We start from the raw sequence: 72,089 nt of genomic DNA, 5'->3' as shown, positions 1-72,089 counted from the left end.
ATCTTCCCTATTGAACATAGTATTCTCGGTCTTACATTTTATCGTTTATTTAGATATTAGAGTACCTGGGGATTAATTAGAAACTTGTTGACTTGTTTGGATAAAATTTACTGGTAACTTTTTGGATTTGTTTGTATGCATGTTGAACGAGTGGATTACTGAATCAAGCGACCCAACTAAACAGAGATTTTTGGGATATAAAGAGGGACTTTATCAAACAAAACAACCATTTGTTGTGTAGCTGGGACCCTTGTGATTGCAAATAGAGGAAGATCTTCAAAGGTAAGTGATTTATTTTTTCGCTATTTGTGATTTTGTGACGCCTGTGCTGATTTGGAAAAGTATTTTGGTGTGGGGCACTGTCCTCAGATAATCGCATGGTATGCTTTTGCCGTAAAGCCTTTTTGAAATCTGACAACGTGGTTGGATTAACAAGAAGTTACGCTTATAAACAATGTAAGACACTTTGATACAGACTGTATCCCGTCGATACATGCTTTGTGTGTTTGGTTAGCAAAGAAAATAATAATGATATCCCAAGATATGTATAATTGAGTGCATTATATGAAGAAAAAAAATAGCAATTTTTACAACAAATTGAATAACTTAATTCACACCAAAATGCCTGAACATTCATTATTTGTCCATGCCAGCACCATGCTGTAATTAAGTCAATATCTGATGGATTAAACAAGTTAAAAGTTTGGAGTATTTTCATCCAATATCCAACTGCTGCATTTACAGTGCATTCGGAAAGTATTCAGACCCATTCGCTTTTCAACATTTTGTTACATTACAAACTTATTCTAAAATTGATGAAATACATTTTTTTCCTCATCAATCTAAACACAATACCTCATAATGACCAAGAGAAAACAGGGTTTTGGAATGTTTTGCTAATTTATTTTTTAGAAAGAATACCTTTAGATAAGTATTCAGACCCTTCACTATGAGACTCAAATTGAGCTCAGGTGCATCCTGAGATCATCCTTGAGATGTTTCTACAACTTGATTGGAGTCCACCTGTTGTAAATTCAATTGATTGGACATGGTTTGGAAAGTCGCACACCTGTCTATATAAGGTCCCACAGGTGACAGTGCATGTCAGAGCAAAAACCAAGCCAAGGAATTGTCAGTGACCTCCAAGACAGGATTGTGTCGAGGCACATATCTGGGGAAGGGTACCAAAAAATGACTTGTTGTGCACTCTCCTCACACAATAGCATGCTATTTCTTCACTGTATTAGTTGCTGTAAATTGGACAGTGCAGTTAGATAAACAAGAATTTAAGCTTTCTGCCCATATAAGACATGTCTATGTCCTGGGAAATGTTCTTCTTACTTACAACGTCATGCTAATCACATTAGCGCACGTTAGCTCAACCATCCCGATGGAGGGACACCGATCCCGTAGAGGTTTTAACTTACTCTGCTAATTGTTGAAGACAAAAGGCCCAGTGCCCTGGACTGTTTTTGCATTGATTCATTTCTGGATCAAGCCTCAGAGGCATCCTATAGGAGTAGGTGAGCATGTAATGAATGACCTTCTGCTTCCCCGTGTTTTTTATTTTATTTAACCTTTATTTTATCAGGGAGTCATACTGAGACTAAAATCTATTTTACAGATGAGCCCTGAATTACATATATAACAGAAAATACAAAAATTTAAATATAAGCAGAAAAAAATAAGGTCCTAAATCAGCTTTTTGAATTGCCCTAGAGGCAACAAAACAAAACATTTCAGAACATTTTGAAAACCTAAAGCTGATTTACCTAACTCAGTAGAGACCAAAGGAAGTTCCAGAGTTAGCCATCCCTGAAACCAGGTGTGGTAACTCGTATGTCTAAAGTTTCGTAAAGATGTTCGGTACAGTGGGACTTTTTGTAAAATGGCTTTATAAATGATAGAATAGCAATGTATCAACCTATTTGACATCAAAGAGGGCCAACCAACTTTCTGGTAGAGAATGCAGTGATGAGTGCTAAAATTCGCACCCGTAATAAAGCACAGTGCATCTAATGGTTTTAATAAAGTGGCAGCTGCGTTCATATAGATGATGTAGCCATAGTTTAGGACCGATAGGAACATCAACTGAATAATCGACTTTATACTATTTAGCAAAAGGCAGGAACTAGTGCTATGGAAGAATCCATTTTTATTCTCAGCTTAGTATTTGTCCTGACAGCTTTCCGCACTGTCTCTCATGCTATGAGGTTTCAGATAATATGGTATATATGTTGGATTCCAAAAAGGCAACCACTCCTCAACTCAATTTAAACCATATTTATTGTGCAGTGAAGTCATACACCTACGCACAAATACTTGAAATAGGCTTAATTTCCTGTCATTTGGCAATGTGATGCAATCACTTCACAGACAGGCCTACACCTAAGATGTTAGTGTCACGTGACAAAATAGCTTCAGTATGGAATTGTGGGAGGGAATAACTCTTGACAAAAAAATGCATTCACAAAAAATGTACTTTTGTGATAATATGGCAGAAAACACATACAATATGGCTTATCCTGAGATATGACTCATGAGAGAGCATGAATATTTTTTTGTAAGCAAACAAAATCAACTGATAGTTTAAAGGGGCAATCTGTGACACTTACATCAATTTATTGACTTTTAAATGAATGATACACCAATTGACTCTTGAAGAATATGACGTATGCCTCATAAACTTAGTTAAACTGTCCTACCCCATCAGAAACCAAAACAAGCTTTTTTTAACGCTATTGTTTGTAAATGCACATGTAAGCAAACACTGTATAGCCTCAAAACATGGTATAATTTTGAGCACCTGGAGAGGATGGAATGGAGAGGGGAGGAATGATCGCTGAGATCAGAGATTAAGTTTATTGTTTCTGAGAAATGTCTTGTTTTCACCCAGATGTAAGTGTTGCCTGGCACCAGTTCAGGAGAGCTGCAGTGGTCAGGTAATGTGAGGTAGTGAGGGGAAGGCAGGGTGTTGACATGGCCACGCGAGGCCTGCATGGACATTCACCATCACGATGGACTGCTCATTCTACTCCACAGACACACTCTCCATTGTCACTAGCAGAACTGGACACACACACTTCAGATCAGTGTTGTGAAACCAATGTACATCAATGAGTCAAAGAGCTTCCTTTAAAAATAGATTGAAGTGCTTCCCACTGTTCTTGCCAAAGTATAAAGTCATGTTTCCTTTCATCCTGTGCTTCAAACTGGAGGCCTGACCTCTGAAACTAAACAACAGTCTAATCAAATGGGCTAAGACAGAAACAGAATCCAGGCAGGGACCCATCAAAAGACATCCCTTTATCTTTTAAGAAATACATATAGAATCTTCATATCACTCGTCTGGCCTGTAAGTTGGTCTTTCGGGGATAATTCAGAGATGATTTGGTATTTTATTATGATCCCCATTAGCTGTTGTGATGTCTGCTTCCAACTCACACTTTCAAACACATAGATCCCCTGAACGCAGCTCACTCTCCAGATCACCTGAATTCTGATCACCTGTTCACACACCTGTATGTCATTATCACACACTATTTAGATCAGTTCTTTGCACCCCACCCTTGTGAGGTATTGTGTGTTTTGTGGCACATTTCTATTTGGAGCGCTGGTTTTTCCTGGAATGTATTCCCCCTGTGTATGATAGGTTTTTACTTGACTCACAATTTATGTATTTTTGTCTATTCCCTGCCGGTACTTTAGCTTATCAGATTTCCTGGATGACGTTACTAGCCTTTTCCCTGCCTGTACTGTTGCCTTTTTGGACCCCTGTGTATGACCTTCTGCCTGCCCCTGGACCCAGCTACCTGCCTCCTCCTGTGGTCCTTTACAATAAACACCTGCTGCGCCCTGCGCTTGAAACCAGCTCTCTGTCTCCCATCGTGTTCATTACAAATGGGGTGCACACAAAACATGGCATAATACACAACACTAATAGCTAAGAACAACTCAAGGACAGAAATACATTAATTTAAAAAAGGCTCACGTAGCCTACTTATCAATACATACACACAAACTATCTAGGTCAAAAAGGGGAGAGGTGTGGTGCCGTGAGGAGTTGCTTTATCTGTTTTTTAAAAACAGGTTTGCTCTTCATTTGAGCAAAATGAGATGGAAGGGAGTTTCATGCAATAACGGCTCTATATAATACTGTACGCTTTCTTGAATTTGTTCTGGATTTGGGGACTGTGAAAAGAACCCTGGTGGCAGGTAGCCTCGTGGTTTGAGCATTGGACTAGTAACCGAAAGGTTGAAAGATCAAATCCCTGAGTTGACAAGGTAAAAATCTGTCATTCTTTCCCTGAACAAGGCAGTTAACCCACTATTCCTAGGCAGTCATTGAAAATCAGAATTTGTTCTTAACTGACTTGCCTAGTTAAAGAAAAAAATGTCTGTGTGTAAGTTGACTATAATAATAATACAATAATAATACAATAATAATCTTTCTTATAAAAATAAGTGGTGCAGTCAGTCTCTCCTCAACTTTTAGCGATAGGGAGACTGGCATGCATAGTATTTATATTAGCCCCCTGATTACAAAGTAGAGCAAGACGTGCCGCTCTGTTCTGGGCCAGCTGCAGCCTATGTCTTTCCTTGCAGCACTGGACCACACGACTGAACAGTAATCAAGATAAGACCAAACTAGAGCCTGCAGAATTTGCTTTTTGGAGTGTGGTGTCAAAAAAGCAGAGCATCTCTTTATTGTGGATATACCTCTCCCCATCTTTACAATATCGAATCAATATGTTTTGACCATGACAGTTAACAATCTAACGTAACACCAAGTAATTTAGTCTCCTTAACTTGTTCAACAGTCACACAATTCATTACCAGATTCAGCTGAGGTCTAGAACTTAGAGCATGATTTGTACCAGATACAATGATCTTAGTTTAGATTAACAGACGTAACTCAAACTGTGACATAGTCATCATCGATGAAAAATGGGAATCAAGTTCAGAATGTATCCTGTTCCCACTGACCTGGAATCATGTTTTTGCTGGTGGTGTTTCGTTCAGACCTTGGGTGCAGGACCTCCGCACAGCAAGACCACAGGGAGGAGTTGGGGGAGCGGTGTCCAAGGCAGATGAACGCTGGCTGGGTAGGTTAGAGCAGGTCTTGCCCTGGGGCAGAGCAGCAGGTCTGGGTGGAGCTGACCTCCATCAGGACACTCCCAGAGCACTGGGCCTCCTCTGAGAGCCTATCCTGTACCTGCAGGTTGTACAGAGTCCCTTCACAGCACATATTCTTGCCACTGTTTGGGTTGTAGGCTATCCCTCCAGATACGTTTTTTGGATGTCCCAATACCAAAAGAGCCCATATCATCTCTCAGAATTTGGTGCCTATTGTGCTGTCATGTTGGGCAATGATGATTATTTATAATTAATTGGATTTTACCCGTTATATTTCGATGAATAGCGCTCAAGGAAATAGTTCTAGCTATAAGAATTATGAGAATTAGCCCATTGATTACTTGAATAAACAGATTGAGCATTGAAGAGAGATGACCAAAACCAGCAGACACTGCCATCCTCAAGAGGGGAGGCCTTCCATTTAGGCAATTAAGAGAAACCAATCAGCAAAATCTATTTTTAGATTGACTTTTTTGGTTAGGACAGTGTATTCAAACTTTTACTTTACTTCTACTTTAGATCAGTCTTGAAGCCGCTGTACATCATTCAGTGAATCCCAAACCAGCCGCACGCCCTTACCAACCCGCTCGGATGGCCTTCCATTATCACGTGTTGCTGACGAAACTCAGAGGCTGACGTCAAGAGTGGCGAGGGGATCAATAAACCCTTCACCTTCAGGACACACTCAATTCATGTTCCACATTCAAATAATAAAACAAGCATAAAATTCAAATGAACAAATTTCCCCCCTGTAATTTTACAATAAATAAACCTCAGTAGCAGTTAAACATTTCATTTGGGATGTATTTTTTTGTTAAGTGTCATAACTCAGAGACAAACAAAGTGCACGTGGCTCATAGTTAGAAACGCCTTTCATTGTTTTGTATGAAATTGTGCAAACTCCAAAACATGCTGGCTCAGTCAAAACGGCTAAGGGTCCAATTCAAAACTGAAGCAGATTCAAGTGCGTCACCACTGCACTGTTCTCACAGACTATCCGTTTGTTTCATTGCCAAGGTGCTGAGGTTTGGGTATGAATTCAGACAGCCATGCTTTCCTGGGGGAAGCACTAGGGATCGTGACCCACAGTTTAAATGTCAGGGTTCGAGACTTTAACATGATTTGTTAATGATGAGACCACATGTCTAGCTTTGCAGGAAAGCAGACAACACCACCCCCCCCCCCCCCCCCCCCCCCCCCTCCGCCCATCCCTCCCATGGCTGACTTTCTAACTGTCTGAATGCCTCTATTGAGAAAGGGAAAAAGGGAATAGGAAATACGCCTTTTTCAAATATGTTTTTCAAGGGCTGACTTACAGTAATCTTTGTCTCTCTGGAGACATGGTGCAGCTGCCACCCACACAATTCTCTCATATATGGGGATTGGAATTGTCGGGATGTCTTTTTTTCCAATGTCTCTGAGACAGAGAAAATTGTTTCCAAGGTTTGTCACAGTGCAAAAACGCACACACAAACACACTCATCAACACTTAAGAAAGGGAGGCTGGATACAGTCTGCTGTAGAAAAAGTGATCTAATCGTTTGCCTTTAGGCACTATGAACTGTGTTTTTATACCGCCATCCAGTCGGTGTCTATTGCACAAGTTGCCACCAGCTAAATCTATGACGTTATAATGCCTATCTACTCAGTTCCATCTGACTGCGCAATCCACTGTCCCATCAGCACAGCCAGGCAATTTATAAAATGGGTCGTGTCTCTAGCAACCCTAGATTTGTGTCGGGAATATATCTTGTGGAAGGACGAAATTGTATGAATACATGTAATCCAAATAATGTTTTTAATGAAAATATGTCAATCATTATTTGAATATGTCGGTAAACCATTGTATTAAAGTGATAATGCTCTTGAAGCCACTGTTGGATATATTGGCACGGTTTGCCACTGTTTGCTCGACTTCGTCTTAGGCCAAACGACACCCGTGCCAATATATCCTCCAAACACCGGCTTCATTTCAGACTGGATTTTCCCTTACGAAAAATGTACCAACCATTACAAAAATGTCCATTCATTATCATTTACATAATAATTAACATTTCCTGTTGCTGCAGGATTCTTTTCTATTAAAATCCTACATCTGCACAAACCTAAACAGTTTCCACCCTACAGAGCAACTCACTTGAGTCCGTTGCAACAGATTTCATCCTGAGGGTCGCATGTCTCCTCTCCACAACAGGATTTGCTTGGATCATCGAGATGAACACGTGACTCACACACCATGTCACGGGATGGCAGATACAAATGGTCACCTGAGGACCACTGGTGCCCAGCCTCCACCCCACGGTGCAAGGTCTGGTTACAGCACAGCACCCATCGGTACTCTACAGCATAGGGAGTTTTCCCTCAGCACTGGGAGAGAGACACACAACAGTCAGCAGGGTATCAACACACACACACACACACACACACACACACACACAAATAACAGACACACATACAGACACCTTCATGTACTAACAAACCATAGCATGCACATACACAAAATTCACACACAATCAAAAAAGAAAGGCCACATGCTAGAAAGTTCCAAGCGATAGAAAAGAGATCCGAAGCGAGCTCTCGTTGCCCACTGTCCGATACAATATCACACAGAAGAGAATCTGCTCTACTCTAACTTGCTACGGGGTGGGGCTTTCATATCTAACTGTGCAGCCAAAACTGACATAGTACCGCATATAGTCCAAAATAAAGCAAGCATCACTTTAATGAGTCATTGTTACTGGCAAATCATCAAATCAAATCAAATTGTATTGGTCACATGCACACGGTTAGCAGATGTTAATGCGAGTGTAGCGAAGTTCTTGTGCTTCTAGTTCCGACAGTGCAGAAATATCTAACAAGTAATCCAACAATTCCCCAACAACTACCTAATACACACAAATCTAAAGGAGAGAATGAGAATATGTACATATGAGCGATGGCCGAGCGGCATAGGCAAGGTGCAATAGATGGTATAAAATACAGTATATACATGTGTTGTGAGTAATGTAAGATATGTAAACATTATTAAAGTGGCATTATTTAATGTGGCATTGTTTAAAGTGACTAGTGATCCATTTATTCATTTTAAAAGTGTCCAGTGATTGGGTCTCAGTGTAGGCAGCAGCCTCTCTGAGTTAGTAATTGCTGTTTAGCAGTCTGATGGCCTTGAAGCTGTTATTCAATCTCTCGGTCCCAGCGTGGATGTACCTGTACTGACCTCGCCTTCTGGATGATAATGGTGTGAAGAGGCAGTGGCTCGGGTGGCTGTTGTCCTTGATGATATTTTTTGGCCTTTTTTTGCACTATTGGTTAGAGCCTGTAAGTAAGCATTTCACTGTAATCTGTTGTATTCGGCGCACGTGACAAATCAACTTTGATTTGATTTCAGGGACACCACCAATTGACTCAAATTATGTTAATTAATCTTTCAGAAGCTTCTAAAGCCATGACATAATTTTCTGGGATTTTCCAAGTTGTTTAAAGGCACAGTCAACTTAGTGTATGCAAGCTTCTAACCCACTGGAATTGTGATAAATTGAATTATAAATTAAATAATCTGTCTGTAAACAGTGCATTGGAGATGTTGTACCCACTGTGATCCGTCATGGTCTGATTTGCCGAAGGGAGGGCGGGGGAGGGCTTTGTATGCATCACGGAGGTTAGAGTAGCAGTGGTCGAGAGTATTAGCCCTGCGTGTCGTGGAAGGATATTCCCAACCGTGAAGCACGGTGGAGGCAGCATCATGTTGTGGGGATGCTTTGCTGCAGGAGGGGCTGGTGCAATTCACAAAATAGATGGCATCACGAGGAAGAAAAATATGTGGATATATTGAAGCAACATCTCAAGACATCAGTCAGGTAGTTAAAGCTTGGTCGCAAATGGGTCTTCCAAATGGACAATGACCCCAAGCATACTTTCAAAGGTGTTGCAAAATGGCTTAAGGACAACAAAGTCAAGGTATTGGAGTGGCCATCACAAAGCCCTGACCTCAATCCTATAGAAAATTTGTGGGAAGAACTGAAAAAAGTGTGTGCGAGCAAGGAGGCCTACAAACCTGACTCAGTTACACCAGCTCTGTCAGGAGGAATGGGCCAACATTCACCCAACTTATTGTGGGAAGCTTGTGGAAGGCTACCCAAAACGTTTGACCCAAGTTAAACAATTTAAAGGCAATGCTACCAAATACTAATTGAGTGTATGTAAACTTCTGACCCACTGGGAATGTGATGAAAGAAATAAAAGCTGAAATAAATCATTCTCTCTACTATTATTCTGACATTTCACATTCTTAAAATAAAGTGATGATCCTAACTGACCTAAGACAGGGAATTTCTACTAGGATTAAATGTCAGTAATTGTAAATGTACTTGGCTAAGGTGTACAGTGGGGCAAAAAAGTATTTAATCAGCCACCAATTGTGCAAGTTCTCCCACTTAACCTGTTAGAGCTCTAGGGGCGCTATTTCATTTTTGGATAAAAAACGTTCCCGTTTTAAGCGCGATATTTTGTCACGAAAAGATGCTCGACTATGCATATTCTTGACAGTTTTGGAAAGAAAACACTCTGAAGTTTCAGAATCTGCAAAGATTTTGTCTGTAAGTGCCCCAGAACTCATTCTACAGGCGAAACCAAGATGATGCATCACCCAGGAATTAGCAGAATTTCTGAAGCTCTGTTTTCCATTCTCTCCTTATATGGCTGTGATTGCGCAACGAATGAGCCTACACTTTCTGTCGTTCGCCCAAGGTCTTAGCAGCATTGTGACGTATTTGTAGGCATATCATTGGAAGATTGACCTACATTTTCCAAGTGTCCGCCTGGTGTCCTGCGTCGAATTCGGTGCGCAATTGCCAGCTGCTTCTACTTTACCATTTGATTCAGGGGAGAAAGCATGTGTCCAAGAACGATGTATCAATGAAGAGATATGTGAAAAACACCTTGATGATTGATTCTAAACAACGTTTGCCATGTTTTCAGTCGATATTATGGAGTTAATTTGGAAAAAAGTTTGCGTTTTGAGGACTGAATTTATGGATTTTTTTTGGTAGCCAAATGTGATGTATAAAACGGAGCTATTTCTAATACACAAGGAATCTTTTTGGAAAAACTGAGCATCTGCTATCTAACTGAGAGTATCCTCATTGAAAACATCAGAAGTTCTTCAAAGGTAAATTATTTTATTTGAAGGCTTTTATGTTTTTGTTAATGTTGCGTGCTGGATGCTAACGCTAATGCTAACGCTAAATGCTAACGCGAAATGCTAACTCTAGCTAGCTACTTTTACACAAATTATTGTTTTCCTATGGTTGAGAAGCATATTTTGAAAATCTGAGATGACAGTGTTGTTAACAAAAGGCTAAGCTTGAGAGCTAGCATATTTATTTCATTTCATTTGCGATTTTCATGAATAGTTAACGTTGCGTTATGGTAATGAGCTTGAGTCTGTATTCACGAACCCGGATCCGGGATGGGGAGATCAGAAAGGTTAAAAAGATGAGAGAGGCCTGCCTACACTTCAACTGTGACAGACAAAATTAGGGAAAAAAATTAAGAAAATCACATTGTAGGATTTTTTATGAATTTATTTGCAAATTATGGTGGAAAATAAGTATTTGGTCACCTACAAACCAGCAAGAATTCTGGCCCTCACAGACCTGTAACTTCTTCTTTAAGAGGCTCCTCTGTCCTCCACTCGTTACCTGTATTAATGGCACCTGTTTGAACTTGTTATCAGTATAAAAGACACCTGTCCGCAACCTCAAACAGTCACACTCCAAACTCCACTATGGCCAAGACCAAAGAGCTGTCAAAGGACACCAGAAACAAAATTGTAGACCTGCACCAGGTTGGGAAGACTGAATCTGCAATAGGTAAGCAGCTTGGTTTGAAGAAATCAACTGTGACAGTAATTATTAGGAAATGGAAGACATACAAGACCACTGATGATCTCGCTCGATCTGGGGCTCCATGCAAGATCTCACCCCGTGGGGTCAAAATGATCACAAGAACGGTGAGCAAAAATCCCAGAACCACAAAGAGGGACCTAGTGAATTACCTGCAGAGAGCTGGGACAAAAGTAACAAATCCTACCATATACCTACACACTACGCCGCTAGGGACTCAAATCCTGCAGTGCCAGACGTGTCCCAGTGCTTAAGCCAGTACATGTCCAGGCCCGTCTGAAGTTAGCTAGAGAGCATTTGGATGATCCAGAAGATTGGGAGAATGTCATATGGTCAGATGAAACCAAAATATAACTTTTTGTTAAAAACTCAACTCGTCGTGTTTGGAGGACAAAGAATGCTGAGTGGCATCCAAAGAATACCATACCTACTGTGAAGCATGGGGGTGGAAACATCATGCTTTGGGGCTGTTTTTCTGCAAAGGGACCAGGACGACTGATCCGTGTAAAGGAAAGATTGAATGGGGCCATGTATCGTGAGATTTTGAGTGAAAACCTCCTTCCATCAGCAAGGGCATTGAAGATGAAACGTGGCTGGGTCTTTCAGCATGACAATGATCCCAAACACACCACCTGGGCAACGAAGGAGTGGCTTCGTAAGAAGCATTTCATGGTCCTGGAGTGGCCTAGCCAGTCTCCAGATTTCAACCCATAGAAAATCTTTGGAGGGAGTTGAACGTCCGTGTTGCCCAGCAACAGCCCCAAAACATCACTGCTCTAGAGGAGATCTGCATGGAGGAATGGGCCAAAATACCAGCAACAGTGTGTGAAAACCTTGTGAAGACTTACAGAAAACGTTAGACCTCTGTCATTGCCAACAAAGGGTATATAACAAAGTATTGAGATAAACTTTTGTTATTGACCAAATACTTATTTTCCACCATAATTTGCAAATAAATTCATAAAAAAATCCTACAATGTGATTTTCTGGATTTTTTTTTCCATTTTGTCTGTCATAGTTGAAGTGTACTTATGATGAAAATTACAGGCCTCTCATCTTTTTAAGTGGGAGAACTTGCACAATTGGTGGCTGACTAAATATTTTTTTGCCCCACTGTATGTGTATGACCCATAGCCTATGTGTGTATGTATGTGTATGACCCATAGCCTATGTTTGTGTGTGTATATGTACATATTGTGGATTAGAGGGAGCATGGCCAAGATGCGTGTGTCTGCCGCTCCACCCCACCCCACCCCCACATTAAATAGCCTATTTGAGGCTGTTGAGGGGAGGGCAGGCCCACAACAATGGCCAAAGTGAAATGGAGACAGTAGATACAGCTGGTCTGTTGTAAAAAAATAAAGACTGGTCTGTCATAATATAATAGAGACAGTAGATCTAGCAGATCTATAATGATATATTCAACCTTATGTACCCTGTCCTCTATATATATTTATCTGTTTATTATACCTGTTGATACAGGGCTCATATGTGAAACTATTCTAACTGAACATTTTCTTTCACAGTGACACTGACTCCGAATGGGAGCCCCCAGTGCCAAGGTGTCCATCCCCCACTGAAGCTGGTTCATCCAGCCGGACACCTGTTGTCTCAGTGCTACTGTGGCATGGACTGCAAAAAATGTCCCCATTCCAACTGCAATAAAGGACTACAACAAGAGCATGGGATGTGTGGACCTGTCAGATGCGCTGATAGGCTATTACAATGTTCTCCATAAGACGATTAAATGGTACATCGACATTGCTGTGGTGAATGCATTTATCCTACACAAGGAACTGGCTAAGAGCTGTGGAAAGTCCCCATCTCACAGCTAGCCTTCAGAGAGCTGCTCATCAAGGAGCTTGCTGGCTACAGCACCACTGCACCACGTTCTGGCCCCTCTACCTCTGTCCCTTCTGCTCCTGCCACAAGTGGTGTTCATCTGCCCAAATTTATTTCTGCAGGCATGGATGTGCCTCAGGGCCAAAAGGGCACAGCATGGAGGCGTCGCTGTGTTCTTTGCAAAATGAAGTCCCCCATGACCTGCACCCCATGCTTGTATACCCTCTGCTTTACAGCAGAAAGAGACTGCTATGGCACCTGGCATCAGCAGCACAATATTGTGTAGAGGACTGAGGGTCTTCCAAATATTGAAAGTGTTATTTTGTAAATGTTTATTTCATTTTTTTTCATGTTTTTTTGGGGGGTGTGTTAGAACACCATTTTGGTATTTTGTATATAGTTATTCCCACCAATTGGCCACTTGGGTACATTTGGGCTACTTGTGTGGGAGACCTGGATGACTTCGTGATAAATGTCATGTAGCACACTCATTTTGGAAGTTATCATTCTGAAACTTTGCACAAGTACTCTTGCCCTCTTATGTTTTTCACTGAAATTGTCCCCATCATCCTATCTAAATGTTTGTTTTGTCTTGTTCATTTTAAAGATGATGATACAACAATAAAAATGAAAAAACACATGGTTTTTTGATTGTATTATCTAAACCAGATCTATTGTGTTTTATTCTCCTACATTCAATTCACAATTGCACAAACTTCAGAGTGTTTTCTTTAAAATGAAACCAAGAATATGCATATCCTTGGTTCTGGGCCTGAGCTACAGGCAGTTAGATTTGGGTATGCCTTCAGGCGGAAATTGAAAAAAGTAGGGGGGTAGCTGTAAGAGGTTTTAAGGCTCTCTTAGGGATTATCTGGCCCTTTTTCAGACATTTCTCAGGATTTCCCATTTATTACAGTGGAGACTTACAGTGAAGTGGCTAACAAGTTTGCGCATTAGTCTTCTCTGGCTGTTATTGGGTAATGGTCTCTGACCTCTCTTTGTAGTTTTCTTCTGGACCTCTGCCTTCCGTGCTGACAATTGGCCATCATTTCAAGACTTTTCAGTCTTTTCACTGCAGGGTATTGACTTCCTATGGACACTGTTTGAAGGCACAGGCATCATAGGCTATATATACATGCTAATTACTCTTGCTGTAACCTCTCCAACCCCTGACCTCTCTTTCTCCTTCCTTCTGTACTCTTCCAGCAGTTCTGGGTTGGTGTAAACCTTTTCTCTGAATTTTGTCAGCCTTCGCTGAAGCTTTCTTTATGTCAATTGCTGGCTGTCTGCAATTAAACAGGACATAAAGCAAAATAGTAAATAATATTTAAAATGAATAGTTCTTTATACATATTTTAAAAATATAGTCTGTATTATTAAATTCTCATTACCGCAACAGAAGTTTTCTCTACCACAACTGGCCTTAAATTGCAGCGGTAAGTGAGAATGGTGTTGCGGAGGATGAGGAACCTTAGCATGTTTTGCTAACAATAGAGAAGACATGATGACTAAGCACATTTTTACTCAATGTACATAATTAGACATTAATGAAGTATATTTTCATAGAAAATGTTAAACGTAACATTTTTCTAAATATGGAAAACTACCTGTATCGGTAATGATAATCAATGCTGTCGTGTACGCAGTCTGACAAGAGAATGTTTAACTTTTAACTGGTTGCCATCTTGAAGGCACTGGCAGATGTATTGCTTCATTCAGATACAAACATTATTTAACTTTTTATGGCTACAGGGGCAGTATTGAGTAGCTTGGATGAAAGGTGCCCATATCAAACGGCCTGCTCCTCAGTCATAGTTGCTAATATTTGCATATTATTATTAGTATTGGATAGGAAACACTCTGAAGTTTCTAAAACTGTTTGAATTATGTCTGTGAGTATAACAGAATTCATATAGCAGGCAAAAACCTGAGAAATTCCACTTCCTGTTTTTTTCTGGAGGTGGCAGATTTTCAACCAAGGTCTCATTGAAATTTCAGCGAGATATGGATGAGTTTTCACTTCCTACGCCTTCCACTAGATGTCAGCAGTCAATAGAACTTTGTCTGATGACTCTATGTGAAGTGGGGTCGATTGACACAGGAAATAGTCACCATAGTGGACCATGCTTTCACCAGGTGCTTTCACAGGGGAAGGACTTGCGTTCCACCGCTCATCTGAAGTAATTCTAATTCTCCAGTTGGAACGTTATTCAAGATATTTGTAAACAACATTCTAAAGATTGATTCAGTACATCATTTGACATGTTTCTACTGACTGTTACGGAACTCTTGGACATTTCGTCACGTTATAGTGGACGCGCTTTGTGACTTTGGAATTGTTTAACAAAAGCGCTAACCAAATTTTCAAACACATCAAGCATTTATTGTGGACCTGGGATTTCTAGGACTGCATTCTGATGAAGTTCATCAAAGGTAAGGAAACATTTATCATGTATTTTCTGGTTTCTGTTGACTCCAACATGGAGGCTAATTTGGCTACTGTTCTGAGTGCCGTTTCAGATTATTGCATGGGTTGCTTTTTCCGTAAACTTATTTTGAAATCTGACACAGCGGTTGTCAGAATATATATTATATATATATAATTCCATGTGTATATTCCATGTATGTGTATCCATGTGTATTATCATCTACATTTATGATGAGTATTTCTGTTGAAACGATGTGGCTATGCAAAATCACTTGATGTCTTTGGAACTAGTGAATCTAAATAGCCAATGTAAACTCTGATTTTTTAAATATAAATATGAACTTTATCAAACAAAACATGCATGTATTGTGTAACATGAAGTCCTATGAGTGTCATCTGATGAAGATAATTTAAGGTTAGTGATTCATTTTATCTTTATTTATGCTTTTTGTGAATGCTATATTTTGCTGGAAAATGGCTGTGCTTATTGTGGTTTGGTGGAGACCTAACATAATCGTTTGTAGTGCTTTCGCTGAAAAGCCTATTTGAAATCGGACACTTTAGGAATTGTAATTATGAGATTTCTGTGGTTTGAATTTGGCGCCCTCTATTTTCACTGGTAGTTGTCATATCGATCCCGATATCGGGATTGCAGCCATAACAGGTTAATATTCAACAGGTTAATATTCTCTGCGTGTGTGAACAGTCCTTCAAAAATGTTGCGGAGGATGAGAACATCAGTCATGGACATTTAATTTGTCCACTATTTTTTCATTATTATTATACATGAATATTCAGTTAATAATTTTTATGTCATTTAAATACATCTAGTAGAATACATTTTTTTCAGAATATTTTCATTTTACTCTGTTTAAATTACAACATAACATACATTCAGCTACGCGTTGCGGTAATGAGAATTTCAGCAGAAAATGCAATAAAATACAAAAATGATGAATTCCTATGTTGAAATTACTATTTGTGCAAGGTAGAGAACACTATGTTCTTTATTATGATATTTTGTAATATTACTAAATTACCTGTTTTATATTTAAAATCGATTATTGCCATTGTATTTTAATGGTTTCTTGAGAATGACCCATTTATACCCAATAATGACAAAGCAAAAACAGGTTCATCTTGACGATACAGGCAAAATGCTGTGGAGAGGAGACATATGACCCTCAGGATTAAATCTGCTGCAAAGGACACAAGTAAGTTGTTCTGTAGGATGGAAACTGTAAAGGTTGGTACAGATGTAGGATCTCAATGTGAGCCAGTTTACTACAGCAGGAAAATAATTATGCAGCAACAGGAAATGGTAATTATTATTTGGATTATAAGGAATAGACATTTTTTGCAATTATTGTTGAATTGTTCTTAAGGGAAAATCCAGTCTGAAATTTCAAAGTGGAAACTACAAACTTCAGAAGCCTTTTTAAAACTCAAATACACAACAAGTTTTACATTTCCTGCATTGCAATTAATCCACAGATAAAACGGTAAACCAAATTCATTTCTCGTCATCTCTCCTCCTTCCCCAGGCTTCTTTTTTACTTATTTGGACTTTATATGGAGGTTGGAAACTAACTTTACAGTGCTACAACCGACTGGAGTGTGGACGTCAGTTCATCTTTCAATCGCCCACGTGGGTATATGCTCTTAAAAACCAATGAGGAGATGGGAAGGCCAGACTTTCAGCGCGTTGAGCATCACAAATAGAACCTATTTCTATTTTAGCGCCATGCCACGCAGACGCTCGCATCCCAGTGTGGGTGCAATGACTGGATAACATTTTGTACATTTATTTTGCAGGATGTTAGGTGTCAGCATGTTAGTGTTTGTTGCATTTCAAGTGTACTGTGACTCTGCGGATATCGTTTCTCAGTAAAGTATTATGTTTATCCACTGATCCCTCATCTGGTCTCTTCTCTACACCTGGGTCCAACTTCACCACGTCACAAAAAGAATGAGAATTATGAGCCACGTGTATTTCGCTTGTGTCTGATTTCTAGGCATGACACATGTAGCAAAATAAATACATCCCAAAATAAATGTTTAACCGTGACTGAGGTTGACATATTTGAAGTCAGAAGTTTACATACACCTTAGCCAAATATATTTAAACTCAGTTTTCACAATTCCTGACATTTAATCCTAGTAAAAATTCCCTCTTAGGATCAGTTAGGATCACCACTTTATTTCTAAGAATGTGAAATGTCAGAATAATAGTAGAGAGTGATTTATTTCAGCTTTTATTTCTTTGGTCACATTCCCAGTGGGTCAGAAGTTGAGTGTTTACATACACTCAATTAGTACCTGGTAGCATTGCTTTTAAATTGTTTAACTTGGGTCAAACATTTCAGGTAGCCTTCCACAAGCTTCCCACAATAAATTGGGTGAATTTTGGCCCATTCCTCCTGACAGAGCAGGTGTAACTGAATCAGGTTTGTAGGCCTCCTTACTCACATACTCCGCATTTTCAGTTCTGCCCACAAATTGTCTATAGGTTTGAGGTCAGGGCTTTGTGATGGCCACTCCAATACCTTGACTTTGTTGTCCTTAAGCCATTTTGCCACAACTTTTGAAGTATGCTTGGGGTCATTGTCCATTTGGAAGACCAATTTGCGACCAAGCTTTAACTTCCTGACTGATGTCTTGAGATGTTGCTTCAAAATATACACATATTTTTCTTCCTCTTGATGCCATCTATTTTGTGAAGTACAACATGATGCTGCCACCCCTGTGCTTCACTGTTGGGATGGTGTTCTTCGGCTTCCCCTTTTTCCAACAAACATAACGATGGTCATTATGACCAAACAGTTATATTTTTTGTTTTATCAGACCAGAGGACATTTATCCAAAAAGTACGAGCTTTGTCCCCATATGCAGTTGTAAACCGTAGTCTGGCTTTTTTATGGCGGTTTCGGAGCAGTGGCTTCTTCCTTGCTGAGCGCCCTTTCAGGTTATGTTGATATAGGACTTGTTTTGCTGTGGATATAGATACTTTTGTACCGGTTTCCTCCAGCATCTTCATAAGGTCCTTTGCTGCTGTTCTGGGATTGATTTGCACTTTTCACACCAAAGTACGTTCATCTCTAGGAGACAGAACGCGTCTCCTTCCTGAGCGGTTTGACAGCTGCGTGGTCCCATGGTGTTTATACTTGCGTACTATTGTTTGTACAGATGAACGTGGTACCTTCAGGCATCTGGAAATTGCTCCCAAGGATGAACCAGACTTGGGGAGGTCTCCAATTTTTTTCTGAGGTCTTGGCTGATTTCTTTTTACTTTCCTATGATGTAAAGCAAAGAGACACTGAGTTTGAAGGTAGGTCTTGAAATACATCCACAGGTACACCTCCATATGACTGATATTATATCAATTAGCCTATCAGAAGCTTCTAAAGCCATGACATCATTTTCTGGAACTTTCCAAGCTGTTTAAAGGTTAAGTCAACTTAGTGTATGTAAACTTCTGACTCAATGGAATTGTGATACAGAGAATTATAAGTGAAATAATCTGTCTGTAAAGAATTTGGGGAAAATGACTTGTGTCATGCACAAAGTAGATGTCTTAACCGACTTCACAAAACTATATTTTCTTAACAATACATTTGTGGAGTGGTTGAAAAACGAGTTTTAGTGACTCTAACCTAAGTGAATGTAAACTTTTGACTTCAACTCTATATTGTATAACAATGGGGAAATTTGTTCATTTGAATTTCAAGGTTGTTTTATATGATAAATCTGCATCATTCAATTCAGGAGTGTGTCCTGAAGCTGAAGGGTTTATTGATCCCCTCACCACTCTTGACGTCACCCTCTAAGTTTCGTCAGCAACACGTGACAATGAAAGGCCCTCCGAGCGGGTTGGTAGGGGCGTGGGGCTGGTTTGGGATTCACTGAATGATGTACAGCGGCTTCAAGACTGATCTAAAGTAGAAGTAAAAGTTTGAATACACTGTCCTAACCAAAAAAGTCCATCTAAAAATAAATGTTGCTGATTGGTTTCTCTTAATTGCCTAAATGGAAGGCCTCCCCTCTTGAGGATGGCAGTATCTGCTGGTTTTGGTCATCTCTCTTCAATGCTCAAGTAGTGAATGGACTAAAACTCTCCAGATTCCATTTCCTTGAGTGCTATTCATCGAAATATAATTAGTAAAATCCAATCAATTATAAATAATCATCAGTACATGGCCCTGAGTTTGCCCAACATGACACCACAAAAGGCATCACATTCTGAGAGCTGACATGGGCTCTTTTGGTACTGGGAGGTCTAAAAATATTATCTGAAGGGAAGGTCTACAACCCCAACAGTGGCCAGATTAAGTGCTGTGCAGGGACTCTGTACAACCTGCAGATTCAAGAAAGGCTCTCAGAGGATGTAGGACTGTCCTGGTGGAGGCCGGCTCCACCCAGAACTGCTGCTCTGCCCCAGGGCTAGACCTGCTCTACCCTACCCAGCCAGGGTTCACCTGCTGTGGGCACCGCTTCCCAACACCTCCCTGTGGTCTTGCTGCGCAATGGTCCTGCACCCATGGTCTGAACCACACACCACCAGCATGAACATGATTCCAGATCAGTGGGAACAGGCTACAATCTCAGTTGGAACAGCATGCAATCCGCAATCCATTTTTCATCGATCCATGATTTATGTCACTGTTTGAGTTGCATCTCTTTATCTAAACTAAGAGCATTGTATTTGGTACAAATAATTCCATAAGTTCTAGACCTCAGCTGAATCTGTTAAACAAGCTGAGGAGAGTAAATTACTTGGTGTTACCTTAGAATGTAAACTGTCATGGTCAAAACATATAGGTTCAATGGTTATAAAGATAAGGAGAGGTCTGTCGGTAAGAAAGAGATGCTCTGCTTTTTTTTTACACCACTCCTGCAGGCTTTAGTTTTGTCTTATCATGATTATTGTCCAGTCGTGTGGTCGAGTGCTCCAAGGAAAGGCCTAGTTAAGCTGCAGCTGGCCCAGAACACAGCGGCATGTCTTGCTCTTCAATGTAATCAGAGGGCTCATAGAAATACCATGCATGCCAGTCTCTCTTGGTTAAGAGTTGAGGAGAGACTGACTCCATCACTTCTTCTTTTTATGAGAAACATGAATGTGTTGAAAATCCCAAATTGTTTGCATAGTCAATTTACACACAGCTCTGGCACATACACTTACCCCACCAGACAAGGCATCAAGTGTCTTTTCACAGTCCCCAAATCCAGAACAAATCTTAAAAAGTGTACAGTACTATATAGAGCCATTATTGCATGGAACTCCCATCTCATATTGCTCAAATGAACATCAAACCTGTTTTTAAAAAACAGATAAAGCAACACCTCACGGCACCACGCCTCTCCCCTATTTGACCTAGATAGTTTGTGTGTATGTATTGATGAGTAGGCTACGTGAGCCTTTTTTTTAATTGATGTAGTTCTGTCCTTGAGTTGATCCTAATAAAATATCAAATGATCTCTGAATGGTCACCGAAAGACCAACCTACAGTCCAGACGAGTGATATGAAGATTCTATATGTAGTTCATAAAAGATACAGTTGGTGTGTTTTGATTGGTACTTGCCTGGATTCTGTCTCTGTCTTAGGCCATTTGATTAGACTGTTGTTTACTATCCTCAGGACCTAGGATTCTACCACTGGGGGGCCTGAAGACGGAAGTCCTGTGTGACACCAGAGGTAAGGCCTCCAGTTTGAAGCACAGGATGAAAGGAATCATGAAAATACAGTGGGAAGCACTTTGACTCATTGATGTACAGTAGCTTCACAACACTGATCTAAAGTGTGTGTGTCCAGTTCTGCTAGGGACAGTGGAGAGTGTGTCTGTGAAGAAGAATGAGCGGTCCATCGTGATGGTGAACGCCATGTTCATGCAGGCCTTGCGTAGCCATGTCAACGCCCTGCCTGCCCCTCACTACCTCACATTACCCGACCACTGCAGCTGCCCTGAACTGGTGCCGGGCAACAATTACATCTGGGTGAAAACAAGGCATTTCTCTGACACCATAAACTTAATCTCTGATCTCTGTGACTATTCCTCCCCTCTCCATTCCATCCTCTCCAGGTGCTCAAAATGATACTTTTCACCATGTTTTGAGGCTATACAAACTATGGCTTAAAAAACAGCTTATATTTTTGCGTTCTGATGGGGTAGGACAGTTTAAACTAAGTTCATGAGGCATACGCTATATTCTTCAAAAGTCGATTTGTATATCATTCAAAATCAAATTCCGAAAAATGTATGTAGCCATCACAGATTAATTTAAACTATCAGTATCTCTTTAATCAATTTTGATTTTCTCACATTTTTACAGTGCCTTGCGAAAGTATTTGGCCCCCTTGAACTTTGCGACCTTTTGCCACATTTCAGGCTTCAAACATAAAGATATAAAACTGTATTTTTTTGTGAAGAATCAACAACAAGTGGGACACAATCATGAAGTGGAACGACATTTATTGGATATTTCAAACTTTTTTAACAAATCAAAAACTGAAAAATTGGGCGTGCAAAATTATTCAGCCCCTTTACTTTCAGTGCAGCAAACTCTCTCCAGAAGTTCAGTGAGGATCTCTGAATGATCCAATGTTGACCTAAATGACTAATGATGATAAATATAATCCACCTGTGTGTAATCAAGTCTCCGTATAAATGCACCTGCACTGTGATAGTCTCAGAGGTCCGTTAAAAGTGCAGAGAGCATCATGAAGAACAAGGAACACACCAGGCAGGTCCGAGATACTGTTGTGAAGAAGTTTAAAGCCGGATTTGGATACAAAACGATTTCCCAAGCTTTAAACATCCCAAGGAGCACTGTGCAAGCAATAATATTGAAATGGAAGGAGTATCAGACCACTGCAAATCTACCAAGACCTGGCCGTCCCTCTAAACTTTCAGCTCTTACAAGGAGAAGACTGATCAGAGATGCAGCCAAGAGGCCCATGATCACTCTGGATGAACTGCAGAGATCTACAGCTGAGGTGGGAGACTCTGTCCATAGGACAACAATCAGTCGTATATTGCACAAATCTGGCCTTTATGGAAGAGTGGCAAGAAGAAAGCCATTTCTTAAAGATATCCATAAAAAGTGTCGTTTTAAGTTTGCCACAAGCCACCTGGGAGACACACCAAACATGTGGAAGAAGGTGCTCTGGTCAGATGAAACCAAAATTGAACTTTTTGGCAACAATGCAAAACGTTATGTTTGGTGTAAAAGCAACACAGCTCATCACCCTGAACACACCATCCCCACTGTCAAACATGGTGGTGGCAGCATCATGGTTTGGGCCTGCTTTTCTTCAGCAGGGACAGGGAAGATGGTTAAAATTGATGGGAAGATGGATGGAGCCAAATACAGGACCATTCTGGAAGAAAACCTGATGGAGTCTGCAAAAGACCTGAGACTGGGATGGAGATTTGTCTTCCAACAAGACAATGATCCAAAACATAAAGCAAAATCTACAATGGAATGGTTCAAAAATAAACATATCCAGGTGTTAGAATGGCCAAGGCAAAGTCCAGACCTGAATCCAATCGAGAATCTGTGGAAAGAACTGAAAACTGCTGTTCACAAATGCTCTCCATCCAACCTCACTGAGCTCGAGCTGTTTTGCAAGGAGGAATGGGGAAAAAATTCAGTCTCTCGATGTGCAAAACTGATAGAGACATACCCCAAGCGACTTACAGCTGTAATCGCAGCAAAAGGTGGCGCTACAAAGTATTAACTTAAGGGGGCTGAATAATTTTGCACGCCCAATTTTTCAGTTTTTGATTTGTTAAAAAAAATTGAAATATCCAATAAATGTCGTTCTACTTCATGATTGTGTCCCACTTGTTGTTGATTCTTCACAAAAAAATACAGTTTTATATCTTTATGTTTGAAGCCTGAAATGTGTCAAAAGGTCGCAAAGTTCAAGGGTTCAAAAGTTCAAAAGTTCAAAGGCAGAATACTTTCGCAAGGCACTGTATTATGTTTGTTTGGGTAGTGTTTTCTGTTATATTATAATAAAAGTTCCTTTAATGTTAATTCAATTTTGTTGTCTTAATGACTATTCCAATACGGGAGCTATTTCTTCACTGAAAGTTATCTCTGTGATCAATGTGACACTAACATCGTAGGTGTAAACCTGCCTGTGAAGTGATTTCCCCACGTTGTGAAACGGCAGGAAACAAAGTAATTTTTTAAAAAGAAAACATTTGTATGTAGGTGTGTGACTTCATCATGCATCAATAAATGTGATTTTGATGGGTGTTCCCTTTATGCTATCCTGCATACGTACCATTTTATGACACTTGAAATCAGAGGAGGCAGAGTGTAGATAATGTGTATAAGATTAAAGGAGAACAAGTTGGATAAGATGTTCGTTAAATGCTCGCCCGCTCCCACAAGATGCCTCTAGGACATGTTCAGAAATGAAGAAATGCAATAACATCGCGGGGCGTTTTGGCTAGGTGAAAAAAGTATTGTGAAACTCTAGGTAGAAATGAGAGGGAGTGCTTATTATGGAGTTGATAAAAGTCACTCACTATGAATCTGAGGTACTGTAACCTCAAGGTACACCTTCACGCACAGAGGTCAAAAAGTTTATTTTTTTATTTTTTATCTGAAATCGGTTTGCTTGTCAGAGAAGACAGAGGAGCATCTGTCAACAGATGCTGAATCTGTTATTGGTCATTAAAAATAAAAAATGTAGTAAGAGCTATCCTAATAAATGCAACCGTTGGACAATGGATGAAGATACTCCAAACTAAATCTGAATCAGATATTGACGGAGATATAGCACATAAAACATAAAACTAGCACAAACAAATATTTAATGGAGTTCAGACATTTTGGTGGGAATTATTTCATTTATTGTAGCAGAACTACTCTATCAAAGAAATACGATTTGGTTCGGTTCAATTCTACATAAACAACAATCAATCAAAGCTGTCCAGTTCCATACATAGAGCTATGCAGTTACGGGACAAACAATTGTATACATTACGAACACATTGTTATCTTATAATTATAGTCTTGCTGAAAATAATGGGAGGAACTGACGTGATGGTGTCTCAAGAGGGTTTGGTCAAAAAAGCATACTTCCCCCTCTCTTATGTAAGGTAATCACTGATCTGTAGGGGATTGAAGAAACCACAATGAAAAGATATCCCAAAAAATTGGTTGACACTGGCGCCCAAACATGGCTTGAAACTGTCGGAATACTGAAGTGGTCCAAAATTAGTGCATGAGAAAACAGAATGAGAAAACAGAATGGGAACATTGTTAATGTTGTAAATGACTATTGTAGCCAGAAACTGACCATTTAATGGAATATCTACATATGTCAGGCGGTGGTTAACTGGTGCAGTGAATCAGGCGCAGGAGAGCAGAAATGAGTGTACAAGGTATTTAATTCCATGACAGCACCAATATACAGACAATACTCAAAGTGCGGAGAAATACTGGTCACTCGAAAATAACGGGCGTGAATACATATCCCGGCAAACATAACCAGACGACAAGTACCGCCATGAACAATCAATAAACACGCACACTAACATGTGGGAAACAGAGGGTTAAATAATGAACATGTAATTGGGGAATAGAAACCAGGTGTGTAGAAAACAAAGACAAAACAAATGGAAAATGGCAAGTGGATCGGCGATGGCTAAAAGACCGGTGACGTCGACCGCCGAACGCCGCCCCGAACAAGGAGAGGGACCGACTTCGGCGGAAGTCGTGACAACATAGGCGTACAAGAGGCCCGTTATCAGCAACCATCACGCCTGTGTTCCAATGGCATGTTGGGTTAGCTAGTCCAAGTTGATCATTTTAAAAGGCTAACTGATCATTAGAAAAACCCTTTTGCAATGTAGTACAGTACTTAGAGTTCACCATGTACACTTGTTTGTGGGTTCATGATGCAATTTGTCTCCACAAGACAGAGCACATGGATAAGGCCATGTGGATTTTATTTTGGTGGACTAGATATTCTACTAAGACTTTTTCCAACTGTTGTTCTGACTTTTTTGTGTGCAAATAAATGTAAAGACAGAAAAGACTAAATACTACAGCAAATTTCTTATTTGACATTTCCTCCTCGTTTCCTCTCCATAACTGGTCCAGGGTCTATTATGTCGATGACAGATACAAATCAGGCGCGTAACTCACGGAGTCGACAAAATGCGTTTCAAAAATCGGCAAAGACAAAAATAATGTAAACAAAAACTTTTTTAAAAGACATTTATAGTACAATATTACAGGCAATGGGAATGTTGATCACAGATCACAGCAGTGATTGACTGAGGGTATGATGCAGGTGTAATGTGGTGCGTGTTGGTGGCAGGGAAGTCAGGCGCAGGAGAATGAACTTGGTTAAAAAACGGAGCTGTTTTAATAAACATCAAAACCCCCGAAAACCAGAATATACAAAATAACAAATAGAGGGTTCAAATAGAGGGTTCAAAAACCCGTCGCACAACAGAATAACAATAAACACCTACATACAAACAATCTCAGACAAGGACATGAGGGGAAACAGAGGGTTAAATACACAACATGTCATTGATGGGATTGGAACCAGGTGTGTAGGAAGACTAGACAAAACCACTGGGAAATGAAAAATGGATCAATGATGGCTAGAAGGTCGGTGACTCCCCGAACAAGGAGAAGGACCGACTTCGGCGAATGTCATGGCAGCATGAGTTGAGGTGTTCAGAGGCTTGACCAGTGCGCATGACATGATTTGACTGGGAAGACAAAAAACAATTACACAACACACTACACAGTTAAACAAAAGATCTAAGAATGAGTTAGTCTAAGCAACGAGTAAAATCATTGTATAATAATGTGATTGTGTTTGTGATTGACTCTACATACATTAATGAGACGCAATTGATAAGGGTACTCACAGTACTTGGAGAGGAAACATTAAATGTAACAGTGGATGAGCGGGCACATGAGACATGGCTTCAGTTCATGTCAGAAGAAAGTTGACAATGGTAGTGGAGTGGAGTAGTCATCAACTCTTACTCAGGGAACAAGAGGGGACTTCGCTGGAAATACAAATAGCAGATACATTCCATTGCAGCTGCACCATCGTAGGTTTGGACAACGAGTTTCTCTATGAACTTAGACATCTCAAAATTCATCAAGTCAAACAGACTGTCAAAGTATCCCAAGAAGCATTCCTGACTAAAGCCCTGATCATCCACATACCTGACAACTGCAAACAGACTGGTGACATCATAGGTCCCAGAGCAGTGGGGCAATTTTTACCCTCTGGGGCCTGGAGTTTTTCCCCTTATGTTAATCTAACTACGAAAACTCTGGACCCTATAAAGTATGACAGTGATTAATCAGTTGTTAAAAGGTTTTATATGGGCTGGGATGAGACAAGTTTTCCTAGTCGGGTCATATGGTTTAAAAAACTCCTGGGCTTGGGGGGGGATGAAAACCCGTCAAACTGCAGCTACCTTATATTTGTTCATATTAATTATATTTAGACTAGATAAGGAGGGGGATTTCTTCTACCCAGACAACTGATAGGCAATAGAACTCACAGGTCTGAGCTTGCTTTATGCAGGCCTATGCAACTGTAGGCCTTACATAACATTTACTGACATCTGTCATCACTATTATGTTGACTGCTTAATTCCAGTGAATCATTTTGGATTAAAAACATATAGGCAGCCTAGCCAGCCCAATTTTGAATATTAACTACATTTGATCACATTCTCTCCGGGCACACAATAGGACTATTAATAAATACATAACGTTACCAATTAGTTACCCTGACCAGATGGACAGGGCGCATAGGCTTTATGCAGCTGGTCTAATTAGTAGCCTACAGTTGATCAGACTGAAAAATAGTCTCGTTTTCATCCCATACAGCAAGTCAGATCTGTAATGTTTTGGTGTAGCATAGGCTGCTGCAACCTTTATGTCATTTGTTTTTTCTTGTGTCTGTCCGGAGTGATTTTGTGTTATCTTTGCTAAATAAATACTGGAGGAAAGTGGAAAGCCTACTTGAGGGTGTCACTAGACAGATGCAACCTCAGAGATGAAATACAATGGCGTACAATGACGTACAATTCCAAACACCAAAAGGACATATTTCGTTACTTAGTCTCCACCTTGCTAAAAAGGGAACCAAGGGAGAGGACAATCTCCCCCAAGGCCCAAAGAGGGGGTGAATGACACTGACAATGTGGAGAAAAGTGATTGGTTCCCCATTACTCACACCATACCTTCACATGCTTCATATTAGAGACACATTTCCTTTGCCCTAGTCTCTTTTTGATTTTCTGCATAGCAACAGGGACATTTGATAGACAAGCCTGACTTTTCCCCTCTCTGGGCCCCATGGCCCATGTGGGGAAGGAAGTGCAGCTGCTAACACAAAGGGAGACATTCTAATAAGAGTTCAACAGTTCAACCATATATGCATATCCTGCAGATAAGACATCTTAATTATCCATGTTACTTAGCTAATTCTGATTCTCCTACCACAGTACCCCAGAGAATGAAAGGGGTTCTTCAACAAAAAGTCCACAACATTTGTCAGCTTTGGCCATTCCACCATTCTGGTGGAGAAAACTGCACACTCTCGCTGGTAGCTAGCTAGCTACTGAAGTTATAGCAAGCAAATTTAAATAAATTGCACTCTGGACACAAAAATAAAGTTATAAAATGAAAATACCTCCGTCTCCTGTCATTTGAAAAAACTCATTTAAATTGAATAAAATCCCAAAAATGCTCAACACTTTTCACTCTTAATCTCTATCCAACAATGTCACCAAGCTTTTCATTACATAGAACCCCCATAATGCTCTGTGGCAATATCCCAGTACAACTCATTAGATTAATTCTCTGATCGTAATTCTAATATTGGATGGACAGCATGTCAGTTCATACTGCAAAAGCTTTGATTGGAGGACATCCTCCAACCAGAAGTGGTCATAATTACCATGTATGTCTATTGAAGGGGGTGAGGCCTATGAACCTCCTAGGTTTTGTATTGAAGTCAATTGTTACGTACGCCTCTTGGAGGGAACGCAACACCCTGCTACACTCAACTCCACGTGGAGTGAAAGAGGTATGTGATTGTAGGTATGGGTAAGGATGACAGACAGAATATTATCATTTACAGGGAATTTATTTCCTTAACACAGTAATTGTGGGGAAAAGGGTCTGGAGGTGCTGCGGCTAGTTCTTGCTGTCACTTGTCCTTGGCAGGCAGCCAGTCTTCGAAGAGGGGCCTAAATTTGACTTAAGCTGGTTATCGTCTTGTTGCCTCCGTTTTGGAACATGGCCAAAAGCAGACTAAAGAGGGGAGGAGGCAGGATGAAAAAGCAAAAACAAAGGTTAATTAATTTTCAATAACATGCACCTGGTTTAGTTAAAGTTATTTCACCACATCAAGGTACAAGCCTCACATTTGAATTAAGTCCTTATTTTTTCAGTTGGTCTCCAACCTGCTGTGTAATGGGCTCTGGGACACTTCTGCCATATTACTTACACAAATCTAGAACCTCCAGATATGTCAACCCTAACTAGAAACCAATGTCCAATTCCAAACCAACCCTGGCCTAGTTTGAATTGGACACAAAAGAGTAATGGCTAGTGATAAGGGATAAGAACCAGTAATGAAGTGGGCAACTGAACAGTTAATTAGTCAATAAAAAAATTTGCTTGCGATAAATACATTTACTACACAAATGTAAACATTCACATCCAATTCGAGCAAGTTTTAAATATTTACCAGAAAGCAGACTCATTCAGCTCACAGACAATATACAAATGGGAAAATATAAAATGTACGTGCTTACAAACAATACCTGCAATACAAGACAGTTACATGTGCTATATACTTAAACCAATTTACTAACAACAACTTATTTTCACACAGCCAATGTCTGCAAGAAAACACACTATACAAATGTAAAAACATTAGTACAACATTTAGGTTATTTACAGTAACTTACAATTTACAACAAGAAGTAATGTAATAAAACACCTAAGGTCTTGAGGGGTCCACCCCTAACATTTAATGTGTTCGAGAGAAGATTGCTTTATTCTTCAAAGTCTATGTAATACAGTATGCAGATTTTCATATTTGTAAGAATACTGACAAACACAGTCTGTAGTATTGACCTCTGCTGTGCAATTTGTTTTTATATAATCAACCATTACAAAACAACTTATCAATGTAAAATTAAAATTTTGACACTTACCGATCATGTGCCGTGGTGGAATAACTTTGATGGGTCTTCAACTCCGGCCCCACGGGCTTCAACCTCATTGTGTAAAGGTGTACCCTGAGGAAAAGCATGGCTCATGGCGACCCAACTTCCAGTTTCAGGCAACGTCACTTCTGTCTGAGGTCACCTCAGATTCAGTCAGTTGTGATGAACCAGTCGGTTATCAACTACATAATAAGCAATCCGTCTCATTTCTACATAGTTTCACAATACTTTATTCATTAACATACTCTGCTCATTGACCCAGTGCCCTGGGATGTTATTGCATTGGTGGAACAAGTCTCAGAGGCAACTTGTAGGAGTGGGCGAGCATGTAACGACCTGCTGCCCCCCCCCCCCCACCACAAATCACTTCACAGACAGGTTTACTCCTACGCTGTTAGTGTCACGTAGAACAACTTAACTTTCAATTAAGAAATAGCTTCAGTATGGAATTGAAGGAGGGAATCGAAGACAATACAATTGCATTAACATTAAAGGAACTTTTGTCATAAACAGAAAACACCACCCAGACAAATATCATAAAATATGGCTTATCCTGAGATATGACTCCTTGAGAGACCATAAAACGGTGGTCGATTTTTGTAAGCAAATAAAAAAATAACTTAAACATCTATTGATAACATAAAAAGGGGCAATCTGTGATAGCTACTGTACATACATTTTTTGACTTTTAAATGAATGACATACAAATTGTTTCTTGAAGAATATAACACATGACTCATTTGCTTAGTTCAACTGTCCTACCCCATCAGAACCAAAATTTCCTTTGGTTTGAAAGTTGGCTTCTTACACCCTTTGTTGCCGTTATGAATTCTTTACAGTCACGTTTTTTTTTTCAGGACACTGTCATGATGCTTGATGGCCATCCTGTCACTTTACTTGGACTAAGAAAATTCACTTTAATGACCATGTCAAGAGGCATTATGACCATCGTAATTATATAAGCCAGATACGCTTTACATGCCCTTATATCAGACAAAGAAAAAAAAAGAGGGTGCCTTGTCCTGCTCTTGAAATCTGCTCCTACATTCATCCCAGTCATCAGCAACAGAGCATTGGGGTATGGGCATGTGTCATCAATGTGTGCATAATCACAATGATAATTTAATATGGTCAATTAAAAAAATATATACAGTGTGTGCATATATATATATATTAGCATAAACATACTGTTGACATGTAGGCTATGGTGTAATGGAATGTTTTGTCTGGTGTGGTAGTTTGTGTTGGTTTTGACACTTATGTAGGTGCCATAACCAGCCATAAAATAACTACCGTAGTAGGCTGTGTGTTTTTACACTCTTATGTAGGTGTCATAACCAGCGATAAAATAATTCAATATACGTCACGAAAGTGTTATGACCATATCAGAAACGTTATGACAGCTGTTATGACATATTATGAAATGGACATGACTGTGTCACTGGGTGTCAAGTAAAATGTTACTGCTTTTTTTGTGCCATTATTTATAAACAAACACTTTATACCCTCAACATGGTTAAATGTATCATTTTGAGCACCTGGAGAGGATGGAATGGAGAGGGGAGGGATGGTCGCTGAGATCAGAGATTACGTTTATGGTGTCTGAGAAATGTCTTGTTTTCACCCAGAGGTAAGTGTTGCCTGGCACCAATTCAGGAGAGCTGCAGTGGTCGGGTAATGTGAGGTAGTGAGGGGAAGGCAGAGCGTTGACATGGCCACGCGAGGCCTGCATGGACATGACGTTCACCATCACGATGGATCGCGTTTTCTTCTTCACAGACACACTCTCCACTGTCCCTAGCAGAACTGGACACACAATTTAGATCAGCGTTGTGCTTCCCTTAAAAGTAGATTCAATTGCTTCCTAAAGGTTCTTGCTAAAGGCCGAAGTATTGAGTCATGTTTCCTTTCATCCTGTGCTTCAAACTGGAGGGCTTACCTTTGTTGTCACATAACTTTTCCGTCTTCAGGTCCCCCAGTGGTAGAATCCTGAGAAGTCCTGAGGATAGTGAACAACAGTCTAATCAAATGGGCTAAAACAGAGACAGGTCCCTGTCTGGATTCTATCAAAACACACCCAAATGGGAGTCAGGTTCGGAGTGTATCCTGTTCCCACTGACCTGGAATCATGTTCATGCTGGTGGTGTTTCGTTCAGTCCTTGGGTGCAGGACTCCCGCACAGCAAGACCACAGGGAGGAGTTGGGGTAGCGGTGCCCACAGCAGGTGAACCCTAGCTGGGTAGGGTAGAGCAGGTCTAGTCCTGGGGCAGAGCAGCAGGTGGAGCCGGCCTCCATCAGGATATTCCCACAGCACTGGGCATCCTCTGAGAGCCTGTCCTGAACCTGCAGGTTGTACAGAGTATCTGCACAGCACTTCATCTGGCCACTGCTGGGGTCGTAGGCCTTCCCTCCGCAGCAGGACATGTTCCCCAACCTGCGGTGTCTGTGCAGAGAAAGATATTTGACCTCCCAATACCAAAAGAGCCTATATCTCTCAGATTTTGGTGCCTATTGTGCTGTCATGTCGGGTGAACGTGGCTGGGTCTTTCAGCATGACAATGATCCCAAACACACCGCCCGGGCAACGAAGGAGTGGCTTTGTAAGAAGCATTTCAAGGTCCTGGAGTGGCCTAGCCAGTCTCCAGATCTCTATCCCATAGAAAATCTTTGGAGGGAGTTGAACGTCCGTGTTGCCCAGCAACAGCCCCAAAACATCACTGCTCTAGAGAAGATCTGCATGGAGGAATGTGCCAAAATACCAGCAACAGTGTGGGAAAACCTTGTGAAGACTTACAGAAAACGTTTGACCTCTGTCATTGCCAACAAAGGGTATATAACAAAGTATTGAGATAAACTTTTGTTATTGACCAAATACTTGTTTTCCACCATAATTTGCAAATAAATTCATAAAAAATCCTACAATGTGATTTTCTGGATTTTTTTTCTCATTTTGTCTGTCATAGTTGAAGTGTACCTATGATGAAAATTACAGGCCTCTCATCTTTTTAAGTGGGAGAACTTGCACAATTGGTGGCTGACTAAATACTTTTTTGCCCCACTGTATATACAGTGCTTTGCAAAAGCATTCATCCCTCTGTGTTTTTACCTTTTTGTTGCATTACAACCTGTAATTTAAATGGATTTTTATTTGGATTTCAAGTAATGGACATACTCAAAATAGTTCAAATTGGTGAAGAGAAATGAAAAAGTACATTTTCAAAAGAATTATACAAAAAAAAAAAAGGAAAAGTGGTGCGTGCATATGTATTCACCCCCTTGCTATGAAGCCCTTATATAAGATCTGGTACAACCAATTACCTTCAGAAGTCACATCGTTTGTTAAACAAAGTCCACCAGTGTGCATTCTAAGTGTCATATGATCTGTCACATGATCTCAGTATATATACACCTGTTCTGAAAGTCCCCAGAGTCTGCAACACCACTAAGCAACGGGCACCACCAAGAAAACGGCACCATGAGGACCAAGGAGCTCTCCAAACAGGTCAGGGACAAAGTTGTGGATAAGTATAGATCAGGGTTGGGCTAGAAAAGAAATAGCTGAAACTTTGAACATCCCACGGAGCTCCATTAAATCCATTATTTAAAAATGGAAAGAATACGGCACCCCAAAAAACCTGTCAAGAGAGGGCCGCCCACCAAAACTCACAGAGGCAAGGAGGGCATTAATCAGAAAGGCAACAAAGAGACCAAAGATAACCCTGAAGGTGCTACAAAGCTCCACAACGGAGATTGGAGTGTCTGTCCATAGGAAGCCGAACACTCCACAGAGCTGGGATTTATGGAAGAGCGACCAGAGAAAAGACATTGCTTAAAGAAAAAAATAATCAAACACGTTTGTTGTTCGCCAAAAGGCATGTGGGAAACTCCCAAAACATATAGAAGGTACTCTGGTCAGATAAGACTAAATTGTAGCTTTTTGGACATCAAGGAAAATGCTATGTCTGGAGCAAACCCAACACCTCTCATCACCCCGAGAACGCCACCCCCACAGTGAAGCATTGTGGTGGCAGCATTATGCTGTCGGGATGTTTTTAATTGGCAGGGACTGGGAAACTGGTCAGACTTGAAGGAATGATGGATGGTGCTAAATATAGGGAAATTCTTGAGGTTAACCTGTTTCAGTCTTCCAGAGATTTGAATCTGGGATGGAGGTTCACCTTCCAGCAGGGCAATAAACCTAAGCATACTGCTAAAACAAATTTCAGACCCCAATCCAATTGAGAATCTGTGGTATGACTTGCTGTACAACAGCTTCAAGGAGCTGGAGCAGATTTGCCTTGAAGAATGGGCAAAAATCCCAGTGGCTAGATGTGCCAAGCTTATTTTTTATTTTACCTTTATTTAACTAGGCATGTCAGTTAAGAACAAATTCTTATTTTCAATGACGGCCTAGGAACAGTGGGTTAACTGCCTGTTCAGGGCAGAACGACAGATTTGATTTGCATCATGCTGTGGGGGTACTTTGCTGCAGGAGGGACTGGTGTACTTCACAAAATAGATGGCTTCATGAGGAGAGAAAATTATGCGGATATATTGAAGCAACATCTCAAGACATCAGTCAGGAAGTTGAAGCTTGGTCACACATGGGTCTTCCAAATGGACAATGAGCCAAAGCACATTTCCAAAGTTGTGGCAAAATGGCTTAAGGACAACAAAGTCAAGGTATTGGAGTGGCCATCACAAAGTCCTGACCTCAATCCTGTAGAAAATATGTGGGCAGAACTGAAAAAGCGTGTGCGAGCAAGGAGGCCTACAAACATGATTCAGTTACACCTGCTCTGTCAGGAGGAATGGGCCAAAATTCACCCAACTTATTGTGGGAAGCTTGTGGAAGGCTTACAGGAAAGGTTTGACCCAAGTTAAACAATTTAAAAGCAATGCTACCAAATACTAATTGAGTGTATGTACATTTCTGACCCACAAGGAATGTGATGAAAGAAATAAAAGCTGAAATAAATAGTTCTCTACTATTATTATGACATTTCACATTCTTAAAATAAAGTGTTGCTCCTAACTGACCTAAGACAGGGAATTTTTACTGTGATTAAATGTCAGGAATAGTGAACAAGAGGTTGTACCCCAATTTTATTTATTCTCATTAATATTAACAACTTTATGTTGACTGTTGGATGGAGACTGAAATAAATATAGAGAACAGCAATCATTTTTATCTTGGTGTTGACAGCGCACATTGTGCCTTTGGATTTCTGAACTAATGTTGTATGTACTTGTATGTTTGAGGAATTTTAATTTTGGGACTTCTGTTGTTTTGAATTTGGCACCCTGCAATTTCACTGGCTGTTGTTGTACCAGAGAGGTTAAACTTTTTTTTAAATTTAAAAAAAAAATGTTTCATACCTTGAAATCAGAGACAAAAAAATACACATGGCTCATAATTAGAATCACTTTTTCCTTCTTCTGCATGAAATTGAGCAAACTCGGTGCATGTTAGGATATCACCTGTGGCTCAGGAGCCGGCAGCCTTGCTGGGTGGTCGAATTGGCCCCTACACCCTCGATAATGTTCACTCCCTCAGCTTTGAGACACTTAGAGGAGGTGTGTGTTAACGTGCAAATGGAGGGGTGAGGGGAAGGGAGTGATTTGGGATTCAGCCACAGAGTCAAAACAATAGTAGATTCAAACGCGTCACTCACAACTGATGTCATAGTTAGCCCTTAGGGACTCTGAACTGGGCTTGCAGACAGTGATAACCCCACCCATGTATTTGGGATAAACTGCCTGGCTAGGTTCAACTACCTACAGTTTTCACCCTACAGAGCAACTCACTTGTGTCCGCTGCAGCAGATTTCATCCTGAGGGTCGTAAGTCTCTTCTCCACAGCAGTGTTTGCCTAGATTGTTGAGATGAACACGTGACTCACACACAATTTCACGGGATGGCAGATACAAGTGGCCACCTGGGGAGCACTGGTGCCCAGCCTCCACCCCACGGTGCAACGTCTGGTTACAGCACAGCACCCCTCGGTCCTCTACACCATATGGAGTTGTACCGCAGCACTGGGAGAGAGACACACACACACACACACACACAGTCAGCAGGGTATCAACACACACAAAACATGAATAATAGACACAAATACAGACATTAAATACAAACAATTTCATGCAAACACACCATAGCATGTGCATTCCCTAAATTCACACACAATCATAAAATAGTCCTTGTTACTGGCAAATCATGGGGCAGATTTTCTCCCTGATAGACTTTTAGATCAAACAGCACTCTAGGACTTTGGCTTGGAGTATAGGACACCCACTTCCAACTGGGGCCCTGTCTAAACATTCTGAGCGAACTGAAATGGGTCTGTGGACAACATCTAGTTTCAGCCTTGTCTTATAATGCCGCTTTGAGTTATTTTGACCATTTAAAAAATACACAGAAACATCCCTGTAGTGTACAGCATTGTCTTCATGCCTTGACCAACAACTACTCAGAGAGATTTAGCTGTTTAACTTCAATTTGACTGAGATGAGAATTAAACCTAACGTAGTGGAGGATGTTCATGGAACTAGGCTTTAGCTGTAGGCCTTAGGTCTGTGGGTTAATGGACTCACCAGGTTTTTTCCGAGCACCCTATTGGACAACCTCCCGGCACAGCAGGTCTTGTTGTCTGGATTGTAAACCTGAGAGCTACAGCCAGCATCATCGTGGAGACCTGGTTAGAGAGATGGGAAGGAGGAAGGACAGAGATGGTGATGATGATCAGATCAAGAATGGTAAATGATTTGTCTAACCTGGCAGCGTATACTGTTCATACGGTAAAATCAGCATCCTTACAATACAGTGTGATGACTGCTGAACAAAACTGGTCATCTGTTAGAAAATAGACTCCTCTTTCAACTACATACTGTATTTGGTGCATTATGGACATATATATATATATATATATATATATATATATATATATATATATATATATATATATATATATATATATATATATATATATATATATATATATATATATATATATATATATATATATATATATATATATATATATATATATATATATATATATATATATATATATATATATATACACACACACACACACATCCATATACATACATACATACACACACACATCCATATACACATCCATATACATACACACACACACATATAAATACATAGACACCTATATTATTGAAATCTCAGTGAATGCATTTCCAATTTCTCCATTGCGTGTGCTTCTCTGTCTTAAATGTTTATAAAGAATAAAGACCATACAAAGATAAAAACCCAGTCAAATAAAGTGTGTGGGGGGGGGGGGGGGGGGGAGAACCCTCCTCGTTATCGACAGTAGGTTCAGTGTTTACCCAGATTCCAGCTCTAAGATACCATCAGTAAATAAGCGGCCAGGAAGTCGTGCTCTGGGACCCAGACAAAAATGACCTGTCCCCCCCCCTCCCACACACACACACACTAGTAGGACACTTTATGTTGTCTCACCTGGGGTGTGGCTGCGTGTTCCCGCAGAGGTCTGGAGGTGGGAGTGAGGATGCCCCTGGCGAGATGTATGGTTCACACAGCAACCCTCGGGCCTCTCCCCTGGCATGCTGGAGGCATGTGGGGAAACAGACACACATGCACATAAAGACACACGTAAACAGACCATAAACATACCAGTGTATATATATATATATATACACACAAATACACACAGGCAAGCATAGTTAACTATTTGTTTAAACATAATCCATCATCATGTTTCTAATTATTCCACCACTCCTTGAAATCTATTATAGAACATTCAGAACAGCTGACATGTAGTGTGTTTTTTTGTGTGTTTTAAAATGGATGCCAACCCCACTGTGGCATTGAGCCATTAGACATCAAATACATTATTTTTAAAACCTGACTGTTAATTATATGGTTCAAGTCCAAATGCAACCTTACCAGTTTGGAGAACCCGCGTCAATTCCCCTGTACTGAAAAAAAAGAGAACAAAATACACACAAAGATGACAAACGATCATAATGTGAAGTTTCATTACAGCCATACAAAACCAGCAGGTTGGCTTTTTACTAACATTAGAACTTGTTGATGCACAGCAGCTTGCATTGAGAGGCTCTGGGGATAGTGTTTCAGAGCAGCAGCAGTGGCTTTGCTGGTCAAACTGGTGGTCTCCACAGCATCGGTGGTGACTGGACATTTTGGCCAGGACCTTCCTTCCTTTCAAAACATTTCCACAGCAAAGCTGGTGGTCTTCATCGTAAAGCTCTGTGGGACAGGTAATAATAATTGATCAGATTTACTGTTTAAAGTACAGAAGTGCTCTCAGGTGCAAAAGTGTTACAAGCTTGGCATTGTGAAGGGGAGGGTGTGAACATAGAAGCCGTGAAGTGCAGGTGGGAAAGGATGTTTGTAACAGGGACACTGCATGAGAGAATTGGGAAACGTCTCCCAAACAGCTTTCGAAGTAGACAGACCTCTACAGGACAGTTTGAGAGCCAAGTCTAAAATGCACACGACCACCTCTGTTTATGCCTTTGTGAAGAATAAAACAAACAAAAATACATCATCAACGATGACAGCAAAGATGTCAATAGACCGGAACTCACTGACCTTTTCCACAACACTTGGCATGAGGTTGGGTCCTGGTTAGGATCCGTGAGTCACAACACAGCTGGTTGAGTGGGTCGTAGGGCCTACACCCACAGCAATCTGACACCAGCTGGCTCACATTCAGAGTTAACTGACCTGCAACGGTTTAATCACAGATAAACACACACACAGCGTATCAATTCAAACTTGGGAGGTGCTAAGAAAATAATGATTTCAACCCAGTTACCAGGTTTAAGTGAATAGATCTTGTGGGATACCGCTAGGAGACATGACCGTCTATATCACCTTGACAACAGGAAGCCTGGGTGAGGTTAAAGGCTCTGCTTCCACAGCAGGACAGTCCCGCCCCTTTATGCCGTACTCCTTCACAGCAGGTGAAATCTAGACCGCTATAATTAACCCTGCCGCAGACGTGACCTCTGGGAGACCTGAAAGGCAGAGGCTCATCTTCATGTCTAGAGGGCATTTATCTTCATCTATATGAAGCACATAAACTAGACATAGACAAACTGGAGTCACAATGCACACACATACAGTTACATCATGATGACACGTCTTAATTAAAGAAAGGTAGTAGGATGAAGTTGCCCCTAAACACTGTTCTAAGGTCAGTTTTGCATATCCCCACTAAAGATCTGGGCCCAAGGGCAGCTTCTAACCAGAGCAGAGATAATAATGGCACTTGCTATACTCACGTGCCGTAGAACTTCCCAGCATGGACGGAGACTGGAATTCCAAAAGGATTGATCTGCCCTGTGAGACAAGTAACATCCCCACATCAAGACAATGTCCTGGCTACGTATTCTGTGAAAAGCTCTCTCAGCTCATGCTATTATTCTAAGTGTGATATTTGCAAAACACTAACTAAGAAAATATTGTAACTGTAAATCACTTTACAGTAAAAAATTATAATAATTTAATGTTTTAAAATAGCATTTTACAACTGTCTATCTCAGTGACTGAAGTTGATAGAATTATCTCCATGTGTTTTATCCTATGATAAAATGCCTGAAGAACTAAGTACTATCAGGAAGCAACAAAGAGGAGCCCACACTACAATACCATCTCTGCTGTATACTGTACACACATCAATCTGAGAGGCAGAGTAGTATCCCACACTACAATACCATCTCTGCTGTATACTGTACACACATCAATCTGAGAGGCAGAGTAGTATCCCACATTACAATATCATCTCTGCTTTATACTGTACACACATCAATCTGAGAGGCAGAGTAGTATTCCACATTACAATATCATCTCTGCTGTCTACTGTACACACATCAATCTGAGAGGGAGAGTAGTAGCCCACACAGCCCTACACTTCTCAACAGCTGGCCACATTTAATTCATACAAACAGATGCAAGAGATGACAGTGCTTTCCACTTACCATGTGCGCTGTAGCAGGGTAGAGTCAGAAGAACTGCACAAATGAAACATACAAATGTTAAGGACAGGAAGTTCAGAGATTGTACACACAAATTCTATCAAATGTGCAGAGTTTGACAGTGATGGTCACATACCAAACATCAGTAGTGGAGTGTTCATGGTGTTTCTTTCCATAAAGCAATCTCATTCATAGATGGAAGCTTAAGATGCACTGAGATAAGTAGTCCAATTCAGCTCCACCTACAAGCACCACCCCTGACAACAATATCCAATTACCTTACCATCCCAAAATATCCATAGTATAGCATTAATATGTCGTATGAGTCATTGTTTGGCTGGGACCTGCTTTTCCAGTGGCAGTTGGTGAAAGTGGAAAAAGGGATCATTGCCACATTTTTGAAAACGTCAAAATACTTTAAGAGCCACTCATGTTCTTCCTTAACTCGATTTAATGTCGCTACAGATGGCTGTATCAGACCGCTGTTATTATATATCTTAGCACCTCTACTTCCCGCGGCTGTGGATACAAGTGTATAGCCGGCTGCATACATTCCCTTTAGATGGTGAGAGGAAACGACTCAATATTGCCATCTGCTGGCCTTTGGGGTAACACTGGCAACAGTGTACAGACCACTGATTGAGATTGTTCTCACATTAAACGTCTTCTCCTGGTATGGGAAGCTCTCAGTCAGGAACATGAGTAAACTGGAACAAGGTGTCTATCAGGCCAGCAGAACAATCTGCAGTGAACAGCCACAACTCCAAGAAATGTACACACACAAAGAAAGCACTCCAGGGCTTCAGCGTCAACACCCACCCACAGCACACATCCTTCAAAATGCTGCCGTCCGGTCGCCAGTACTTCATTTCTAAATCTCGGGGTGTGGGGGTGGAAAAATGCACTTTATAAAAGAGGATTGTGCACATACCATCGCATTTGCGTAATGGCACAGAGTAAGCCTAGAGCAGAGGAGCGCACAGAAGATGTACACACGGGGAACATGTTTAGTAGCCTAGGGTCTGCGAAAATGTTTGCCTTTATAAACACATGTCATGCAACTCTACGTCATTTAACATGACTAGAGACTTAAGCGGAATCTTTTTTTCAATACATCAGAAATGACAGGCTACTTTGACACTGTCAACTTGACTTGGATAAAAACGACCTCGTCTGGAATCGATCAATATCCTAGGCAGACGAGTGGAGACACACAGTATAGAACAATATGAGGAGGAAATTAGTGTCCAAAAAAAAAAGTTCTAGTTCCACTGACTCACCCAATGATGAGTACTTTGTAACACAGTGCTATTCGCTCCATAGACCCATTTGGAAGTTAATCAAATATTTTGACCGACAGACAGATTAGTCTTCTCTTTTCAGCAGCAGCCATTTGCTTTCCAACCTGTGTTTAGTGTTTTCCCGTGATTGTATTTGAAATCATTACTGTGAAATGATTTAGCTGCGTGCTGTTCATTGACAGTCGTGACGCAAAAATCAGCTGATTGATATTAGGTGGCTCCTGACTATAGGCTGTATATGCCTTGTGATTGGGCTACACACAATCCACAGCTAGATACATTTTTAAAAGCTATTGATCCTCTGTGGATAAATTATACTCTTTGGTATAGTAGGTTATTCTGAATTATTTCATTTATTTCTGTACAGACAGCAGTAGGCTAATTGTATCATTTTGGCAAATATATTTCAATTTATCAGGGGGTGATTCAGCGCCTTCAGCAACCTTCCCGTGGCTATTATTCTATAGGCCATCTGGGGAAATAAAATAGAATTAACTGCATATTAAATAATTGTAAAACAAATACCAAAAAAGGATGACTTGCAACATTGGAGGTATTAAAGTTACAGGCTCATGTCTATCAGAGCAGAGCAAGAGAGAGAGATCATATCTCATTCTAGTTCTGTGACAGGCACACTTCTCTCTCTTACCACTACAACAGCCAAGCGTTGGTCTCAAACAGGCTACAATGTTGCGTGGGCCGGGCTGGCCCAAAACTGATACATTCTTAGAATATCAAGTGTGGGCTAAAAATCTACATTTTCACAATACGTTTTGTTGGGGGGGTCAGGAGAATTAGCGATGAGGCAACTCAAAATTATTTCATTGCTTTTATTAGAATTGTTACAATGCAAACAGTGACAATTAATTTTCATGCCACGAGAGGTAGGCTACCGAATCCGGAACATAATAGACAATAAATCATGTTTTCTTATCTATTCTATCTTATCATACCAAACATTAGTAGTGTAGTGGTCATGGTGACTCTTTCCATAAAGATAGATAAAAGACGCAGTGAGATAAGTAGTCCATCACAACAATATCCAATTGGGTAGCCATCATACATACAGTGGGGCAAAAAAAAGTATTTAGTCAGCCACCAATTGTGCAAGTTATCCCACTTAAAAATATGAGAGAGGCCTGTAATTTTCATCATAGGTACACTTCATCTATGACAGACAAAATGTGACCAAAAAAATCCAGAAAATCACATTGTAGGATTTTTTATACATTTATTTGCAAATTATGGTGGAAAATAAGTATTTGGTCACCTACAAACAAGCAAGATTTCTGGCTCTCACAGACCTGTAACTTCTTCTTTAAGAGGCTCCTCTGTCCTCCACTCGTTACCTGTATTAATGGCACCTGTTGAACTTGTTATCAGTATAAAATACACCTGTCCGCAACCTCAAACAGTCACACTCCAAACTCCACTATGGCCAAGACCAAAGACACCAGAAACAAAATTGTAGACCTGCACCAGGCTGGGAAGACTGAATCTGCAATAGGTAAGCAGCTTGGTTTGAAGAAATCAACTGTGGGAGCAATTATTAGGAAATGGAAGACATACAAGACCACTGATAATCTCCCTCAAACTGGGGCTCCACGCAAGATCTCACCCCGTGGGGTCAAAATGATCACAAGAGCGGTGAGCAAAAATCCCAGAACCACATGGGGGGACCTAGTGAATGACCTGCAAAGAGCTGGGACCAAAGTAACAAAGCCTACCATCAGTAACACACTACGCCGCCAGGGACTCAAATCCTGCAGTGCCAGACGTGTCCCACTGCTTAAGCCAGTACATGTCCAGGCCCGTCTGAAGTTTGCTAGAGAGCATTTGGATGATCCAGAAGAAGATTGGGAGAATGTCATATTGAAACCAAAATATAACTTTTTGGTAAAAACTCAACTCGTCGTGTTTGGAGGACAAAGAATGCTGAGTTGCATCCAAAGAACACCATACCTACTGTGAAGCATGGGGCTGGAAACATCATGCTTTGGGGCTGTTTTTCTGCAAAGGGACCAGGACGACTGATCTGCGTAAAGGAAAGAATGAATGGGGCCATGTATTGTGAGATTTTGAGTGAAAACCTCCTTCCATCAGCAAGGGCATTGAAGATGAAACATGGCTGGGTCTTTCAGCATGACAATGATCCCAAACACACCGCCCGGGCAACGAAGGAGTGGCTTCGTAAGAAGCATTTCAAGGTCCTGGAGTGTCCTAGCCAGTCTCCAGATCTCAACCCCATAGAAAATCTTTGGAGGGAGTTGAAAGTCCGTGTTGCCCAGCAACAGCCCCAAAACATCACTGCTCGAGAGGAGATCTGCATGGAGGAATGGGCCAAAATACCAGCAACAGTGTCTGAAAACCTTGTGAAGACTTACAGAAAACGTTTGACCTCTGTCATTGCCAACAAAGAGTTTATAACAAAGTATTGAGATAAACTTTTGTTGTTGACCAAATACTTATTTTCCATCATCATTTGCAAATAAATTCATTAAAAATCCTACAATGTGATTTTCTGGATTGTTTTTTCTCATTTTGTCTGTCTTAGTTGAAGTGTACCTATGATGAAAATTGCAGGCGCATCTCATCTTTTTAAGTGGGAGAATTGCACAATTGGTGGCTGACTAAATACTTTTTTGCCCCACTGTACATACATATATACATACAGTATGAGTCACACACTGACACCTGGAGACTATGCCGACAGAGTCCCAGTTGTCCTAGATTTGGGCACTAACTTCTGGCACGCATTTGGATGACTAAGGTCAACACACAGCTGCTAAAGATACTGATCGCGAGGACGTGAGAAACAGACAAAACTAGAAGTGTGATAACAGAGTGGGTGGCTCAGAGCCACATCTGTAGGAAGTGCAAATCAGAGTGAGGTAATGCACAGGATGTTACTTAACTGGAAAAAGTGTAGCTATTTGTTTGTCAGTACATCCAGATCCACAGCTTACCAGGGGGAAAACCATCAACTTCAATGGATTCATAAGCACACCCAAGAAAAAACACACAGACACAAACACACACACACACACACACAAGGGCAAAGTTATTGTTCAACAGGTCATTGACGGTTCATGGAAGATCCATTGAAGGGAGTAGAGATGACGGTATGGATGCAATGTTATTGGTTGTTCTTGTTATGTCAGTCACTGACAGTCACTCAATTAGTCCATGTCATCTAACATTTTTTCAATTGGTAGCTCATCTAAACGTAGTAATCAAATCAAATGTTGTAAGTCACATACACACGGTTAGCAGAAGGTGTAGCGAAATGCTTCTAGTTCTGACAGTGCAGCAATATCTAACATGTAATCTAACAATTCCGCAACAACTACCTAATACACACAAATCTAAGTAAAGGAATGGAATAAGAAAATATACATATAAACATGTGGATGAGCAATGACAGAGCAGCACGGTCGAATTACCGGCCCGGGGGCCCCCATTGATTTTGTTAGTCAGTCTCACTCAGATATTATAATAAAAACTGCAAACATTTCCCTCCACCCTACGGCAAAGTGTCTAGAATTGCATGAAATTAGTTATACAATTACTAAATATTCTCTTTGCCCCATGGCAAAATGTTTAGAATTGCAGAAAACCTATTTTAAAACTGTGATGTTATCTGAATCTGTTTTTGTCAAAGGGTCGGGGTTGGTACTGTAAATCAGAGTGAGGTAATGCACAGGAAGTTAATGAACTTGAAAAAGTGACGCTATTTGTTTGTCAGTACAACCATATCCACAGTTTACCAGGGGGAAAACCAGCAATTTAAATGTATTCATAAGCACACCCACATACACACACACAGACACAAACACGCACACACAAGGTGAAAGTTATTGTTCAACATGTCATTGATGGTTCATGGGAGATCCGTTGAAGGGAGTAGAGATGACGGTATGGATGCAATATCATTGGTTGTTCTGGGCGGGACTTTCCTGCTGGATCTCTTGTTGCCAAGCTGAAAAGAATGAATGTAGTAAGATAATAAATGAATGCGTTGCTCTATGTGTGTTGTGTTGTGTAACAGGATATCACAGTGTGTTTGTATGGTATCCGTTTTAAAAGAAAATCAGAAGTATGACAGCAAAATGTTTATTTATTACCTTTTATTTAACTAGATTAATGAGATGTTACTCCTAACCAGCACCGGTTGTTCTAGTTACAGTTGTCTTGGCATGAGGCACGCGGCACTCCTTTTTAAAGGCCCTCAGGTCAACAAAACATTTTTCGCAACTCACTCGGAATCTCAACTTACTCAACTTAAGGCAGAATAGTAAAATACACAAGGTGCAATTTCTAAATTGTCTCTTTTTAGGTCAGTCACTGACAGTCACTCAATTAGTCCATGTCATCTAACATTTTTTCAATTGGTAGCTCATCTAAACGTAGTAATCAAATCAAATATTGTAAGTCACATAAACACGGTTAGCAGAAGGTGTAGCGAAATGCTTCTAGTTCTGACAGTGCAGCAATATCTAACATGTAATCTAACAATTCCGCAACAACTACCTAATACACATACATCTAGGTAAAGGAATGGAGTAAGAAAATATACATATAAACATGTGGATGAGCAATGACAGAGCAGCACGGTCGAATTACCGGCCCGGGGGCCCCCCATTGATTTTGTTAGTCAGTCTCACTCAGATATTATAATAAAAACTGCAAACGTTTCTCTCCACTGTCATGACGTTGCCCTCTTTGAGTACAGCAAGCCCATCCCCCTCTCCCTGCCTCCCCCTGCCTCCTTCAACTAGGCTGCTGTGGTCAGAGAGAGGTCGTAAATTCCTGAGAAGACCCTGCCTCATGTCCACACAGTATAAGAGACAGAGTGAATTTTCATTGAGAACAAAGGAATTTCTTCCACCTCACAGAACTTGAGGTCTGAACAAATTTCATGTTCCGGACAACGTATAAAAGATCGGTGAAGAATCCAGCTATGAACTGGCCCGTTTGCTACATTTTGGGGAAGCTCATGGGAGACGGTGTGGCCACATTGCCATAGCGATGTTTATATAATAGCCTCAGATATGAGGTTTGCATCTAATTGTTGTATAAGATGAATGAGTGAGTATGATACTGTTTGTAAAATTGTGTGATGTGATTTTGGACTGTTTAATGAAGGAAACTACAATTCCCTTTTGAGTTTAACTAAATCAGAGGACCGCCCCTGAGCCCAGTTAGGGTCAGGCATCCTGGGACAGCCCCTTTTCTGCAATACCGAATAAAACCCAACTTTGAGAAATTATCACCAGACCATGTTTTCCTGTAGACCATTGCTGAATCTTTTAACCATACCACATAATTAAACTCTTAGACTATCGATACCGCCAGAATAAGAACAAGTCTTTGATATTAATTACTAGTCTGCAGCTAGGAATTCGGTATCACTGAACGCGAAGAACGACAACTGCCGAAACACCCATTCTATAACGAATGAAGGAATGTCACTCTGAACAATCCACTCAATCCACAACAGAGAGAGAGAGGGAGAGAGATGGACAATTCTACAAAATAAACAAACTTTTCACCAGCGATCAAGACGACACACTGAGCGTAAATATATATATTGATTGCAATTGTTCCCGAATGAGTGAGCGTTTATGTGCAAAGGATTAGCATTTAAATTGTTATAATTATCAACTCTGTAGTGACTTCTCAGCTGACCCCCACTCCCCATTTTGTCCACCAAGCCGCGATGACGGTTTAGCCCACTAGGGCACATTCTCCTATCATTTCTTGTAACCATATTTACTGTTTGTTTATGCATTTCTGTGAATTTCTTAGTAAGTAATAAAAAAATAAAATAATTTAAGACAATTGATGTATGGATGACTCATAGTGAAGACTGGGTTTGTGCAGATAACCAACAATTTACGACGTTCGGAATGAGACTAACGCGAGGTAAAGTAAATAATTAATTAATCAGAAGACTATTGATCAGATATGAAAATATCTGAAAAGTTATTTTAGGAAATGATAACTTTGTAATCTGAATATTTTCCTTGGTGCCCCGACAACCTAGTTAATTACAGTTACATGATTAATCAGATTAATCCGTGATACTAATTACAGAGAATCTTTGATAAAAACTAAGTCTTCAATTTAATGATGGTAAAGACATGACATTTATGGTGCCCCCTGTGAGGAATCTAAGACCGAATTAGACTTTGCTGTGGAATTCTATATATCAATTGTGCAAACAGAACTGTACAAACAGACTGCTTTGTATACAAACAAATTGGTTTTATGTGTGTATTCCCATTTGAAGAGGGTACAGAGCGCCTCCGGTAGTGGTCGTTAGCGTCAAAGCAATGAGTGATAAGTTCCAGATTTAGTCCGTTAGGCCAAACGGTACTATTTCTGTTGGTCAATATTAACTTCTAGAGTCAGTAAGGTTAGAAATTAGAAGATATTAGTTCGGTGACCGAGCCGCAGTATTTTGCTGCCTACTGCACTAAACCCCTGTGGACTGACTACAGGCATACCCGTATTATGTACCGTGCCGCTCTGGTCAACATAACGCTAGCAAAGTATGCCGAATGGTTTAATGTGAGACGTCACTAATAAACCCACCCTTTCCATGGTGAGAGGACCCTATTTTGTGCTTAGAACGTGATATTTCTGAACAACGTAGGATCAGCTTGCACGAGAGGCTAAGCTAACAGAGAGGGAAAATTTTTCACTTCCTGTGTTCCGTTTAAATTCCTCCTTGCGCGACGGAAGTCCCGCCCTTTGTACTTCCGTTTGATTTCAGCATTCTGCATCACTGGTGGTGAAGAATCGCAAGTACATCTCTTAAAAGAACTGTTGGAAATCCAAACGTGGATCACGTTAAAATAATCCAGCAATCTCAATTTCTTGGGTCTCATTCAATTTATGTATTTAAATTGTCGGACATACCTTTCTAGGTTCTTCCAATTAAATGAGACACCTTAAGCTTTGCAATAGTAACCTAGATGAACCAACTTCCCAGGTTAATTTAAAGTTGAATTCCCAGATAGCCTATACAGGTTTGATTATTCATTAAATTTGATCAATCAGTAAAATCTGCTTCTGTAAAGCACAATCAATCAGTCCCGCCCCCAGCGGGAATCCCATATGGCTTTGGCCTGAGGGGAAAGTGTACCATAGTGGTAAATGTACCTAACATTACCTTTATGATAATCCAGCAATCTCAATTCCTTGGGTATTATCGTCTCATTCAATTAATTTATTTGAATTGTTGAACATACCTTTCTAGGTTCTTCCAGTTAAATGAGACACCTTAAACTTTGCAATAGTAACCTAGATGAATCAACTTCCCAGGTTAATTTAAAGTTAAATTCCCACATAGCCTATCCAGGTAGGATTAATCATTCTATTTGATTAATTCAATTTGCTTTTGCTTTTGCAAATTCATTCACGTCCAACTTCCACAGTACTGTCCAGTACTGATGGTTCATTAACGTCTATAAATAGATTAAAATCGTCTTTGCAGCTCCCAATATATTCCAAAACCAAACTTTGGAAAATTAGGAAAAACAAGTTTCCTTTCAAATGTTCTAATAATGTGCAAGCTATCAGAGGGGGTAGTCCCCATTCGCCCGCTAATTAGTGAACCTCCACCCGCAAATGGATTGATCTCTGACCTTAGCAGCGATACCAATTATGCCATTAGTTATGCCATTAGTGGAAAAGCAGACAACAACGCATTCCAAAATCAACCATCGGGCCTCGTAAAGGTTCTCTCCAGTCTAGCCCTGATGTCTTGCCCTCCGAGATTGGCATCTGTCCAATACCGCAGTGCACAGCTGAAGCACGAGCAGGTAAGGGTAGACATAAAAGGACAGGTGGAGAGAACCGGGAAACCAATGACAAATGCAGAAAAGGAAAAAATTCTGCTAGCTATGGAACTGTGCTTGAAAACTGAACAATTAAATGTAATTGCAAACACGTATGACGATGAACAAGCACAAGCTCTTCAACAAAATCATCTTCTACAGGAACAAAATCATATGCAACAGGAACAACTCGATTTCGCCAAAACTAAATACGATGATGTCCACGCCAAACTAGATAAATCTGAAGAGCTATCTACAAACAGGAGCGCTCAACTTGATAACATGCATGCAGTTTTGTTGAACGTTACTTAAAGTAACACCGTTCTACTCAAAACGCTGCAGACCAAAGACGATCAGTTAATGAACACAATGACAAAGTTGGATGACAAATCAGCAGAACTCATTGAAGTCGCTGACCAAATGAATGATGAGAGAACTCAGGTGATGAAGATGGAAATATTGATTTTTAAGCAAGCAGAGGAAATCTCATCACTGAATCTCTCGCTCCGTACTTGAGACCGAAAGGAGTAAGTGTGACACTCACGTGTCCAAAATCAGTACTCTAAGCACTCAAGTGGACTCTGCAATGTAGCAGAATACCACTCAAAGGTACCATCTGGAGGACTACCAATCCAAGCAACCAGAGCCCTGTACTCACAGGAGTAAAGACGATAGGTTTCAGACCTTGCCTCCCTCATGTGTCCCTCAGTCTTCTCCTCTTGGCCATTCGGCACTGAGTAATATTGCGCCTCTTGGCCAACAACATCAAGGCTTGGCTTCTCCTCTTGGCCTTTCGGCCCCAATCTCTCCACAGGGTGAAGCCAACCCTCTCCGCCCACTTGGCACGGAATACCTTGACAAACTCATCAAGAGTTTTCCCACATTTGACCCCGTTCCAGGTCAGCCAAATGACACTGAGAGTTACTAGCTGACATAGAGGACGCATTGGATGGCTACCCGAACGCTACGGGTTCTGACAGGGTTTACCTGTTGAAGTGAACATTGAATAGACACATGACAAGGTTAATTCGTCTACAACAGCAACACGTGCTAAATGACTATGCTAAACTTGCCACAGCTTTGAAATTAGAATTCAATGGTTCTGCGACTCGCAAACACGATAACTCACTGGCTAACACCGTCAAACAAGCTCGGAACGAACACCCACAAGCTTTATATCATTGGCTTCGTTCAGCTTACTTTGGCCTACTCACTGAAACAGGCATGGAAGACCTGTTACCTTTTAAACAAATGTTCCTGTCGAACATGTATCCTACCTTCATTACCTACTTGGGCCCTGCCGCCCACGTTGGCTTGCCTATCTTACAACTCAGAGAGCTTGCAAGCACAGCTTTTGAGGCTGTGTTCACAACGCTAAGAGCACTGACCACTCAGTTTTGAAGTTTGACCAGGAGCACTCACTCCAGTTAGAGGGTGCATTATCAGGTATTGGAGCGTTGAGAGATGACGTACAACAACAGTTTCTACCACGAAACCACGATTCCAATAACCTTTGCGGTCAAAATAACTGTAAAGTACGTCGCCATCAACATGACTACTCAAAAAGTGTCCGAGCACAAGGGTAACAAAGGGTAACAAAGAGTTGAAGGACGATCAAAACGTAGACCAATGTTCTCCAGAAGTTCCACTACGGGAATAACTAAAGTGAGAACAATTTGAGAAAAGGGCAAAAGATAAGTAACAAGGACTAGACGAGGAATTACCGGACACCAGGTCCGCAGGAATTAACACCCATAGCAAGGACGTTAAAGTTCAAATTTCTTCCGCTCTCATTCAAGACCCTATCGAGGTTCCGCTTGAGATCAAGAAACAAGCCCTCGGGCTTTGTCTATAGACTCTGATACAAAGGTGGAGAAGAAAAAGGTCAAACGCTTCGTTAAAGCCAAGCCCACTCAAAATCGGACAAGTCAATCTGCTTCCACCTTGAACAGAAATGGCACATCACGTCATTGCGAACGAACACTCCACTTTGTGGGGAATATGTCCACTAACCACGAATCTAAACGGCCATACCTGGAAACAGTCCTGGAGGACTGCTTAACTTGTCATGCGCTAATTGATTCGGGTGCGACAATATCACTCATCTCTCAAACATTGTTTGATGATCTCAAAAGGGCTTTGAAGCCAACTAAACATTGGTTAAAAGTGGAACGATGCGACACTACACTTCGAGGGGTCACTCAGACTACCTCGCCTCTCACATTGAGAGTCATGCTGAAACTACACTTCAAGGACGTATCGCTTGTTCACCCTGTGTATGTTACCAGCCTCGAAACTGTAACCCTGCTACTTGGAGCAGACTTGATGGATCGGTTACTCCCATTGATGGATTGGAAAACCAACAAGGTATGGTCACAGGCCACAGTGCCTTCTCCACTGACGACACTGTCTGCCCCTAATGCTAGCTGCAACGCAGTCACTCACGAGGGGTATCTGTCGAAAGCACCCATTGGGAAAAAGATGTTTAAAAACCTCTTGGGGCAGAATCCGATCCAAGGAGATATTACAATATCTCGACACATTCCATCAGCCAACCTGATTGACCATTCTTTTCATGATTTTGAGCCAGCTGTCTCTGTGAATACGCAACTTCTCTCCTCCTTGCAGTCGTGCAATACGGCTGCTTCTGATGACAAACCTTCCGCTTTGTTGGGGACTGTCACCCCTTACAATGATACTAATGGTGTCAGTCCAGCAACTGACCCGATGACTCCCACTGGTGAAACACTTTGCGATATCACAGACTGATATCCTCATCTCAGTTCACAGGTACTGAAGAGGTTGCTACACGCGGACACGGTGGTGACTGACATGCCTCGACAGCCACTGAGCGTTTTGAAGCACAAACACCAGGAGATTTGGTTGAAAGATTACAGCCATTCTCATAACAACGCGGCTGCTGACAACTCGTACATAGGGTCCGATCTTTTCGTTTGCGCCAACACCACCCGCTGGTGGGGGGATCCAGAGACACAAAGGGGGGGAACAGTAGCCCAGACCCATAATGAGCCTCATCGAGGCCGGTGGGGGGGTCGAAACTACGGACAACACCGTAGGAGGCCGCCAGAGCATAAATCAAATCTAGTTGTAAACTCCCCTATGAGAATAGTGAGGAGCAGACAGGCCCCTAGACGGGGATTAGAACACATCTAAGATAGTGCTGAGGTGTACCACACTGGTCGTAAAGGAAGTGCAGTGGACATGTCCACCTCCAAAACAAATGGCAACAATAATCATTCCTTGCCATGTGTAGGTTTAACTACAATACAACTAGTAAAATGCTCCAATCATGTGTTCCGGTAGTATAATATTTCAGAATAAATCGGTAGGATAACTGGTCCCTTTGAGCACCAGTACCAATACCAACAACAGTCAGTCCAGCTACAATCAGTAAGAAGGTTAGAGACCTAACCAATCAAATTACCCTTGACAATAGCGAAATAGGAGTCACTCAGAGTGTAACCAGTGCACTCTTCCAATGGTTAACACATGTCACTAATAAATAGAATCCTTCATTCAGGAGGAAAATTACTAGAATCATTAACCATGATCACACCACGTACTTCAATAGAAAGAGTACTTCCATTGTGAGGTTAGCCCCTCCGTGGATAACATAGCTATGAAATAGACTTCATACCTATCGCCACTACAATAGTGGAAGACAGTGACTTGTAGTAAAAACTACTACAGACTCCCTTGAAACCAATTCTGACTGACCTCCAGGCATTGATCGTAAAATTACCTGACTACGTCAGAATCATTCTGAACAAGTTGTAATCTGCCAGGATACTTGGTTTCCTTCCCTTGACATGCGCGCTTGTCTAAGTATAAACGCACATGCACAACGGAACATCTAATTAGGATTTATGCTAGGATCACTTAAGGGTCCAAGCAAAATACCAGCCTTAGTAAAGTTGAACATTTACTTCTAGGCCTTTGACTCTACAGCACTCACAAGTCTTCAATTTACTGATAGTAAAGACATGACACCACCCTATGGCAAAGTGTCTAGAATTGCATGAAATTAGTTATACAATTACTAAATATTCTCTCTGCCCCATGGCAAAATGTTTAGAATTTCAGAAAACTTTTTTTTAAACTGTGATGTTATCTGAATCTGGTTTTGTCAAAGGGTTGGGGAACGGTACTGTAGGAATTACCCTAAAATAATCTTCTCATCAACTGTGGACACATTCCTACCTTGTGATTTGCGTTGATGGAGACAAACAGTAGTGTGGAATGGGAGGTGTAGCTAGTCAAACCAAACAAGTCAACCTGCAATCAGTCCTGCAACTCTGTGGGTAAAAACAATCAGATATATTCAATCAACAACTCAATGACTTATCAAAAACAAAAAAGCTGATTAAAAAATAAATTAAAAATTAAAAACACCTAAAATGTGTACAGCATTTACAAAGCTCTCTCTTAAGGCTGAGTTGGACCACAGGTGAGTCAGGGAAGGCTGACTGAAAAAAGACTTCTCAACATGTGTGTGTTTTTTTTATTTGATCATGTTTCGTAGAAAGGATAACAGCTACTGCAGCTTTTTTTTCACCTTTATTTAACCAAGTTGAGAAAAAGTTCTAATTTACAACTGCGACCTGGCCAAGATAAAGCAAAGCAGTGCGACACAAACAACAACACAGAGTTACCCATGGAATAAACAAAGCGTGCAGTCAATAACACAATAGAAAAAAAGAGTACTGGAAGGAAAGCCGGCCAAAGAAGATGTTGGCTTATGGGTGACCAGTGAGATATACCTGCTGGAGCGCTTGCTACGGGTGGGTGTTGTTATCATGACCAGTGAGCTGAGATAAGGCGGAGCTTTACCTAGCAAAGACTTATAGATGACCTGGAGCCAGTGGGTCTGGCGACGAATATGTAGCGAGGGCCGGCCGACTAGAGCATACAGGTTGCAGTGGTGGGTGGTATATGGGGATTTGGTGAAAAAATGGATGGCACTGTGATAGACCGCATCCAGTTTGCTGAGTGTTGGAAGATATTTTGTAAATGACATTGCCGAAGTCGAGGATCACTGCAACACTGCAGTTGGTTTCAGAATGGGTGGCAAGGAATACGTTTTTTAAAAAAGCATTATATTTAGGAAAAATCATTCACTAAACCCTAAACCTCAACTAAACCTTGTAATAAATGATGTGGGAATTGAGCACGTTGAGGTGACTAAACTGCCTGGAGTAACCCTGGATTGTAAACTGACATAATGGGTTAAGCTGATGCAATGATCACATGATTGTAAAGAGCCTGGGTTGGTACTGTAGGGATTCCCCGAAAATAATAACTGTGGACACATTCCTACTTTCTGAGTTGCATTGCTTGGGACAAACAGTAGGGTGGAATATTTATGAAAGTGGTTCCATGAAGAAATTACTAACTTGTTTGCGTGTACTTTTCATGGAATCTCCCTACGACTGACATAGTCAGCCTTACTCATCCTTGGGGTTACACAGCAACCACCACAGGTTGCACATAAGCTGTTTCTTCCTTTTAAAAGTTATGTCATACAGCAGGACTGCATGGCATGTTGGAGTGCATGACATCATAGTATTTTACCGTCAACCATTGTTGCCGTTAATGCTAGTTCGACCACCAGAGGGCGTCTTTGAGAAGCTAAGTTATTGAAATGACATGGAACTATAGGCCAACGAGTCCTGTTTACTGTAGCTGTTTTAGCCTAACTTACTTATTGGCATAAAAGCCTACTGGACTTCAATACACAGCATATCAATAAATCATTCATTCATTCATTTGTGCACGTCATCGCACAGCATACAAGCCATCCATGTCTTGAAATACAGTCAAGCGTTTTAGTTATAAAACAAAATAACAAAGGCAGCCTTGAATCATTTAACAATGAATAAACCGCAACATGTCGGCTAAAGCGATTGAATTCACAAATGCATTTGACTATTTTTTATATTGGCTGTACTAGACTTTAAAAACTTTTTTTGTTAGAACAGACTATATGGGATAATTTGTTTGGAAATGATTATTGTATTTGTTGTGCTGTGTATACTGTTATAAATGTAGCTTCATTAAGTGGATTAATATTATGGTTTTTCTATTCCAAGAAAAACTAAAATGCATTTTACAGTAGCCTATGTAGGCCTCAGGCTTCCCATTAGGAATATATGGCAACGTGACCGGACAGGAGTAGGCCTATTGAAGAGTCAAATAATCCTAACATTTCCACACCCTAATAATTGTAGGCTAACCAATACCCAAACGGAGATCAGATTGATTTATCAAGACCAGTACCCATATATGTGTCAAAGCAGCGTGAAACGGAGCTGAAATAGTTGACCACACGCAGGTAGGCTATTGCTCGAAATCCTATTATAACAATTGGATGACTTTAGGTGTTTCAGTAAGGAACAATTTATTCCCTTCAATTGCATTAGCCTACTTTATTCCAATATTTCTGTTATTCAGTGACATTTATTCCTATAGTAAATCGTTATGGATCTATCCAGATGTGGTTACAGAACAGTGCATGTGGTGGGCTTTGCAAAGAGATGGGGGAATTGATATGCCTCACAAACACCCATTAATACATTTAAAGTCCCTAAACTCGGCAAGAGTCTATTGTCCTGCTGAGTGCCCATCACGGGTGGATGGCTTCTTTTGGATTCCAATTTATTGGAAAGGCTACTAAACCATTTACACCTGGCACACAGCATTATTGTGTGTTTACAGCACAGTGCACTTTCAAATCATTCTCTGCCTGACTCTCTAACAATGCCACCAGATGATTATTTATACTGTTATCTATTCGGTAACATTCCACAAGTAAATGGAATACATCAAACACCTACATTATATATATATCAGGTCTTGATTATTATTATTTTTTGTATCTGTGCTTAGTAGACGAGGCTTCATGCCTTCACCATCAACTTGTTAATTTAGCAGACATCACTTTTCGTATATTCAGTCAACACATATTTTAAGAATATAATGGAATATAAACTTTCTCTTCGAATAAAAACCTCATAAATTCAACTGTAAACATTTATTTTAGGCATATCATGCGAATTAGGCCTCATGTGAAATCGTCAAAAGCGCAAGAGATACTGTTGCATGACAAACAGGTGCTGTTAGATTGCAATATCATTTATCTGCCCGTTTGGAACAGTGTAAACAATACTAAATAACGTATAAGTAAAACCAGAGAGTCTGTTCTAATGAAGAAAAAAAGTAACGCCTTTAATACTGCATAGCAAAGTTTAAAAACTTGAAATTGCTTTATCCGACATTTTGCGTTTGCATGAGGCTTGGTGATCACAGAATCAGTAGGATATTAAACAAACACTCAAATGGGCAACAAAAGCAGAAACAACACCACTCATTCCGCAGGGTTAAAGGCACATTCTTTCTGATTGTCTTTAGCATGCAGTCTCTCCTCTCGCTACAGCTAATTTCGTTTGAATTATCATGTTGATAAATTCATATATTTGTAGGGGTTGATGCATTTTTCGTTAGGGAAAATCTGGTCTGTGATATTGATTTAGAAATGTCAAACTTTCGAGTACTTAAGCATCGAATACATTGCAAGTTTGCCCTTTTTGGCCATTACACTACACTTTACAATAGGACTCAACTCTGACTGACAACATTGTCTATTGGTAGTCAAAACTGTGGCACAAATTGGGGGATTTTTCACACCTAGCTGAGCTATTGAACTATCCTTTTGTAAATTAGTGGAGGTGTGAATGTTTCAGTCAGTCTCTTTCCTATCGCACTAGACTCCTGCATCAGGCAAGACAAATCAGCTGGCGGCTGGTCCCCGGAGTTGAGAGAGAGAACTTGGGTAAATACAATGGTGCAGTTACACTTGACATGTGGACTGGCAATTTCCTAAAAAAAAATAGGATTACATAAGGCCAGCTATTGTGAAAGAATACTTGTTGATTTCCTCTATCGCTTCAAAAGTCCTACTGTCCACCTGGTTTCAGAGAGAAGCCAGCAGTGAGCCTGTGGCCAGGCATGGTGGATGATATCCTTTTCCTGCACAGCAATTTGAAGAAATTCAGTTATTGTTTTAGTACATTTATGTCAATGTGCCGCATTGCATTGTGAACAAAAAATATATCTGTTCTTAATTCATGCCGTCGTTTCTTTTTAGCCAAATGTTGAATAGACATGCAGACAAATGAATTAATGCAGGAAAAGAGGAAAATAACCTACTGTCTTTAGTCATAAAAACAATTAGGCTAAATAAACTGATATTCGTTTTGTTGGGTTAATGGATCGGCTCTCAGAAGTATTACAATAGAAATGAACTTTTAATCCATCTGTCTGCATATTTCAAGACATGGCATACAAAGGTGCAGTGAGATACCCTATGAGTTGGACAATACTTTTCTTATCAATCATTTTGAGAAACGTATACATAATACTTCAAAACTGAAAATCAACCAATGTCAGCCTTTAAATGCTTCATTATCCAAATGTTGGAAGTGCGTGTGGGCGACTCGGTGCAGTTTGAGGCCATGTGGTGGAGAGTGATGTGGGCGCTGGAGATGGGGGTGTGAGCAGATGGGTCTGGACAGGTGTGATGTAGTTGCCGTTTGTATGTGTATGTTTTGTTTTGTCTAAAATTATCAAATAAAATCGTACAAAATAATGACATAAGAAAAAATGACAAGCTTGCAACACGCATCTGATTATTCATTTACATTCATCATTGTAACCACAAAGTCACAAATAATCGAACACACACAACATGAGCAGATTAACTTGGTCAAAACATTTCTTTATTAGAGACTAACTGTGATAGTGTGGCGCAATGATAGAATGATGCAATCTACCTACAGACTGTCCGAGGCATAAGCTCAAAACCTTTGCTTGTGGAACCATTGTAGCTAGCCCCTGGCCAATGTTTGAATTTAAAAGATGCATCTCAGCACCAGCTGCTTCTTGATCAATGAGACCTGACTGCATTATGGAAATGGCAGAGAGTTCAAAGTGAGGATGACTACTGCTCTGGACTGAGTGGTATGGTATGGGCTTTTTTTTTGTTGCACTGGAGCAGCAGCAGAGGCATCCCCCAAGTGGGTGCTACATGTGGAGGAGCACAAAGTACAGGCTACATAGATGCTGAGCTGAGGATGACGTCAAAGTCGTTAAGCCAACAGCGTCACCAGCATCTGGCGTCACCTGGCATCATCATAATCATCAAATCATCATCTAACTCACTTTAGGAGCCTGAGATCGCATATCTACTGAGGGAGTATTGCTCTATGGCTAGTACAATGTGGTCCTGTCCTTTGTTTTGTTATGTGTTATATGTGTAACCTAAGTATGCCTAGAATGGCTAGCTCTACTGTGTAGCTTAGGCCAGCTATGAGGATTTTCGTGCCTTTTAAAACCATTTATTTTCAAACTTTTTTTTGTGTCATCCTCAATGATTTTAAATGCATTATCCACATATCTGGTTTTAAATGGTCAAATACATATATTTATCTACAAATCTATCACCACATGTTGCATGTAAAACCCCTAGTGCACGCTACTGTTTGTCCCAAACAATGCAACTCACAAAGTAGTGAGTGATACTGTAAGAAATAAACACATACTCACAAGTAGGCCCTCTCATTATATGCTGCATTGTTTTTATATTCAAATGTGTGCTATTAATGTAATTTTCAAAATGATGTGACATTTAACAATACTATTAAATTAATATTAATACTGTTTATGGTTCCATATCTTTACCCTTTCGAACCACAAGTAATTCTGAGGATTGTATCAGGGCCGGATTGAGAAATCATAGATCTACCCCCCCCCCCCCCCCATTTACTGTTGAAGAAAAAGCCCATTTATAATAAAGTCATGATGATATTTAAGATGTGGACATAGCCGCTGGAAGTAGGGGTGCTGAGGGTGCTGCAGCCCCACCTGAAAAATCTGAATAAAAAAATTGAATATAATTTTTTCCACAAAAGTAGTGCACTGGGCCTTTACTAGTAGTTGCAGACGATTATAGATCTGTGTAGCGCAGGCCCCCCAAAATGATTCAGCTTCTCCACTTTGGCAAAAAAAAAGAGGTAGTTGTATCATATAGAACAGTATCTTGCAAGATTCAATAGTTGGAATTGTAATTGTTGCCCTGTCCTTTTCTCTGTGATTGTCATTCTAATAGAATCCAGACAGAACAAAACCCTGTTTTCAAACAGTTACGGGCAAAGACACAAAACAACCACATGAAATAAAATATTTGTATTGATCAAATAACATGGAAAACTACCACATTTTGTGCAGTATTAATTTACCATCCTTACAAACCACTTAATGTTAATGTACTGTACATCACCGGATTGTACATAGGCTGGTCATCTAGGTTTGTACCTGCAGACTTCCCATCACCATGAAGAAGAACAAAGCACATGACAGAAATGGAGCACATTGAGACATCAAGAGGTTCGTAATGATGTGATGTGGCTCGGTTGGTAGACCATTGTGCTTACAATGCTAGGGTTGTGGGTTTGATTCCCACATGGGACCAGTATGAAAATGTGTGCAGTCACTATTGTAAGTTGCTCTGGATAAGAGTGTCTACTAAAATTAAGATGTGTATTAAAAGTGGATGTGGTTACTGGATAATGCAATGAAATTTGCCTACATAGTGAATATATTTAAACTACTGTATCTAACTTCTTGAGTGGTGAAAAAAAATGGTTTCCACTACATGGCCAAGCTTCATAGTCAAAATTGGTTGTAATTGTAAGAAATTATGAAAACAAAAATGTGCTTGTAGTTCTTCAATTTAAGGTTAGGGTCAGGCATAAGGGTAGCAGTGTGGTTAAGGTAAGGGTTAGGTTTAAAGTCCGATTTTAAGAAGATAAATTGTAGAACTAGGTCGGGGACGCTGGACTTGGCCAGATAGTGGCGACCGTGAGGAGTGGAGCAACGGATCAGCTGCAAAAATACGGCATTTGTTATTTACTTAACAGTGCAGGTGAGGATGAAGACTGGTTCAAGAGGTTATTTACAAAATATACAAATGCCAATAGGGGCGTGGATCAGAAAACCAGTCAGTATCTGGTGTGACACCATTTGGCTCATGCAGCGCGACACATCTCCTTTGCATACAGTTGATCAGGCTGTTGATTGTGGCCTGTGGAATGTTGCCCCACTCTTCTTCAATTGTTGTGCGAAGTTTCTGGATATTGGAACTGGAACTTGAACACGCTGTCATCCACGTCAACACCAGAGCATCCCAAACATGCTCAATGGGTGACATGTCTGGTGAGTATGCTGGCCATGGAAGAACTGGAACATTTTCAGCTTCCAGGAGGTGAGTACAGATCCTCGAGACAGTGTATTATCATGAAACATAATAATGTTTCATGAATGTTTCATAAACAAGGTGATGGCGGCGAATGAATGGCACAACAGTGGACGTCAGGATCTCGTCACAGTATCTCTGTGCATTCAAATTGTGTTTGTTGTCGTTAGCTTATGCCTGCTCATACCATAACCCCACCACCACCATGGGGCACTCTGTTCACAACGTTGACATCAGCAAACCGCTTGCCCACACGACGCCATACACATGGTCTGCTGTTGTGAGGCTGGTTGGACATACTGGCAAATTCTCTAAAACGATATTGGAGGTGGCTTATAGCAGAGAATTTGGTTTGTTTGGTACGGTGTAGTGTGTGTGTGTGTGTGTGTGTGGTGTTGAAGATAGAAGAATAAAAGCCTTGAATGGAGACAGAAAGCGCATCCGCCTATTCTTACCAGACATCCTGCAGTAGACGATCAGAACCTAAGAATCAGCTTGAGCGTACTAGCGGGTGAGGGCATTCACAGGCGACCACTCAAACAGGTGAGGCCAAAAAAAACACACACACACACACACACACACACACACACACACACACACACACTTTGAAAAGTAATTTGAAGCCCCCCTCGTTATAAGCTGCAATTATTTACATTCAAATGTATCATAGTTTTTATTGTCACCTGAATCTGAACATAGCCCACATTATTTAATATTCAACATTTCTCAGTGGAGCAAGCTCATTGATCCAGTTGTATGATCAATCAAATAGGATGAGTTATTTCTTTTTTATACAAACACTAGAGTAAACAGGCTAGCTAAATGCATCACATTGCCCCAGTAACCTAACTACAGTCACAGCCTGCCTACTACCTTGGTGTACAGTGCACATCGACTGGAGTGCTCCCTCATTTATTCGCTAGGCGGCATCGGTGTCAAAGATTGTGTCGAGTTGCCTACTGCGGAACCAAAAGATAAAATACATGACATTTTCCGGTCACATTTAACAGAGGGACAACAAAATGTACGGTGTGCATACTCAAACGACCCTCATAAAACGTTCTCTTTGGCCAACTTCAAAGAGAATCTGTTTATTCTGAGTCGGTAAGTATTAAATACGAGTGACTTCGCTTTGCTAGCTATGAACATAAACTAGCTAGCTTTGCTCTACACAGCATGCTGGCTAGCTAGTGAATGTCAACACAGTCAACCAAGACAGAGCAAACACAACTAACTAGTGTCGTCATATTTTCGCTTAAATTGAATCTACTAACTTTGTTTGCACGTCATGCCAACATCTGTCGCAATTTTTGATTGCAGAGCGACAAAAACTCGAAATGAGTACGCTCGTGACCGTGCTTCGCCTCCCGAGAGGACCTGATCCGAATGGCCGCGGATTCGACCCGAACGCAACCCGTTTCGTCGCGCTGTGTCCAACAACTATTTCTGCTTCGAATGAAACATGGACTGACTCTGTCGAAGTGGGAGAAGAGCAGCGTGCACGGTCGGCTTTGAGAGAAAGCTTCCTGAGGACGCTCATAGCCATGACCAACAAGCAGGTGCAATTCCACATGTACGAGAGAGTCGAGGTTGAGGCGAAGTTTGGAGCGTCGGACATTGACGTGCTCAACTTCCAAGTTTCGGATCTACAGACCCCCATTGGGGTGCAGAAAGAAGCTCTGCTCAGGTGCCAGGATGTCATTTCATACTCCTTTGATCTCTGAACAGTGCTGTTCACTTATTTGTGCTGTTTTTGAGCAGATATCCAACAAACTGAATCTGATTTGTACTGTTATTTCTAATATGATTTGGTTTGACACACCGTGCGTTTTGGGGAGTCAATGATGACAGGTCCATTGCTACACAGTGTTCTGTCTGGGTGAATATGTAGCAAGATGTTACCGTTTATTATTCTGTTACTTTGATTAAGAGGTAGACTTGCCATTGCCATATGTTATATTTATGTGGCCAGCCAGGTATTGAGAACACTGCTATACAGTATGTCTATGATTTGTTTTGTAGTTTCCAATTCAATGTACCTCCACTGGAGGGAGATGTCAGCACTGTCTTTACAACGGGTATGTCCGGGGGCACCCATACCACCAGGTTCTCTGACACTCAGCTGTCCAGTCCATTTCATTAGGAAGAGATGGGGGATAAACACATGTCTTCAGGTGGAATTTGGATATAATTGTCTGGAAACCTGAATCTTGCCATTATTTTGTGATTACAGGACAATGTGGTTCTTGTCTTCCTTTTCATAAGATCTGTTGCTGAGATATGTTTACCAATGGGCATATGAACTTCATATTTTTTTTCTTAAAAAAAAAAAAAACTGACTAAACATTCTGTCACTTGCATTGAATTTGATAATGTGTTAGTTAAGTAGGCTATATATTGTAGATAAAGTGGTGGTAGTATCGAGCTTATCGTATTCCTCACTGAATGAAATATTCACGTTCAGTGGTCACGTCGTCTTTCAGTGTCATATGGCTTTAATTTTTTGTAAATATATTTAGATAAACCCTGAAATACCTTTCAGTATTGTGCCAGTCAGCACAGATATTGCAACCTCTGGTTTTCTAAATTTAATATGACCTAGCCTAAATGATCTTGACTGCCCAATCTTTAAGACTGCAAATATAATATTCACAAATGAATAAGAGAGTCTACAGTGAGCTAAACAAGTATAAATGACTGTTTACGGTCAAATGTCCTTACATACTTTGTGTATGGGTTAATATGATACCTTAGTTTACACGTTTGTCAGTTGAAACAGACCTGATGAGTGGTCAGTAGTGGTCAGGATTCATCATCCTCACAAAACGCCCTCATGATGAGGCATCAGTAATATGTAATCTTCCTAAAAGGTGCGTTTTTGTGTGCGTCTCCAGTAAATCATTTTATTGGAATGCATTAGGCAATCGGTGTGCAGTGCACAGTCTCCCTCTGTTGTGCCTGAATGATACCGACCGCTTTGTGGAGACGGTCAACAATGAGAGGGTGAGTCATAACCATCCCGCCCCCCTCTAAAGTATGAGTGAAATCCTGTGACGTTATTGGGCTCTTGTGATTAAATCAGGAAGCCCTCAAGGACGACCAATGTTAATTTCATATTCCCAGGCAGCAACAGCAGCGCTCAACTCCCTCACAGCCCGCACTCTCCTTGATGTGCGTCCCATTCAAGCTCAGTGAGGCACGTGGTCTGAATGTTAATCTTGTTGCAGTAGTGTATCGACAATAGAGTGAGACGTTACATCTAGTTGCTGTGTGTTTACTGTCTATGAGTGAGAAGAAGTTGAATAGTCACTTTATGAAAATCCTATTTTTGTGCTGTGGACTGAATCTGGTGGGCTGCCTCATTTGTTGCATTGTGGGCACACTGTTTCTCAATGTTATCTACTCTTGAGTTTCTCTTTGTTGGCAGTCTGCTTCTCTGATTCAAGTGGGAAAACATCCCTGTGCGCAGGTGTAAGTGTGCGCCAGTGTTACAAGGGGAGAGGGGCTGTCACGATGGTACAAGGAATCTGCCCTGTCACACCATCAGCCAACAGGAAGCACATTACGCTCCTTCCTGTTTGTGGCCCTCTCACTTCCTGTCAAGTGTCTGTGATAACTTACAAAAATACATTGCCACATCCACTTAATCATACCCTGCCCATAATTTCCTACATTAAAACTGTTGGGCAGTTACTTCTAAGGAATGTATGTGTTTTCCTTCTATGACTGCCTCATAAGGGGTTCGCCGATTCAGTCTTTTGTTTTTGGTTTAGGAGCGCTGGGGTTGAGAAATTATTCAGATTATTACTCATCGGTACAGGCTGAGGTCGAGGACTCAAAACATATAGAGATACATTTTTCAGACTGCACCCTGCTGCTGTCGTGGACGAGGTAAAAAATAAAATAAAAAAATAGATCTCATTGAGGCTAATCTGGATAAATACAGGTTAAATAAGATAACAAAGCATGTATGCTTTTTACTGTAACACCCAGGGCATTGTCAGCTCTTGAATGCACCTTAGGGTTGTGTTGAGCTGACGTGACTGTGTACATGAGCTGGCACAAATTGGGGAGAAAAAGGGGTAAAGGTACCAAAAAAAAAACTTGACATGATTAGAATAATATGAAAAACACAGTGGTGACTGGGTCACAGCGCCCTCTATCGTACATGCTGCTGTTTGGTTTCTCCATTCAGGAGATTGAGAAGGTGGCTCCTTGGGCCGCCGGGGATGTTGACTGGAATGTGCCCATTGTGTCGCTGTGCGGCAGTCAGAGCAGAGCAGACAGAGGGGGGGCTGACTCAGTCATGGTTAGGCGGCATTCCCCAGGTTTGTTTGACTAGCCTGTGAGGGTATGTTGGAGGAGCTCCAGTGATTGTGAGGGACAGGCTCACTTCCCTGGCTCAAGTGGCCAGGGAGATAAAGACCCAGGCAGGAGACCATGCCAGCAGATAGACCCAGGCAAGTAGACGTCTGGGCCCCAAACCCAAACAATACCACTCATACCAGGAGGTCTCAAGCCTGCTCATTTATAAAATACTATATAATACTATCTGTACGGACTATGTGTTCCTGACCCCAACATCTCCCAGGAAATATTGCATCTATCAGTAGTGTCTGAGTAGGTTGGCTATGTATATGAAACATGTTCAACTATTTAGACTGAATCATAAATGACTTGAAATTCCAACTTCTCTTTCTTCCCTAGGTTTGAGTGTATTTATATACGGTCTATGGTTTGAGCAAATCAGCTGCTGACTTACTGCTTTCCAACACATCATAGTAAAGTAGGGGAACATAGTTTTGCTTCCTGAGTGACCTAATAGGGAAGGACAGGAGGGGGGTCGCATGTACTCAGTCTAGACAGGAAAAGATGAAGAAGGGGGTTTACTAATTAGTAAGAGATTAAAGTTATCTTAATTGATCTACATCAAAGTCTAGAGAGCCCTAACTGGTCCACTCCCATTCCCACAGGGCTAAACACAGGAAGATGCTTCTAATGACTGTCTATGATGCTGATGACCCACCAACAGAGCTCCCAACTGATGATTGAATCGCCTCACAAGCAATGAAGTTCACTCCCCAGCCAATCAGAGGAGGGCAGGAAAGCAAAGTTGCCATTTTGTTAAGTTTGTGGTTAAGCATGATGACAAATGGGTCCATCCAACCCTCCAAAAGGGTTAAACAGAGTCCTCCATATTTCTGTCCTCTACACATTCAAAGGCCAGGGGAAGGTAAATACCTTTCATATTTCCAGTCAAGTTGGGACCTTCCTTGGTCTCCCAACAACTCCTGAACCTCATTTCAGATGTCCAGGCCAGAAAACAACGGGTCCAACAGTATTAACGGACCATTCCAGGCTGTCAGGATCTCACTGCAATAATCCTTTAATTAGACAAAAACAGGAAGTAGACAGGCAATATCTGAGAAACGGTTTCCTGTTGGAGCTCGGTGTGGGCGAGGGCCCAGGACTGACCATGCTATGCCAAAGGCTCTTTTTTTCAACATGTTATGTTGAATAACATTCCTGTTCGATGAGCAAGAATGCCGTAGACATTCTTGCATGCCCTTAAATGACTAAATCAGGTTATTTTAACAGAGTTGCGAAGGAGATGTCTGGTAATTTATCTACAAGGGAAAGTGCCCTGGCACTGAGAAGTGGCAGTCTCGTAAAAGCTATTTAATCAGGGGCAGAATCGCATACATTTAAAGATTTTTCTTCCTGTGGTCATTAACGCTGTGTCTGTGACTGGAGCGCTACACTAATATTAAGCTTCCCACAAGAACAGAAGGGAGGACGGTTCCCGACACTCAGTCCCTCCTCCTCACTCCAAAGCCCCTTTATCCTCCAGTCCTTGCTACACTACAGTACAGCTATTCTCCCCTCTACTCTCCTTCCTGTACGCATCTTTTTTCCCCCCTTCACATCAAAAGCGCGTTTTCAAAAGGCAGGCCTAATTGCTTATAATTTAACTCACACACGCACTCATGCCCACCAGCCCTCTCCCCAGACAGACTGCAGTCTCAATCTACACTACACAGTACCAGTGAAAAGTTTGGACACACCTACTCATTCAAGGGTTTTTCTTAATTTGACTATTTTCTACATTGTGGAATAATAGTGAAGACATCAGAACTATGAAATAACACACATGGAATCATGTAGTAACCAAAAAAGTGTTAAACAAACCCCAAAAATATTTTTGATTCTTCGAAGTAGCCACCTTTTGCCTTAATGACAGCTTTTCACACTCTTGGCATTCTCTCAACCAGCTTCACCTGGAATGCTTTTCCAACAGTCTTGAAGGAGTTCCCACATATGCTGAGCACTTGTTGGCTGCTTTTCCTTCACTCTGCAGCCCAACCCATTCCAAACCATCTCAATTGGGTTGAGGTTGGGTGATCTGACGCAGCACCATCACTCTTCTTCTTGGTCAAATAGCCCTTACACAGCCTGAAGGTGTGTTGGTTAATTTTCCCGTTGAAAAATATATGATAGTCCCACTAAGAGCAAACCAGATGGGATGCCGTATCACTGCAGAATGCTGTGTTATTCATGCTGGTTAAGTCTGCCTTGAATTCTAAAAAAATCACTAACAGTGTCACCAGCAAAGTGCTCCCCACACCATCACAAGTCCTCCTCCATGCTTCACGGTGGGAACCACACATCCAGAGATCATCCTTTCATCTACTTTGCCACAAAGACAATGCGGTTGGAACCAAAATTCTCACAATCTCTCTCATCAGACCAAAGGACAGATTTCCACCGGTCTAATTGCTCATGTTTCTTGGCCCAAGCAAGTCTCTTCTTATTATTGGTGTCCTTTAGTAGTGGTTTCTTTGCAGCAGTTCGACCATGAAGGCATGATTCACGCAGTCTCCTCTAAACAGTTGATTTTGTTACTTGAACTCTGTGAAGCATTTCTGAGGCTGGTCACTCTAATGAACTTATCCTCTGCAACAGAGGTAACTCTGGGTCTTCCTTTCCTGTGGCAGTCCTCATGAGAGCCAGTTTCATCATAGGGCTTGATTCGTTTTGCGACTGCACTTGAAATTTTCCAGATTGACTGACCTTCATGTCTTAAAGTAATGATGGACTGTCGTTTCTCTTTGCTTATTTGAGCTGTTCTTGCTATGACAACACAACTGATTGGCTAAAACGTATTAAGAAGGAAAGAAATGCCACAAATTAACTTTTAACAAGGCACACCTGTTAATTAAAATGCATTCAAGGTGACTACCTCTTGAAGCTGGTTGAGAGAATGCAAAGCGTGTACAAAGCTGTCATTAAGGCAAAGGGTGGCTGCTTTAAAGAATCTCAAATATAAAATATATTTGTATATTTATATATTCTATATTTGTTTAACACAAAAAAATCATCTGTCCTCGGTTGCAACACTCACTACCGAGTTCCGAACTGCCTCTGGAAGCAAAGTCAACACAAGAACTGTTCATCGGGAGCTCCATGAAATGGGTTTCCATGGCCGAGCAGCCGCACACAAACTTAAGATCACCATGTGCAATGCCAAGCGTCGATGTAAAGCTCACCACAATTGGACTCTGGAGCAGAGGAAACGCGTTCTCTGGAATGATGAGTCATGCTTCACCATCTGGCAGTCCAACGGATGAGTCTGGGTTTGGAGAATGCCAGAAGAACGCTACCTGCCCCAATGCATAGTGCCAACTGTAAAGTTTGGTGGAGGAGGAATAATAGACTGGGGCTGTTTTTCATGGTTCAGGCTAAGCCCCTTGGTTCTAGTGAAGGGAAATCTTAACGCTGCAGCATACAATGACATTCTAGATGATTCTGTGCTTCCAACTTTGTGGCAACAGTTTGGGGAAGGCCCTTTCCTGTTTCCACATGACAATGCCCCCGTGCACAAAGCCAGATCCATACAGAAATGGTTTGTCGAGATCAGTGTGGAAGAATTTTACTGGCCTGGACAGAACCCCATTGAACTACGACTGCAAGCCAGGCCTAATTGCCCAACATCAGTGCCCAACCTCACTAATGCTCTTGTGGCTGAATGGAAGCAAGTCCCCGCAGCAATGTTCCAAAATCTAGTGGAAAGCCAACCCACAATATTGGAGGCTGTTATAGCAGCAAAGGGGGTACTGACTCCATATTAATGCCCATGATTTTGGAATGATGAGCAGGTGTCCACATATCTTTGGTCATGTAGTGTGTCTTTCTCATTCACTTCCTCTGGCCTACTCTCTCTCACCCTCCCTCCCTCCCTCCCTCTTCTCATAAAGCTTGATTTACTTGTGTCAGGGACAAGGACATCTGCCCATTAGCGAGAGACTGATTTAGGTATTGCCGTCCCCTCCTTTCCCTCTTCCCACTGTTCTTATCATCCTCCTCCTCCTCCTTCCTCTTTCAAATTGGGGTCGCCAACCTTCATCACGCAGGCCGGTGAATCATCGGTGAGCTCAGTCTGGGCCCAGGGTGGGACGCCACGGTTACTTCCGTCCCCTCCGAAATTACCAGGGGAATCCGACATTGTCTGCTCTCTACTGTCTCATCACTCTGTCGCAGGGAGAGACGGAGATGGAGAGAGGGAGGCTGAGATGGGAAGAGAGTGAAGGGCAGAATGCAAAACCACTTGGTCATCTTGAAGTGAATCAAATGGCGTAACACTGTCATTTTGAAAGAGTCATTATGATGTTGATAATGTGGTCCGTCACTAGAGCATGGAGAGCGATGGGGACGAGTGGGGAGGAAGGCACTTTATAATTGAGTACTGTATTAATGTGATATGCATTTATCAGTCTAAATGAGACCTATAGGTCTCAGACTCCTCTACTGCTACTAATAATTATTATTTAACTTGTATAGCGCTTTCCATTACATAAAATAATCTCAAAGCGCATAGAAAACATACAAATAACACATTTAAATTGAGATAATGAAGATGTGTATTGGACGCCTCTAGAAAGGCCGGGAGTTGAGGTATTTTGGATTGGAAACACAGTGTAGCCTCAGCAGAGGAGGCATCAATGGTACAGCCAGGTAGAAACAAAGACAGTCTGACAAACATTTCTGGAGCTCTTCATCAGTGCACCGCACCTGCTTTCTGACGTCCGTTCCAAGCGTCGCTTCTCCGTAGGTACTGGTCCTCCATTGCCGAACACGTAGCACCCACCTGGGTGATGCCACAGCTGCTGAAAAGCGCACAAAAAGCCACCACATTTTGGCAGTGGTTAAGAACAGTCCCTGAACCTCCTCTGCCATTGCTGGACACAGCTCGCAGTCAAAGTTGTAGTTATTCCCGACAGATGGAGACAAAAAAGGAAAAAAGCCGCAGCCGCATTATTTAAATCCAAACTGCCATCTAGCTACCTATAAGCCAAACATAGACTTTTCATCTCAATTCTGTACATTTTAGAGTCAAGAATGTCAGGTTGACTCTACTGACAGTGACATGCCTCTGCTGCCTGTAGAGAAGCTGCTGGGTCAGAGAGGACCACTATCTGTGGGCCCCAGAGAAAGCAGGGGATGGATGCTCCTGCAGTGTCAGTGGGGTCCAGTGGGTAGTAAAAGTACCCCTCAGAAAGACAGAGCAGGTGATCGTATTTCTCCCCCAGACTGCAGGATAAAACACAAGCCTCCTCTGATCCATAAAATAGAACAGCCTAGCTCACAACTCATGAGGCGGAAGGATACACTGGATACAGAGTGTCAGTGTGTGTGAGTGTACATGCCTGTCTCTGTGTGTGTGTGTGTGTGTGTACACAGTAAGTGTGTGCATCTCAGAATGTGTGTGTGTGTGTATTATTTATGTGTTATTTCACTCCGTCAGAGCCCTAGCTCCAGATGTGTGGGGTTAACATGAGGAGTTTAGCTCTCCCAGATGTGGCCAGGTGTGGCCTGTGGCGTCATGCCACCAGACCCATGGCCTCCCTCCACACAGGGCTTCATCTACAGGTCACAGGGTCATGTCTGTCCAATCAGCACTCCAGAATGGGAGGAGAGGAGCACCAGGCTAGGACAGGGCGAGGCTGAGGTCCAGCTTCACTGTGGCAGGGAGTGTTACAGCACATACTATGGCTGATGAAGGAGAGCTAGGCAGGTTATGAGGAAGGGGGTTATTAGAGGTTTTGGAGTAGTGGGGAGGGTATTGGGGGGGAGGGGGGCCTGGTTGGAAGGATTACGAGGAGGTGGGGTACAGAGGAGGTTGGGTGGAAGGCATATGTCCCCTCCTCGTTATCTACAGTAGGTTCAGTGTTTACCCAGATTCCAGCTCGAAGATACCATCAGTAAATAAGCGGCCAGGGAGACGTGCTCTGGGACCCAGCCAAAAATGACCTGCACCCCGCCACACACACACTGACCCCACCCCTGCCATCCGATGCATCCGTTACGACACCAAACTGCAGTCAGGTCAAGACCCTGGTGAGGACAACGAGCAAGCAGATGACCTTCTCTAAGACGATTTCTGACAGTTTGTTCAGAAATTCTTTGGTTGTGCAAACCCACAGTTTCATCAGCTGTCCGGGTGGCTAGTCTCAGATGTTCCCGCAGGTAAAGAAGCTGGATGTGGAGGTCATGGGCTGATGTGGTTACACGTGGTCTATGGTTGTCAGGCTGGTTGGACGTACTGCAAAATTCCCTAAAATGACATTGGAGGCGGCTTATGGTAGAGAAATGAACATTCAAATCTCTGGCAACAGCTCTGGTGGACATTCCTACAGCCAGCATGCCAATTGCATGTTCCCTCAACTTAAGACATTTGTGGCATTGTGTTGTGTGACACATTTTAAAGTAGCCTTTTATTGTCCCCAGCACAAGGTGCACCGATGTAATGATAATGCTGTTTAATAAGCTTCTTGATATGCCACGCCTGTCAGATGGATGGATTATCTTGGCAAAGGAGAAATACTCAATAACAGGGATGTAAACACATTTGTGCACAAATTGAGAGAAATAAGCTTTTTGTGCGTATGGAAAATTTCAGATATATTTAATTTCAGCTCATGAAACATGGGACCAACACTTTACATGTTGCGATTTATATTTTTGTTCAGTATAAAATAATACCATTATATGAACAGGTGGGAAACCTGATCCCAGATCAGCACTCCTACTCTGAGAAGGTTTGGGGTCGTTCCATTTGATTTCAATCACTTTTGACCGCATCCCTTTTGATTTGAAGGAAACTTCCCGGATATGTTTGCCCATTTGGTAGAAATGGTCAGAAAGTGACTTTTTTTGAACCCGAATGACAAAACATTCAGGAGATAGAGGTGCCCAAAGTTGACCCATTTTGCCTACCCCGCCACACCATGACACATCCATGTCTTCATTACTGGAAAACTATTGTCATTTTTCAAACTTTAACTGCATTTATCTAAAAACATTTAAAACCATAATTTCTGCATATGTTGTAGCTTAGGCCCTATTTGACATCATCTGATGTGTTTGTGTTGTGCCCGCCATCAGTTGAATCAAATTGAAATTTCAACTTGGAGGTCTGCCCATCAGAGAAAGTTGACTTGAATGGGAGTATAAAGTTGTTTTATATTACACTGTCAATCTTCCATAGGAAACCTATTGAAATCATAGAAATGTGGATAATTAGAATAGATATTCGCATTTTAAATTGACATTCAATGGTGGGTGGACCAACGGCCATCTTTGTGGTGGTAATTGGAAGATTTCAATAATATTTCAAGGGATAGGTCCACCCACCATATGTTCATAAACATATGAATTATGTTTCTATGATTGAAATGACACTCACCCTGTATTCAAGAGCATGCTGTGTCTCAACTGATGGCAGGCACAACACATACATCTCAGATTATGAAAATTAGGGTTTAAACTACAACATAATAATTGATGCTAAAGGTAAAAATAAAAAAAAACGCATACTTTTTAATTTGTTTTAAATAAATTAGCAAGAAAATATGAAATTGTTTGACAACCCTGTTTGTAACCTTTTAAAAGATATCAAACTCAATGGTTAGTCTTCTCCAGCGATGAAGACATGGGTGTCTCTTGGTATTGTGCGGTATGAAAAATGGGTCAACTTTGAGCACCTCTATCTCCTGAATGTTTTGGT

At 41.1% G+C, this 72,089-nt stretch overlaps 2 protein-coding genes across 3 annotated transcripts; one reads left to right on the top strand and one right to left on the bottom strand.

Moving 5' to 3' along the window:
* Nucleotides 1-29,762: 29,762 nt before the first annotated feature.
* LOC110503505 lies at nucleotides 29,763-41,052 on the bottom strand. Of its 2 annotated transcripts, none has more exons than XM_036961958.1 (14): nucleotides 40,832-41,052; nucleotides 39,688-39,793; nucleotides 39,555-39,587; nucleotides 38,859-38,916; nucleotides 38,449-38,591; nucleotides 38,164-38,298; nucleotides 37,628-37,818; nucleotides 37,495-37,526; nucleotides 37,048-37,154; nucleotides 36,147-36,247; nucleotides 35,359-35,588; nucleotides 31,671-31,993; nucleotides 31,490-31,549; nucleotides 29,763-31,356 (listed from the first exon to the last, which is right to left on the bottom strand). In XM_036961958.1, exons 2-14 carry the CDS (start codon nucleotides 39,725-39,727, stop codon nucleotides 31,076-31,078), a joined length of 1,734 nt encoding a protein of 577 aa, XP_036817853.1. In that variant the 5' UTR covers nucleotides 39,728-39,793; nucleotides 40,832-41,052; the 3' UTR covers nucleotides 29,763-31,075. The 2 variants fall into 2 exon arrangements, with proteins under 2 accessions (XP_036817853.1, XP_021437519.2); XM_021581844.2 differs by having other exon boundaries at nucleotides 39,688-39,808; nucleotides 40,832-41,051.
* Nucleotides 41,053-61,029: 19,977 nt separating this feature from the next.
* On the top strand, nucleotides 61,030-63,729 carry LOC110503506 (gem-associated protein 7). Its single transcript, XM_021581845.2, has 2 exons — nucleotides 61,030-61,129; nucleotides 61,346-63,729. Exon 2 carries the CDS (start codon nucleotides 61,363-61,365, stop codon nucleotides 61,747-61,749), a length of 387 nt encoding a protein of 128 aa, XP_021437520.2. The 5' UTR covers nucleotides 61,030-61,129; nucleotides 61,346-61,362; the 3' UTR covers nucleotides 61,750-63,729.
* The last annotated feature ends 8,360 nt before the right edge of the window (nucleotides 63,730-72,089 follow it).

This window comes from Oncorhynchus mykiss, chromosome 24 (assembly GCF_013265735.2).
Source record: "Oncorhynchus mykiss isolate Arlee chromosome 24, USDA_OmykA_1.1, whole genome shotgun sequence".
NCBI classification, from domain to species: domain Eukaryota; kingdom Metazoa; phylum Chordata; class Actinopteri; order Salmoniformes; family Salmonidae; genus Oncorhynchus; species Oncorhynchus mykiss.
This window is presented reverse-complemented; position numbering and strand designations above follow the sequence as displayed.

Bases quoted from the DNA above. Each gene is read 5' to 3' on its own strand.
- LOC110503505 (XM_036961958.1), bottom strand. From the start codon at position 39,727: ATGGAAAGAAACACCATGAACACTCCACTACTGATGTTTG. The intron at 38,299-38,448 runs GTGATATAGACG...AAACCGTTGCAG, and splicing joins CCAGGCTTCCTGTTGTCAAG to GTCAGTTAACTCTGAATGTG. The intron at 31,994-35,358 runs GTGAGTTGCTCT...TTCTCTGCACAG, and splicing joins ATCTGCTGCAGCGGACACAA to ACACCGCAGGTTGGGGAACA.
- LOC110503506 (XM_021581845.2), top strand. From the start codon at position 61,363: ATGAGTACGCTCGTGACCGTGCTTCGCCTCCCGAGAGGACCTGATCCG.